General features: G+C 33.8%; 4 protein-coding genes and 1 long non-coding RNA gene across 8 annotated transcripts; 2 read left to right on the forward strand and 3 right to left on the reverse strand.

Annotated features, from left to right (window-relative positions):
• Positions 1-14,027: 14,027 nt before the first annotated feature.
• On the reverse strand, positions 14,028-22,207 carry LOC145093061 (DNA glycosylase/AP lyase ROS1-like). 3 transcript variants are annotated; one of them, XM_079031104.1, is made up of 20 exons: positions 22,057-22,207; positions 21,317-21,577; positions 19,680-21,110; positions 19,136-19,474; positions 18,967-19,057; positions 17,023-18,253; positions 16,847-16,926; positions 16,693-16,777; positions 16,529-16,620; positions 16,377-16,445; positions 16,238-16,274; positions 16,058-16,140; positions 15,494-15,955; positions 15,355-15,391; positions 15,225-15,279; positions 15,094-15,146; positions 14,928-14,993; positions 14,714-14,828; positions 14,414-14,452; positions 14,028-14,321 (listed from the first exon to the last, which is right to left on the reverse strand). In XM_079031104.1, the coding sequence occupies exons 2-20, from the start codon at positions 21,555-21,557 to the stop codon at positions 14,203-14,205; spliced, it is 4,725 nt and encodes a 1,574-aa protein (XP_078887230.1). In that variant the 5' UTR covers positions 21,558-21,577; positions 22,057-22,207; the 3' UTR covers positions 14,028-14,202. The 3 variants fall into 3 exon arrangements, with proteins under 3 accessions (XP_078887230.1, XP_078887229.1, XP_078887227.1); XM_079031103.1 differs by having other exon boundaries at positions 15,094-15,279; positions 19,680-21,095; XM_079031101.1 differs by having other exon boundaries at positions 15,094-15,279.
• Positions 22,208-28,705: 6,498 nt separating this feature from the next.
• Positions 28,706-33,923, forward strand: EMB2754 (Vacuolar sorting protein 39). The gene is made up of 12 exons (XM_079031105.1): positions 28,706-29,294; positions 29,362-29,573; positions 29,659-29,790; positions 29,875-30,018; positions 30,098-30,210; positions 30,299-30,722; positions 30,793-31,101; positions 31,182-31,403; positions 31,489-31,731; positions 32,769-33,218; positions 33,306-33,404; positions 33,487-33,923. The coding sequence occupies exons 1-12, from the start codon at positions 28,847-28,849 to the stop codon at positions 33,685-33,687; spliced, it is 2,997 nt and encodes a 998-aa protein (XP_078887231.1). The 5' UTR covers positions 28,706-28,846; the 3' UTR covers positions 33,688-33,923.
• A 6,797-nt stretch (positions 33,924-40,720) lies between these two features.
• On the forward strand, positions 40,721-42,672 carry LOC145093063 (AP-3 complex subunit sigma-like). Its single transcript, XM_079031106.1, has 7 exons — positions 40,721-40,916; positions 41,020-41,062; positions 41,315-41,376; positions 42,023-42,119; positions 42,204-42,274; positions 42,359-42,450; positions 42,530-42,672. The coding sequence occupies exons 1-7, from the start codon at positions 40,848-40,850 to the stop codon at positions 42,591-42,593; spliced, it is 498 nt and encodes a 165-aa protein (XP_078887232.1). The 5' UTR covers positions 40,721-40,847; the 3' UTR covers positions 42,594-42,672.
• Positions 42,645-43,350, reverse strand: LOC145093064 (uncharacterized). 2 transcript variants are annotated; one of them, XR_013702762.1, is made up of 3 exons: positions 43,290-43,350; positions 42,925-43,082; positions 42,645-42,826 (listed from the first exon to the last, which is right to left on the reverse strand). It is a non-coding gene; the product is annotated as an uncharacterized LOC145093064 (long non-coding RNA). The 2 variants fall into 2 exon arrangements; XR_013702761.1 differs by lacking the exon at positions 43,290-43,350 and having other exon boundaries at positions 42,925-43,278.
• Positions 43,351-44,649: 1,299 nt separating this feature from the next.
• LOC145093065 (CRAL-TRIO domain-containing protein C23B6.04c-like) lies at positions 44,650-53,911 on the reverse strand. The gene is made up of 6 exons (XM_079031107.1): positions 53,756-53,911; positions 46,974-47,061; positions 46,711-46,887; positions 46,521-46,619; positions 45,983-46,231; positions 44,650-45,150 (listed from the first exon to the last, which is right to left on the reverse strand). Exons 2-6 carry the CDS (start codon positions 47,034-47,036, stop codon positions 44,890-44,892), a joined length of 849 nt encoding a protein of 282 aa, XP_078887233.1. The 5' UTR covers positions 47,037-47,061; positions 53,756-53,911; the 3' UTR covers positions 44,650-44,889.
• Positions 53,912-72,089: the final 18,178 nt, after the last annotated feature.

The following is a 72,089-nucleotide window of genomic DNA, read 5'->3' on the forward strand; positions in this document are numbered from 1 at the left end:
TAATGAGTCTAACAATCCGTTACATCCAAAGTTGTAAGATCAAGAGCCTTTCGAATTAAGCCACATAAAAACATGTATTCGTCAATTCCACTCATCAACATTATTAGTTTAGAAAAAATTAGTGAGGATGTCCACTAATTTATGTAATTCAACAAGTTCACTTCATTGTCTCAGTCGTCTATGCCAACCCAACTCCAAACCATGTTGAAAGTTGTGAGGCCACCATACAACTCTTATCCAACTCCAACGCAACAATTTCCTAGAATCTTTTGCAAAATATGATATTTTTGAAACATTTTAAAGCTCATTTATATAAAAAATTTCATAACTTTGTCAAATTTAATTTGCAAACGTCATTTGTATCTCTTTAACAAATTATTGTATTTCAATTTAATTTCAAAAGTTTCTAGCATGCAATCAAATAGAGAAATCATAAAAAAACACAACCACATCGTAATAACGGTAACAAATTGTTTATTCCTACGTGGTTTTCCAGCGAGTTAACATCCGGAAAAACATGGTTATCCTAAGGAAAAAAGAATCTCAAGGTGATGTGTTGGCTCCATGAATTGCTATCATTATTGGGATGCTTGAATGGACATCCACAAAGACTTTGATCGTCATGACTCTTATTTGGTTACATTTAGTCTTTAGTAATTACAATTTAGTTTTTCTAATTCATTTTCTTATCTATTTTACAAGTTACAATCAAAATTTACATTAATAGAATACAACATGCAGTTCGTATAAAATAAATATTACATAACCCAAAAAACAACCCAAAACATCACCTATTTCTAATAGAGGCAATGTGTTACCATATCCATTACAGCACTTTAAATAAAGTGTATCATTAGATAAGCCTGTCTAATAGAGGCAATGTGTTACCATATCCATTATAGCACTTTAAATAAAGTGTATCATTAGATAAGCCACAAGGGCAAAGGTTTCATGTGCTGCAAATTGTCTTTTAACAAAATATCTATTAAGATTATTAAACATACAACAATCAAACCCAAATCCTTGATTATATGTTAAAATTTCATCAAATAAAATCCAATGACATAAACATATAAACACACTACAAAAATTTACTGGTATGAGTTTCATGCCAAAACCATCAAAGTAAAATCATTAGTGAATAAAAATATTAGAGAAAACATTAAACAAATTCAAACTCATTAAATATTTATGAAATCAATTTTCTTACTCTTGTTATAAATGTTTTGAAATTATTATATGTAGATATCATACATACAATTTTCCTTTGTGTGTACAAGATTATACCTCGTCGAATTCTATCAAAATTGATTTTGTTGATGTGCAAGTAAATATGAATACAAATCTGTGATATCAATGTTGGATCATTGTGTTTATTCAAATTTTATAATAGAAAACAAGTAACATGATAATTTAATCAAAACATTGTGATCAAGCCATTGTAGGTAAATGATGATTTGATATCTATATGATTGAGATGGATCTATGATCAAGTCATCAGAGGTCGTCTGTGTGACACAATCGTTATATGATTGATTTGTCGAAGTCGTCTATGTGATGCAATCGCTCTACTCCACACAGAAACATGAGTCTTAAATACCAACATCCACTTTCCCTATCCCATTGCAAGGAGATTATCGGGGTTTGTTGTTATTGCTATTGCCTATGACCGAGAATGATCTAATACGTAATTATGGACTTATATTTAGTGTGTAAGCCATAATAACATGGATTTTTGGTTTGCCCCTTTGTATCTGAGTTGATAAAGAAGAAAAACTTAATGGAACCGTGTTTGTATTTAAGTTAGATGATTTACACTTTTAAGATAAGTTCACAATTACATATTAGATGCATATTAACCACGTAGATTTCAAATCAACATTTACCTATAATATCCAATTATAATGATAGTTTTTTAACATTCGAAAAACTATCTTGTTTCTTTCTTTCCAAATGATCCAAAAAATCGTACCAAATAAAACATCGATTGGGTTTTTCTTTTTGTGTACAATACTTGTAACTTGTTTTGAAAAAATATAACATTAAGTACAATGTGACTTTTAGGTTTATAAAGAAAATCATAAAACCATAAATTATATTGATAAAAAGACATGTAAATTAACATGAAAAAACTCACAGAATTAAATCACTTGATTAAAATACAATAGCAACTATATTTTGGTTGTTTCGTGTGGCTAATGAACTACAATGCATCAATTAAACGAAAATCAAGCAACAAAGCTCTTCCAAACAAAACCAACGACTATTTAATATGGTGCCAAAAATCTGTTTCCCCACTTGTGTTCTATCCGGACTTCTGACATAAATCTTTTTGATAATCATAAAAAATGACCATAATCGTAATTAAAAGTTAGAACGTCTCATTTTGGGTGGTTTGTTGATATCTATGCAGGTCCATATGACCATGTAGGTTTTTGCATCATATGACCATGTAGATTTGTTGATAACTTGGATCCCGAGCATGCTCAGTTGTTGCGGAGCATTGATGCTAGTCTTGCAAAATTTTACAAAGACTAGAAAAGTAAAGCCTATGCTTATTCTAAGGATATCGAGGGGGGGGTGCAAATATCTAAATGACATTAAACAACCCCCCCCCCCCCCCCCAAAGGGTATGTCACATGAAAATTGGGTGCAGACAATCAAACATTTTCAAACGCCTAGATTTTTAAAGTGTTTAGCGTCAAACAAAGAAGTCCGTGCAAAACAACAAGTTGTAAATAGAGGGGGTTCGAGCTCGTATAGCAATGTCTGTTTCAAAGAAGTAAGTTATGATATATTTAATTTTTTATTTAAAGTATAACTAATCTAATTTTTAATGTTAAATAGGATATCACTCGAGTCAAATCATTTCATAAGACTAATACCAATCGCCAAGGGGTATTTTGTAGTCCTGCAGTCAAGCAACAATACGTAAGCGGTTAATTTGTATTTTCATATAAGTTTTTATATCGTCAAGGGCTATTTAGTAATCTAAGTTTTATGATGTTTTTCATTTTTTGAAAATACAGTTGGCTTTACTCCAAGAGATCAAACAACAAACCTAAGCTTCTTCTAAAGCAAGTGGTCTAACACTAAGTGATATAAAAAATTGTTTTGAAAGAATATTAGGTGTTCGACGCGAACATATCAGAGGCCTTGGGTGTAAACCTTCTACGGTTGTGTCTATGTACGATCATGAACAACCGATGACACAACAATCACCACAATCACATGTAATTGTTAGTTTAAGTTGAAAAGTATAATGTTATAATGGAAAAACAAAAAAAAAGTAGGATGCTATAATAATATGTTAGTAATTGTGTGTTTAGTATATAGTACATTGCTATAATGGAAAGTAGAATTCTATAAGCCTATAATGTATATGCAATATTGTGTATCATGTAGTTTGGTTATAATTTGATATGTTGGTATATTGTAGTTTGGTAAGTTTTTGGAAAGTACAATGCTTTAATGTAAAAAATGAAAAAAAGTACAATGTTATAATGTATATGCAATATTGTGTATCATGTAGTTTGGGTATAGTTTGATATGTTGGTATTTTGTAGTTTGATAATTTTTTGGAAAGTACAATGCTATAATGGAAAAATAAAAAAAGTACAATGTTATAATGTATATGCAATATTGTGTATCATATAGTTTGGTTATAGTTTGATATGTTGGTATTTTGTAGTTTGGTAATTTTTTGGAAAGTACAATATATATATCGTGTATGATGTATGTTTAAGTGTATTTAGAAAGTAGAATGCTATAATGATATGTTGGTTATAGTTTGATATGTTGGTATTTTTTTATTTTTGTAATTTTTGGAAAATACAATGTTATTGTGATATGTTGGTAATATATTTCACTTTCTTTGTAGTTGGAAATGTTGCAAACAATACTAAAGGACCCGGTCTGTTCTGTGGCACTGGAAGACTGGTTTCGCTCATTGTGGCCACGAAATGATAACGAATGAAACGACGAGTATGATGAGGAAAAAAGTAGCTACTTTTTTAGGATTTTATAAAATGTTTTGTTTGAGTTAATATTTTGGATATATTATTGCACCTTGTTTGGATGAATATTTTAGATCGGTTATGTATAGACTAATATTTTGGATCAATATTTCTGCAAAATTAAGTTTTGTAGTAGTTTTTATGCATGTTATAGCAATTTTTATAATTTTAATGTTAAATAAAAAAAGGAAAATGTTTTAGCGGCGACACTTAGGTATTAGTGGCGACATAGCATTAGCGGCGGCAGACAGGTATCAACGGCGACATATAATATTAGCGGCAACAAAATGCGCATTTGCGATGAAGCAACAATAACGACAAGTCACCTATCATGTTCTAATGGGATCACAAGGTTTGTTGGTGTTGTTGTTGCAATATCCCTTTGATTTGACATGATTGTGTGACATTTATCAAAAGCAATCGCTCTACACTGCTACACACCCATGAACATATTATTGTTGGCATCTAAATCCCGTCTGCCACATTCAAATGAGATTACGATATCTGTTGTTGCTGTTGTTGTTGTTATAATATTCCCTTGACGTGGGCGTGTGACGTTTCCGGTTGCCTTGGACGACACACATGACCATCTAAAGGATACATTAGAATATAACCTCTTTTCTTTAAAATAACACCAAAATAACCATAACAAGTTTTCATCATATTATCCCATTATTTAACCAAGGAAATATACTCTCACTCACAATTCAAACTAAAGACAATTTCCAAAAAGAGATGGACATAAACTTGCCCAAATATTAAACAAAATGTTAACACAAGTGAATAGGAGCATGACGAGGCCAGATAGTGAAAGAAGACTGACTGAAGTCACTGAACCAGCCTTCTGTCACAAAACAAATCCAAGTCACATGAGTCATGACCCGTCCCATGCAAACCGTACGGTGAGTGGCGGCAGGTTCAAGCCGGGCATGGATGGACAAAATCCATCGGTTTGACCCCTGAACGAGGATCCACTGCCACTCTTCACTTTAAAAATTATAAAAAGATTCTCCATGTTTTTACTTCAAATTCCAATAACATAAATGTGATTAATTTATTAATGCATTGTACCTCTTCCACAGACATCTCTTGGTATCATACATATGGGGATGTATCAAACAAACACGATACTCATTTCTCAATATATTACACTTACCTTGTTATATATATCAAATGGTAAGACGACAATACGGTTATTGTTTAAGATTTTAAATCTATTTTTTTATTATAGGAAAATAACTTATAGTATATATTATAAGATTTAAAATGGGAGTCTTCACCCATCTTAAGATAATCTCTCAACAGTTTTTATTGATGTACGAGTTATAGACATATATTCTTCTGGGCAACATATCCTTCAGGATTGATCGATTATTTACAAAGATTGAAGCCACTCCACAGTTTTATATTCTTATAATTCCTTTCTAACTAAAGAATCTTTAACTTTTTAACCATCACTTGCACCAAATTGAAAAAAAAAAAAAAAAAAAAAAAAAAAAAAAAAAAAAAAAAAAACCTAATTCACACACACAAACGCAAAACCTCTCTCTCTCTCTCTCTCTCTCTCTCTCTATATATATATATATATATATATATATATATATATATTTGGGTCGGTCTTGAGGATTCAAATGCACAAGACGAATCGGAAAAAATGTCTTTTGACATTAACACGTAACAAATTAAATTACACAAACAATTTTTTTTTAAAAACGACAATAAACTTTATAGCAATAAACATACCAAAATCATAGTATTTTAATGAGTAATTACATATCATAACAACTAACCAACGACCAGTGAATCACTCCTAGCGTTCTTGATAACAAATTGGTTGATCAACTCTTCATAGCCTATAATCTCTAAGATTTCGTTCTCGATAGATATCATCGTCAAACCGCTAAGTCTATCTTGGGTCATTGTGGAGCGTAAGTAAGATTTCAAAAACTTCAATTTCGAGAAACACTTTTCTGCAGATGTCACTGTTACTGGAATAGTCAACCATATTCTATATGCAATGCATGCATTTGGGATATAATCAAGTTCTTTCAAAAACTTCAAAACATCTATAGGGTTATTAAATTCACTTATTCCAATGTCTCGAATAATTTCAACTCCGTATAAAGTTCCTCGGCATCAATATCCGATTTTTCTTCAAACTTGAGTTCTTTTTCAAAACAATGACAAGACGACTTGAGATCTTTATCTTCAATTCCCCTCAAATTATATGGAAATAAAAAACCAAATACTCTGTCATACTCTTTGAATTGTTCAAATTTTGTCTCAAGAGAATAAATAACTTGATCAACAATATGTAAGAAATAATTGACTTTGAAATTCTCTTCAGCTGTAAATGAAATTTCTTCGCTACTTGAACTCTCATCAAACATTTTTTTTCCTTTGAATCAAATGTTTTTGTGGAAATATTGGATCAATACACATTTCAATAGCAACCTGCTTAGCTTCATCAATCGCTTTTGAAAAACCAATTTCTCTATAATCCTTGAAGTACCCAATCAATATGTTTATTTCTATAATAATATTATCAATATGCATATCCTTTGATTGTAAATTTTTACTGACAATATTCATATGGTTTAATACTTGATACCACATAACTGCAACATCATTATCTTTTTCTCCAACTTGAAGTAAAGCTTCCCGTACATCAACAAATTGTAGTTTAATAGCCTTTACACTCTCAACCTGACGCGCCAGTACGCAGGGCGTACGTAGCTTAGACCAAAACCCTAATATTTAGGGTTTGTGCATTATTTAAGGATCATTATAGCCCCAAAACCTTTCTTCTTATCAGCCTCCACTCCTAGAATCGGCCGACCTTGCTAACCCTAGATCATTTTGAATATTTAGAGCCTTTGAGTAAGTTGTGAGCTTTCTTGCTTGTGAAGAAGGATCATCGAGGAGGTGAATTTGCTCTCAAGATTTTGGATCCAGCACTTTCTCTCCTTTGTGCACCATTTGGAGGTATAAAGCTCCAAACTTTGTTTATGTTTCTTTAGATCTAGTTAAGCTTTGATTTTCATCCTTTTTGTCCCAAAAACCAAGAGCTTGGTGAGTATGAGGTACTCCAAAGCCTTTAAGTTGTCCTTTAAGACGTTCTAGGGTATTCTAAGTCATAGAAATGCAAGCTTAGATCTTGGTTTGTCCCCATGCATGAGTTTTGGTGTTAATAATAATCGAGCAAGTTAAGTTTTTAGTGTTGGTCACTTTGTAGCCATGCAAAGGCATATATTTTGCAACTTTATGGCCTTAGGGGTCTTATTGAGCTCAGATCTGGAATTTGGACATAGGGTCTTAAGTCATTAAGACCTTATTATGAAGTTTTGCTATAGGGCGCATATGTTGGGTGTAATTCCCAATACGTTGCGCGTACAGTAACTCGGTCGTGATATGTTCCTGTATCAGTTAAGTATATTGGGCATACCAGTTGGTACGTAGGGCGTACGGCCCAGCCCAGCTTTTGATCATTTTGGTCCTTGAATCGTTAGGCTTTCTTTTTGGTTCTGGACCATTAACTTTAATGGTATTGGGTCGCTTCTAAATTTGGGCCCATGCTGGACTGTGGATGATCTTTAGGGTTGGGCTTAGGATTCCGTTTGGGCTTAAATGAAATGGATAAATTTGCCTTTTTACCTTTGATATTGGGCAAATTAAGTAGAGTCTCAGTTATGGGTTATGTCCCCATTTATTAATTGGGGCTTTATTTGTTTATCTAGAGCGGGGATTTTCCAATCCAGCGACCCGAGCATTTATCTATTTTTCAGCAGTTGAGGTGAGTCTCTTCACTAGATCCATGGGTCGAAGGAACCAATGTCGGCCAATTGCTTTTTGTGTAGGATGATTTATGTCTTGTGATGATTATATGAAAGACCATGATCTGGCCCCTGGAAGTTACATGAAAGACTAGGATCCAGCCCATGGCACTTGTATGCAAGAGCGGGATTTGGCCCTCGGCACTGAACGAAAGACTATGATTTGGCCCATAGCATTTATTTTCCTTTATTTATAGTATATGGTACTTGGGGAAACTCGCTAAGCTTTATGCTTACAGTTTATGTTTATGGTTTTAGGTACTTTCAGTTCAAAAGGGAAGGGCCCGGTGTGATGTCACAACATCTTCCCCTTTTGATTTCTGCACTTGATATATTTGTACTATGATGTTTTGAATACTGTAATGATTGATGGGTTTTGGTACAATAAATGAATGAAATTAATAGTTTAAATGAAAAAAAATTATTACTTTTTTTGGGTCGTTACACAGAGGTTGTGTTTGCTATACCATTTTCAGCTGAATACGAAGACCCAGATGAATTCATGGTTGTTTTTCCACCATTGATGGACAAATGACAAGTCGGACGACCTAAAAACCATAATTGTATCCCATCCCAAGGTGAAGGTCCGATTCAGAAAAAATGTAGCCGTTGCCAAAGGATCGATCACACAAGTAGAAATTGTGATGCTATGTTTCCCACAAAGTCAACAAAAAGTGAATCTTCAAGTAGGACCAAGTCAAGTGGAAAAAATAATGTTCGGTCTAAGAGTAGACATAGTAGTCAAAAAGGTAGCCAACAGTATGATATTGTTGATTTAAAAAACCGATGTATGTACGATATCATAATATTCTACAAAATGTTGTTCGGAAGGAAAATTGTTTTAAAACATTAACAAAGAAAGCAATAACTCAAATATTAGTGTAATATGCAACATCTATCCACTCGGCACTCTCAATCCACCACCTAACAGCACACTCCTGTGCAGTAGGCTGCAACAACTTGTTGGGGGGACATTGCATAAAAAAATAATATATAAAGGTTAATCGTAACTTATTTATGTCATATCAACTCATAAATTATAAGGTGGACCAAACTACATATATTAGTAACAACGAGAATACGTTCACAATCAAGTGCATGCAAAACGCCTCATCCTAGGGTACACAACTGCCCGGGGGATAACACCTGGTATAGGGGAACCAGCAATACTACTGTTGGGAAATGTCTCAAAGATCCAAATCTACAAAATTAAGATGACAAACAACTTACCAAGTTAACAAAATTACAATACTTGTTGTTTAAAAACTCTTATTAAACATAGTGTACATACCTTAAATGCATAGACAAATCTCTGCAGAGTATATGTGTGTCCACTGCTGATTCTTGCCGAATTTGGGTTCAAATGGTCCTTAATCTTATCAAACACAATACGCAGCTGTTTGTAAGTGAAATACCATATCAATATGCCCCATGGGTACCTATGTCAAGAAATAACACTTAATAAGTATACGTATCATTTTGATATAATGTGGGTAAAAAATTGTTATATCTGTTAAACTCCTGTAAATTAGAGACGAGTGTCATATGTTCGTTAGTAACTGTCTGTCGCAGGTATTTCCCCAAAAATCTTTGCTCTAGCATATATATACATCATGGAGACTCTTACCACGTCTTCATTGCTTAATTGATGAAGTGAGTTATTGAACACATTCGTAAGGTCATCCATACTCATTGAACGTGAAAATGGCACAAATGGAAACACGTGTTCTCTAAATGCTGCAAAATCAGAACTGGGATGGAAATAATCCCCGAACCGCAGGCCGGTGACCAAGTAGAATGCTTTCCTGTCGAAGCAAACCCGATAGTCGCCAACTGGAAATAAAATTTCTTCTAGGTCAACTGGATCAAAAATAGTAGCTTCCTTGCACATAAGATAGTGACATAGTAAAGGGTGACATTCGACACCCGTCGGCATGTGCACGCTCCCAAGTTCAGGTCTACAGGTTGTAGTAACAATCATTGCGTATGTTCTATCGTACTACAATCAAAAGAATTATTATTTATGGATTTTTGTATGTATGTTCCAGAGTGGAATTAGGGTTTTTGATTGTATTCCGGAATTAAAGTTTTTTATTGTATTCCGGAATTAGGATTTTTGTATGTATGTTCCGGAATCCGAAAATCGGGTATGGTATTCAGGATCAAAATTCTGAAAAAAAATGTTCCAGACCCATTTCATTATATTTCGGACATGATTTTCGTGTTTCGGGCTTGTTTTTTCAGATTCCAGACACGTTCCGGAGTAGCAAAAATTAGGGTTTTTATTACGATGTATCATGCAGTATAGATGTATAACTCTATATAATCCTATAATTGTCTTAACAAGATTAAAGTTCACAGACCTTATAATACCTATATAATTGTGCAAACCAAACATTTTTTAACGTATAATCACAAATAAATGCATTTAATTTTAAACAAATTTGAAACTTACAAATAAAACTGATATCGGAAGACATTCTCAGTTGTAGAGGTGTCCGGAATGGGATGTCAAAGTTTAGTCTGAAACAAAAGATGTCAAAGTGTAGTCCCAAAAGGTTAAATGGAATTTATAGGTGAACCATATTACCGGGTTATAATTACTGTCCGTTTACCCGAATTTGAAATGGTTATTTTTTCGAAAAACAAGTGGTTAGATTAGTCAATTTCCCTTTATTAAAAGCTATCAAACATTCGCAACAGAACATGCCTTGTATTTTGCTTTTTCTAGTTTCTTTTAGATAATTCTTATCTAACAAATTTAGGTGATAGCAAAACAAAAAAGAAATAGAAAAAACAAAAACTGAACATGATAAGCTGGTAACCTAGGTGGTAGTGTGACAAGTGAATAAGATGCTTAGAGTTTGATATCATCATCATCGGTCATCTCGTAGATGGAGAACAAAGTGAAAGGGATCGATGGGGACATAAAGCCAAGTAATCATCAAACCAACTTGTGTTCAGGGGGGGTTTTATCAATTCTATCAATACATTTTTTTAATAACTGTTATATAATTTGTTGTGAATTTGTATTAATATTTATTATTTGTGATAAAACAAAAGTTAAAAAGAAACAATGCATACTTTTACAGTTTTTCTGAGCAGGTTTTGGAATTATTTTACACAATTAAATTCGTTAACCTATTGAAACAATCTGTGACTTAATAAAATAATCATGTATTTTTTAAACCTATCCGCAAAGATATGTATGATATATATTAACTGTAATTTTCTATAAATAATATGTTGCACGATCTAAAATTAATTTGAATACAACTAGCTAGCTTCACATATCAACGTCAAATTAAATATATAAATCAACAAAATTAAAGTTTATCATGTCGTTATATAAGATGGGTATACAATTAAATTAATGATATGATAACTTAGTATATTCTTTTACTGAGAATTAATATAAATGTATTGCTATAGATTACTTGGTGCCTAAGAAAAAGTTTCGCTTTGTTTTATTTTTTGGTTAGAAATACATTCTATAATTTATTTATTTGAATAAATATATTTTAATGAATGTTTAGCTTTTTAAAGAGCATACAAGCAATATTTAACATTGTTTATCCAAAACGTACAACTCAAATCTTATTATAATAATGTGCATAGGATACTTACAATCTTACATACATGAAGATATATAATAATTATTACATTCTAAATTTATAGAGTCAAAGTAATCATATATATAATAATTATATACATAAGAGGAAAAGAAACTGATGCAAGAAAAACTATTTTCTAGATGCCATATGAGTAGATAAATAATATGATAAAGACATGTTTGTCAAATTAGCTAAAAGAATATTTCTAAGTTAGTTTATAAATTATTTTTTTAATTAAAAATTAGTTGTTAGCTGATAAATTAACTTAAAATTAATATTGTTTGGTAAAAAATATAGTTTATAAGCTAGATTGCAATGTAAAATGATACAGATAAACATTTATATATTTAACTAAAAAATAGATATAATTAAAGGTATATTTAAAATATTTATAAAATAGCTCCATAAATTTATCAAAAACTATCTCAAATTAACCATCAAAAGTTAGCTTATAAGAAGTTAGTTAATAAATTAAAAATAATAAACTAGTTTTATGATTTTTATCAAATGACAAATTAGCTTAGTCCAAGGATACCAAAATATTCAAATCTTATATGATCTATGTGGAAACAAAGTTAGTATGAACTTCGTTAATCATAAAATATAATTCTTTAGATACCATAAAAATTAAATAAATAAAAGGAAAGGAGACAAAAGAGGTGTTGATCATAAGCCCCAAAGAAGAAAACAAAGATGTTTGGAATAAAAACATGGATTCTACCAAAAGATTCAAACGAGGGAATCAGATCGCCTTGAGATTGATGGAGAACAGGAGGATGTAAGTTTTTGAAGACGACCCACCACTTTTCAAAAGATGCTATTCGTTTTATCGAGATGTTTTTCGATGTTTATTTATTCATATATCTTAGACAAAATTATATAAAAATATAATAACATATTTTATTCTTCTCAAACTAGATAGTGTTTTTTATTTAGTTTATTGAATCCGATATCAGAAGTTGAGTTTAAATTCAAACTTGACAATTGGTGTTTCGGTTCATTGTCAAGAAACGTAATTTGACTATTACCCATCATAGACATAGATACTTTTTTATTTAGTTCATTATTATTTTATTTCTTTTAATTTATACTTTTCCAATGTACCCATACGGTTAGTTTTAGGGTTATTATAGTCATTTTAAACATAGCTTTTGTAGTAGCAACAGATAAGTTGCGTTGGTTTAATACCCTTCGTATCACTTCTCTCTAATTGTATTTGCAATCTCAACCGATTAAGAAAAATAGCTTCATCTTGCGATGTTCAATCCGCTTGAAGATTCACAGCAAAGTATATTGAAACTCCAAGATTAGCATTTTGAGCATGTAGAGGATAGAGATGGCAAGCAATATGCCCAATGTCATAGATGTATGAAATAGTTTACAATGCATTGTATAGTAATGCAATATAATTATGTTCTAATGTTTTTTTATTGTAATTATGTTACATGTCAAAATAAAAATGTTGTTAATTCCCAAACTTTTCCACTACAACAAATGACATAACACAAGAGTTTGTCGACTAAATTTGTGATTAAAGAAGGGTTGTCATTTGATTTCTTTAAGTGTCCGGTATTTTGTAATGAACCGAATTACAACAAAATTTGTCAACTCTAAAAATTTTTAAAAAAAAAAATTAAAAATGTAAACAGAAACACATAATCACATATTATATGGAATTCAACTTATTTAATGATTGGTTGACTAATTCGACAAAATGTTTTATTTTGCGCTTCTGTCTTAGATTGGACATAATAGTCTCCTTCTTTTGTACTACTTATCTTTTTGTGCTACCACGACTTTCTTCATCACCCACATCACATTCTAGACGTGATTGTATTGCGTCATCATCTAGTTGTAAATCCCAATTTCAATGGTTACACATAACCTCAATAAAAACAATCACTGTCATTAAACTTGTTTCCACTTGTCTCATGCAAATTATGAATTTCATTATCAACATTTTTCATAATCATTCCACTTCTTTTTTTTCTATATGCTTCTCAGTAAACACCAACTCATTTGTTGGCACTTTCATTAAGTCGTTTATAACGACCTTTCATTTGAGTTTTGTTCCTATTACCAAGTTTTCTTAGGTTTTCTGATTGATTTGCATCATATAGTTCTTTCATTTGATGTTTTCTTGTAGTTTTTCCACAGCCTTCAAGTTCACTAATGATACAATATGCTAACATTAAAACGTTTGATGTTTTCTTGTAGTTTTTCCACAACCTTCAGGCTCACTAATGATACAATATGCTAACATTAAAACGGTATCTTCATCAGCATCCAATTTATCACCTCAATATTTTGTGAGGCTTGAATATTTTCAATGACAAGGAATTGATTGAGATTTAAGAAAAATTAAGAGCTTTCTTAAAAGTTTTGATAATCTTGAAATCGTCCATACTTAAAACAAAATTTGGATCTATGGTATCAAAGAAATCAAAATGGCTTAAAGACAAAAGGTTTTATTAACGAAAATTGAATATAGATTAGATCTTATTTTATATACAAAAATCTGACATGGAAAATAAAAACTATCGATAAAATTTACTGCATGGAAATCATAAAAACTATCTCTATAAAATTAACTACTACATGTAAATCATAAAGGATGAGAATAATTGATACCTAATGTAATATATATTTATTATTTACATTCACATGCACAAATCAGCCCCTACACTTTCCCTACTCTTACGTTAGAACAATTAGTTTTAGTCTAATCACTTAATAACTTCATTTTTTCGGTGTTTTCTTGTTCCCAGTTGAATTTACAATTGTTGAAACATGAAACTTACGATGAAGAGGTCGAGGTTGCCTTGTTTTTCTGTTAAATCCTCTCACACATATCGATCCTGCAACAAAATTATATACAAATCCAATAAATTATCATCATAACATTTACAAAAAAAAAAATTCCAACAAAAAAAATTTATTAAATTCATACCTCTCCAAAAAATATGCTGAATATCACCGGTTGATAAGGCTGATTACAGAAAAAGTCACAAAGGTTAATAAAAAAAAAAAAAAAAAAAAAAAAAGTTAAGACACAAAAATTGCCCAAATTTGAAGTCTTATTGTTTTCAATTTTGGACCTTATTTCATGGTTTCACATTGATTTTTGTATATTTTGAAAAAAGTTTCGACTTTGGACTAGATAGAATATAAATCAGAAAGCAAAGGGACTGTTTTTGTAATTTTGTCTAAAAAAAAAAAGTTGTAAAAGACGAAATGTGTTAAATCGCACCTTTAAATATCGATGTTGCGGATGTCCCACAAGCTAAATCTCTCCTTGATAAATTCCATAGAAAATGTCTTGGAACATCCATTGGAACATCGCTAGTTTCATCATCAGCAAATACCTGAATAATAATTAAAAATATATATATTATATTTCATGATTATGTTGGAAAAATATAAAAATTTGGAACTAAAAAGATGTTTAAAAAAGATAAATTTACCTCGTTAACTTGAAAATATGTCCCATTGAGAGGAAATTTCCCTCTATTTGCAGTTCTACAAGGTATCTGTTCATTAATATATTAGTTAGAAGAAACAAATTTAAAAAAAAAAATAAGTAATAATAATGTTTTAATAGAGAAAATGGAAGTTTAAAGAAATCCTCACCAGTATTGTTCCTTTAACTGTTTCTTCTTCTATATTTTTGGATGAACTGATTTCTGTATATTCAAAACCAATATTAAAATTCTTCAAAAAAAAAAAAGTAAATAATTTTTTACCAAAAAAAAAATTAATACCTGGCCATATGGCAAGAAGATATCGCGATGGATCTTCTTCTTCCCTTTCATCAAACTATATTTTTATAAAAAAAAAATTAATTTTCTATTCCAAAAAACGTTATATTTTGAGCATTAAAAAAATACGTACCCCAGCCAAAATCGGATGAAAATCCGGGAGCTCATATCTGTATTTATTAAAAAAAAGATGTAATATATGTGTCGAGAAAACAAAAAAAAATAAAGATTTAAGAATATATTTTTTTAAAAAAAAAAAAAAAAAAACGTACACAATATGTATAGTCCTCAACTTTCCTGTATGCTTTATAGGTCTTACTCTTACACGAAAAGAAGCAGCTTCACGACTCAAAGCAACAATAGCATTTGACACGTCATCAGTCTCAGGAAACGACAAATTATTCTTCTTATTTATCGTCTCCTTCAATGTCTCCTCAAATTCCTGTGTGCTTAATCTAATGGTTGGAATTTCATCTTCTGATTCACAAAAATAATCTTCAATATCAGGCAATTTCACTTCCACATAAGGCTCTGGAGATGGAGGAATTTCAATTATCGGTTCACAATTTTCAACATAGGAATTTGAATCACAGTCCTTCATGTCCATGTCAGCAACCACCAGTGGTGGCGGTGGTTCTACTGGCGGCAATGTTGGCGGCGGTGGTGCTGGTGCTGGTATGATTGCGGTGGTTACAGTACTACTTCCTTTTGGTCCGGGAAGTGCAAGCCTAGCACTACATTTGGAAAAAAAAAATAATAAATAAATAAATAAATTACAAAAAATATTAATTAAATTTTATATTATATTATTATTTATAGTAATAGATGTGACATACCTTGCAAAAGCACTTGCATAATGTCTGCATTCAGCTCGCATGGGACACGCGTTACAATTTGGATTTAATTTTGTGCAAAACACCTATAAAAAAAATATTGATATTATAAACTTTATGAAATAAATAGAAATAAATAAAGAAAAGAAAAAAAAAAGATAAAGAAAAGAAATGAAAACGTACCTTTCCAAATGTGATTAACTGATAATGTAACTCGTACCTATATATTCAAAAGTCAACACAAGTCTTTCAATTAGATTCGTTGTAAAATAGTAAAATAATGAATAATTTAAAGAAATTGATTATTATTATTAATTATTACAATGTTTTTTGATCGAGAGTGCATAGTCGAGGGTAGAGGTATTTTTGAATTGTGTCCACCATTGGGTATCTGAAAATAAAATAAAATATTATAATATTAATATAGTTTTGTAAAATTAAATAATAAAATATTGAATAATACGTGAAACTTACGAGTTCAAGAGATGAATTTGAACTTGTTCTGGGAGAGGTTGAAGTGGGACCCACCCTAGACGTGTGGCCACCCGTCCAACATTTGTGTCAACCTTCAAGGACAAAATGGAAGGGTAATATTGTAATTTTGTAATTTGTAAGGAAAAAAAAATTGAAACACTTACGGGAAAAGCATTATGATGTAGTGTTAGAAGGCGTACACACTCCACGCTTTTTAAACCGATTCCCGGTATACTCAACAAGAACTCCCTATAAACATATGACAAAATTACCAATCTACCCCTCTATATATAATTATTTTAAAATTAATTCACTTACTTTGCTTTATCTGGTGGGATATCTCTTAACCACTCGAGATCAATAGATCCATGGTCTTTAACCATTCGGTTTAAAAAGTCCTGAAAAAAAAAGGTCAAAAAAAAGTCAACTTATGTTTTTCTGTTTATTTAAATGTAATTAAATAATTTTTTTATAAAAAAATAATATTAATATACTTTTATTCTTATGGCTAACACGTTATTCATTCCACGTTCAACTATAAGATTAGCAATTTCTTGAACTGGAGTATTATAAACTGCTTCCCAATCAACTGCATCCATGAAATCTTCATTAATTTCTTTTTTTCCATTTTGGGAATAAATTTCTCTGAATTTTTCCCAATCTATTTTCACTTCCTCTTTTTGTTCTTTCTTGCTTTTCTTTTTTCCTTTTTTCTTGTTGACCACTTTGACTCCTTGTTCCATGGTGATTTCGGATTCGAGACTAGAAATTGGGGCAACAATTCTTGCCTCGTCTTCAATAGTTGACTTTTCTTCTTCAATGGTTGACTTTCCTTTTTTGTTGCTCTCATGGTTGTTGACCACTTTGACTCCCTGTTCCATGATGATTTTGGATTGGAGACTAGAAATTGGAGCAACAATTCTCGGCTCTTCTTCAAAGGTTGACTTTTTTTCTTCAAAGGTTGACTTTTCTTGTTCAAGGGTTGGCATTTCCTCTTCAAGGGTTGGCATTTCCTCTTCAAGGGTTGACTTTTCTTGAACATGGCTCTCATTTAGTGCTGACTTGCTACAAAAGTTATTGAGATAATCGGCCTCCTCTGTCTCTAGAACCTTCCGGAAGGTATTTAGATTTTCATCAACAAATGTTTTGTCTTCAAGATTCGAAGCCTCACTTTCTTTGCTCTTTGACTTTTCTTCTCCAAGGGTTGACTCTTCTACAACTTTGCACTCATCTAGTGCTGATTCATCGATGTTATAGAAGTTTCTAAGACAGTCCACCTCAATTAGGTCTAGAAGGTTCCGGAAACTTTTTGGATTTTCATCAATGCATGATTTATCTTCAAGATTTGAGGCCTCTGTTTGGCTAAGCTGTGTATTTTGAGTCACATTGATTTCTTTATCATATGAAGTAATTGTATTTTGGTCAATTTTGTTATTATTAAAGAACCCTTCATATATTTCTGTATTATTTTTGACTGATTCTTGACTAATGTTGACTTCAAAATGGTCAACAACTTCTTTGTTCTTGGTTGGAATCATATTGATCTCATCAGCATATGAAATACTCATATTTTCCTCCATTTTGTTATTATTGGAGAACCCTTCAACTATTTCTGTATTACTTTTGACTGATTCATGACTAGTGTTGACTTCTTCATCATGGTCAACAACTTCTTTGTTTTTTGATTTGACTGGAAATCTTGCAGCTAGACACATGAAAGCAGAGCTGAAAAGAAAGATTATTGTTAAGAAATTATTCTTTAAGTAAATTACAAAACTAGTCCCTCCACTTTCTGATTTGTACATGTTGAGTCCAAAACTGATACTTTTTTCAATTTTGGTCCTAATTTCAAGGTTTCACATCGATTTTGGTCCCTGAAAGGCTGGAAGCTTGAAATAAAGACCAAAATAGATAAGAAAGCTTTAAATAAGAACCAAAACTGAAAAACAGAAGTTTCAATTTTGGACTAAACATGGTAAAAATCAGAAAGCATGGGGACTATTTTTGTAATTCACTCTTATTCTAAAAACATGCTAAATTTAGCAACACTTTCCTTTCTCTCAAACGGGAAAGATGAAATACTTATTTTAGACATTATGAATATCAAAAGGTTTTAAATTTTTTTCGAATTTGACAAGGGCAAACATTTATATTATTCAATAATCAATGGGATTGCATGTAGAAAATTATTTAATGGCAAATTATCAATGGCATCACATTTGACACTTTCCCTTTTTCTCAAACTGAAAACATGAAATACTTATTTTTAAAATTCTAAATATCACAACGTATAAAAAAATCGAATTTGACAAGGGAAAAAAACATTTCTCTTGCTAAATAATCAATTGGATTACATGAAGCAAATCATTAAAGGGATGTTTCCAAAATCACATTTGAAATTCAAGATTTATAAAAAAACAAAAATAACATATTTATACCTCGAAAGATGATCCGTTACATTTTGAGTTAAATAAACACCAACCACTGAGTCCACCACTGAACCTTTCCATGGTGAAAATCGCCTATTACCTGTTTCAATTTGACCAAAAAAAAGACCAAATTTCAAGAAAAAGCACACTAATTTATTTCAAGAAAATCAAGATTTACCTTGAATAAGATGCATTTTGGCAATAAATGAGTCAACCCTTCCACGAAATATATTTCTTTGTCTTTCCCACCATTCTTTTTTATCATTATCCATTTCTTCAAAGGGTTGACTTCCATCATTCTCCATTACAATTTTCCAAACTCTCTCCGACTCTTCATCAAGGTCAACCTTTACAAGAATCTTTTTTTCTTTTTCTTTTTCTTTCTTAGGTTTTGTCTTTACAAGGGCCCTATTGTCATTATTTCTTACCACAATCGCCTTGCATTCAGCATTTATGTCTAGTTTTGCTAACTTCTTTGTTATAATCTTTGTCATTTCTCTTAAATACAATTTACTATCTGCATCAAACATAGTAAAACATATAAACAACAACAAAATCCAAATCCCATAAGGAAAGTGACCGAATAAAGCAGAAAGCAGATACTAGCAATAAAGCTGACAAGAGTAAAAACTAAAAAGGTAAATACTTCATGTCCTCAATATAAGATATAATAAGTTATTTGATAATTTTGACAATGTAAAAGAATGGGTGATCAAGATTACCTTTTTGTTTGGGTATCAAACTTTGACTTTTACGACTTTGGTCTCTTTTCCTACTTTGACTTTTACGATTTCGGTCTTTTTTCAAACTTTGACTTTCAAGAAGTGGGACCTCTTGTGCTTGGAGCCAATCTAAAGCAGCAAGAGTGTTTTCAACTCCTTGAACATGCAGGGGTAGAGAGGTAAAACTGTCAATTTGATGAATAGGAACCTCTTGTAGTGGGAGGCATTCAGTCATTTGAAGAAAATTTTCCTCTTGACATAAAAGGAATCTTTCATCATAAAGAGATATTGCTTTAGAAATAGGAAAGTCAACAAGATTCTCTCTTCTACGAGTCTGCAATATAGATCGCTTCTTTTTCATGGGTGAAAAAATAGGAAGAAGAAGAAGATTGTTTTTTGCCAGTTTTTTCTTGAGTTTTTTATGTGGTTCTTTCTTCTTCTTGTTATTATCAAGAAACTTGAGCAGCCAATTTGGATTTATAGTCACCTTTTTTCTCATCTTCCTTTGTTTCTTGAAAAGTTTTGGAAAATTGGGTCCACTTTTTCTACTACTTTGTAGACACTGATCTAATCTACACTTCCTTTGGTTTACTTGCAAGGTAGATGTCTTTGAATTTCTTTTCTTTTGGCATTTATAGACATAAACAAACCTTCTAACATGTTTTTTAGTTTGTTTCAAGCTTTCTATAACCGAAAAATCCAATCCACAATGTTGCTTGTTGTTATTATCACCCAACAAATCCTCTGAAACTTCAAGTTCAACACTCTTCTTCTGAAACCTACTTCTCCTTTTTGTATTTCTCTTAGAAGTAACAATCCTACCAAAAAAGTCATAATCTCCATTGTCAAAATTAAAGCTCAGATGTTTATCATGTGATTTTGATTCTCCTTCATAGTTTAAATCCAAACGACGTTTGCATGGAATCATTGGAATAAGAGCATTTCTTGAAACCCTAGAAGCTTGTTCCACATCTTCAATGTTATAATTCATTGTGTTTTGCATACAAATGGCTTCTTCATGTAGTTTTGACATATGATGAGAATCTATTTGGTCAACATAACTGGTTGACTTTTGCATACAACTTGTTGGTTCTTTGAATTTCTCCTTTCTTGAACGAACACTCTTTTCATGTACACGATTTGGAGTTACAGGTTTTGGGGTTTTGGGTTTTGGGGTTTTAGGTTTTGGGGTTTTAGGTTTTTGGACTTTTTTTGGCTTACTATCATCATATACTTTAGGCCTATGTTTTTTCATTCGGGTTCTTTTATTTGGCTTCTTGTTTAAGTCAATGCCATTGTTACGCCTCTTCCTACTATCTTTTGTCTCAGATGGAGAAGGAACTGAAGGAATTGAGTTGTCGATACCATATTGTGACTCATTACTCTTTGTCTCCTCTTGTATACAACTTGTGTTATCTGCACAAAAAGAAACTATTTCAAATTTTCAATATATTAGACAGATTTAGACATTAAAAGCATCTTAACTAGAATACCATACAAGATTGCATCATATGAATGATATAGATTGTAGAATAAAGTAAAGAAAGTACTATGCTTTGACTCTCAAAAGTCAAAAGGGGAAAATCGGCACTGATTTGCTAACAAATATACTAAACTAATTCAAAAAAATTGCTTACTTTGATCAGTTGTAGTACTTATAGGATCCTTTCCAGCTACACCCAAAACAGAAGACCCCTTATTTCCATTATCTTCCAGATATTCTGTAGTACCCAAAGAACTTGTACATAGAAATTCATCATTTATATTTTCCTTTTCAGTCCCTCGTCCAGAAGTTGATGCTACCTGAGTGTTATGTCCAGACCTAGCTGGAACTGGCTTTGCTGGGGTCAGAGGTTCGAAAACACCATATATCTCCATGGAATCACCCAACCATGTACCTATTTAGAAACCCAATTAAAGATAAAGTGAGAAAAATACAGTAACAATATCGTTTAAATCAATGCAGTTATTACACTCCCAAAAAACTTTGAAAATCTAGTAACCATTGAGTCATTAACACAGATTTAAAACTAACACTTGCAAGTTACAAGCATATGTTATGTAATCAAAACAGCAGAAACGCGGATAATGTAGAAAAGATAAAGTAGAGTGGGGATAAGTGCTTTCTACTTCGAAGCAAAGTGAAGCAACATTAAATCGATTCGAGCTATGATCACCCACAGACTGTCAAATTTGTTAACTTTTTCAACAAAACTACTGGAAAAATCGAACTGTTTGTGTTTTCATGGGTTTTTACTGATTACCTAATCTACTTCGAGAATCATCAAGGGGGAGAGACGAAGAACAATGTGTGTGCAAATTCAAAGTAAGCTGTGCGAAGCATGAATTGAAGTTAGGGTTTAAATTAATTACTTACAAAGATTTTTGGGAGCGAAGATTTTAGCGAGAGTACACCACAGCGGAAAGTAAAGGTAAAACCCCAAGGTTTCTGATTTCAGTTGCAAGGTTGAATGTTGGGGGATAATAATAAAGGAGACGCCGTTAACGCCTCAACGGGTTGGATATGGCTATTTTTCAACCCCAACACATCCCTCTTTCTTCGATATTTAATAGTTATTTGCATGTAAGTTATCTTATTTAATTAATAGTATTAAAAAGATAATTACATGAATGGATAATCATTTATTCATTCTTTTGTTTATCTTATTTGGACTTCGATCCTTAAGAAGGTGTTTGTTTTTAATAGGTAAAATATATGTATATTTATAAAAAGATGTTAACCACAAATCTGCAACGTATATAAAAATTATTTTTATTTCTTTAAATTGTATGCTTAAATATAGACAAATCTTTAACAATGGTTCACGTGGTCTTCGACTATGGTCATTATGGTTTGAAAACTCTTTATGAATCGTCTTTTTGGTTCATTCCGTCAAATTGGAGTCGTTAAGTGTCATCACGTGCAAAGCATATGAGGACAATTTCATCAATTCATTTAACCCCCTCTTATTTAATGCTTGTAACGTCAACATTTTTCAATCCATCTTCTTCATCCACTTCTCAAATGGTGCTTCCCCTGTGTCAAACTCAACATAATGGTGGTTTGTCGATGCTGAGCTTAAGCAATGAAGATGACATCGTGGACTGATCGTAACCCAAATAAGTAATTTTGGAGTTGTTCAAGGTTTGATAGGAGATGTGGGTTCTTTGGGTGTGTTGACCCTCCAATGTATCCTACAGAAGTGGTAACAATTTCGGGCTTGCTTATAGCCATGAATAGACTCCAATATATTGCAAAACTCCTAGAGTTTAAAGTGTTAGAGATGAAATTACTCTTATTTGGTTCATGGGTGTTTTTTGTTTGGTATTATTACACCCATTAATGTTTTAGTTTGTTTTGATGTTGGTAGTTTGATTTCTATTGAAGCATGTTGTAAGAATTTGCAAAATTACAGTAGTTTTATTGGGTGGGAATGGAAATGTATTTTTGGCTATATTTTGTGATGCAAAGGTTTATGTACGTATGAAGTCAAGTTTATGTATGTATGAAAATCAAGTTAATGCAACAAAGAATTTATTGTCTTCAAAGATTTCTATGAAGGATATGGGGGAGGCGGATGTAATCCTTGGAATAAGGATTAAACGGATGAACAAGGGACTTGCTATTACACAGTCATATTGCATTGAGAAAATTCTCAAACGGTTCAATTACAGTGATTGTACACCTGTTAGCATCCCTATGGATTCAAGCATGAAGTTGATGCCTAATAGAGGTAGATCAGTTTCTCAACTGGAGTACTCGCAAGCTATTGGTTCAAGATTTACTTCGGTATTAGAAGGATATTCTGATGCAGTTGGATATCCAATAGAGAAGATCATTCTTCTACAACTGGTTGGGTATTTTTGCTTGGTGGAGGTGCTATTCAATGGGCATCTAAGAAGCAATCTTGCATAACTAGTTCAACAATGGAATCTGAGTTTATTGCCTTGGCTGTTGCAAGTAAGGAAGCAGAATGGTTAAAGAATTTGATTTATGAGATTCCATTGTGGAAGAAACCGATTTCACCATTATCTATTCGTTGTGATAGTGTTTCTACTATGAGTAAAGCTTATAGTCAAGTTTATAATGGTAATTCGAGACATATTGATGTTAGACATGGGATGATTAGAAATCTAATCATGGATGGTGTGATTTCGATTGAGTTTGTAAAATCACAACAAAATTTGGCGGACCATCTCACTAAGAGTTTGGCGCGAGACTTAGTGCACAAGTCTATTATAGGGATGGGCTTAAAGTCCTTATAAATTCTTATGAATGAGACACCCAATTCCCCCTCTAATACAATGTTAGAGGTTGAATTCAATGAGGAAAGCTTATTTATATGAATTGGAACACACATTATAACTATCCCAAGGTACGTGTGTTTGAACCTGTAGAGACCAGGATGAATTTGATTTCTTAATGATTCTTTTGATAAAATGTATACAGGTACATGAATAAAAGAATCACCTATATGATCGTGAAGTGTAGCCGCACTTCAAAGAGCTTGGGGGCTTGGCTTTTATACGATAAAGAATGGATTGGGACACACGACTTTATAACTAGTGTCAAGTTATTTTGTTGAGATGATTGTAAAACTAATGTGTATATTATCTTTAGATATTCAAAAGAGTTGCTGGGTTCAATCTTTAAGATCCCTTGATTTCTCGAATGTTTGAAATGTGTAATATACTAACATGAAAATTCAATCGTATCGATATTTTCATTTATACATTAGTTTCGTTTTCTTTTTGTTTTAAGGTTGTTAATTCAAGGTTACACTAAAATAGGGGAGGATTGTTGGTGCTTTAATCACCAAATATATTTTAGTGTAATGGATTTAACAAATGTTTCAAGAATAGTGTTTTAGTTATAATACAAGTTAGGAGGTGTGGGAGTGCACACTTGTATTTACTAAACATTGTTAGTACCGAACCCTGATCTACTGTGTCAAGTCGGGGGTCCCGTTCTTTAGAGATGCAAATTCAAGGACTGGTCTGTCCTTTCTAAAAGATGTAAACTGTTTTCATTTATCCGTTGAGTGGATAAATCCGGGAAATACAACGACTTCGTTGAAACACAGAAAACTAAAAAACGCTTTCTTCTTCATTCTCTCTCAAACTTGATTATGTGTTTTGTGCCTAAAATCAGAATCGTTTCTTTAGGAATTATCCTAGTTTGGATTTCGTGATACCCAAGACAATTAGGGTCGAAATATCAAACAAGGAAAGTGTATCACACGATTCCTGTTTGTGATCTAGATTTCCTATAACCCAATTCGAAATTCCCCAACAATTATCTTTTCTAGTTTCAAAATGTAAGGTCAAAATATTATAATTTTGGGTTGTAACCCACAAAATGGTGAAATACTAGAATGTACTCATTTTTGTTAGAAAAGTTATATTTTTGTAAAAAAGCTGCAAATCATAATTTTCCTTATGATTTTATAATGTATATTATGTTTTATTTTTGTGAGTTTTGCATTTCCTAACTAATATATCACAAATAGTTGTGTAAAATCTAGTAATAACCATATCTCATGCAAATAATGTTTTATATTTACCATGGAGATGAAATACGCAAGCATTTGTATAAAAACTAAACTTTACTTGTATTCCCCCCCCCCCCCTAAAAACATGAAAAACTTGAAAATATGGGGGGTATGAACTCACCTTGAGTGGATTTGTGGGTTGTTTGAAGAGATGGTGTGAAGATTTCCAAGCCTAGACTCTTGAATGAGGTTGATGAACTTCTTGAAAATGATATTATCCAAAACCCAAGGACTAACTTGAAGGAAGAAATTTCTTTGAGGATCTTGGACTTGTTCTTGAGAGAGGAAGGTGTATGAAGATGAATGAAGATGATGATGTTGGTGGAAGTGACTTTCGGCCTAGATAAAAACAAGGACCATACTTGAAGACAAATAAAAGTTAAGGACCAAACTAAACATTTATAAAAACCACATAGATCATTTTTGAAGATTTGTATTACATATAAACAAAATTGCAAAAATGGTCCCTGTGGTATGCATTTTTTTTTGGGGGGGTTTAGTCCAAACCCCGATTTTTTTGGGTTGGTGGTCATTTTGAGCTACTCTGCTTGCAGTTTTGGTCCTTGTCCAAACTAAAAAGACTATTATACCCTTAATGATTTTATTTTTCATTTTTTTTTCAATTTTTAATAATATTATTATTATTAAATATAAAAGTGGGCCCCTCTTTCTCTCTCTCTCCCCTGTGACCCCACCTCTTTCACCCATTTTCCATAACTCTTACCCAGTTCTTGAATTATTATTCCATTGTCGGGAAATTGACTATCTCCTCCATTGAAACCCTTAGACCAAACTACCGCAATGTAACCCACCTAAATTATCAAGATTTAGGGTTTGGTTATTGACATGGAGGAAGAGAAAAGGGACGACAACAATGTTGTTAGGTTTACTAGTAGGTGATGGTGATGTTCGTTGTTGACGGATGTCAGCAGTGATCTAATTTTCGTTTTTGGAAATCAATTCACATGGAAATCAATTCACAGGTTTGCACTTTAACATACACCGACACACACACAAACATTCATTGTTATGGGTTTGCTCTTCAAGAACAACATATGAAATTGATTGAGAAGTTGAAGACATATCAGGGGAAAAACGATTTCGAATCTGTCAAGATTTAACCACATCGATCTCTCAAGATCCAATCTCGGTAAGCCCTAATGCAATTTGAAATCAATTTCGAATCTGAAATTGATTTTACGTGTGAAATCGAACCATGGATATCCTTTCTTTATCTTAGTTGGATCGATTAATAAGTGTGTGTATGTGATTTCGATCGCAACTCTCAATGATCCCCCATTTCTTTTTTGATTTTGAACGAGAAGATGGGACAAAGATGGAGATTCAATGTCTCTTTCTTATTTCTTTGTGAAATTGATAAGCAGGTCTCAAGTTGTGGTGGTTACACAGCCACGAGGAGGGGTGTCGACAGAAGGCTATCCCCGGAGCCTTCATTCCCTTTCTGTTGTGATCGGCAGAAAAACGTAAAAAAGGATAGTGGTCTTCGATTCTCTGTTGATCCGAGAACAAGGAAGCATTAACGGAGGCGGTAGTTGGTGGCGACAGAGGTGTTGGTGGTGACGATGGCAGCCCCTTGGCTTGCCGATGGAGTTGTTCTTGATGGTCACCGGAAATGCATCCACCTCCGATGGTATTTTTACCATAAAAATGAAGAAGAAAAGGAAGAAATAAAACTGAGAGAGAGAGAGAGAGAGAGAGAGGTGGGCCCCATAATTTTTATTAATAAAACTTTAAATTAAATAGTAAAAATCATAAAAAATGTATGAGAAGGGCATTTTAGTATTTTCAGTTTTCTGGGGGACCAAAAACTCAACGAAACTAGCTTAAAAGGACCATCAATCCAAAAAATTCGTGGTTTGGACTAAAACCCTCCAAAAATGCATACCACGGGGACCATTTTTACAATTTTTTCTTACATATATTATATATAATATTAAAAACCAATGTCAATAATGACATTGGTTTTCAACTTTAGTCTATATATATATATATATATATATATATATATATATATATATATATATATATATATATATATATATATATATTTGGTTCTTAGTTGGCATGTTTGGTGATTTTTTTTTTCTTTTAATCATTACTTGGCAATGGTATGTTTAGTCTCGATAGACTCTTTTTTGGTCCTTACTTTGGCAAGTTGGGGCTCTTTCGTAAGTTTAGTCCAAATGCTTAACGTTTTTATTTTGACATGTACTCATGTTGAAGGTTTAGAGAATATTATATTGGATACTAGGTGTGAGACCCATGTATTACATGAGTTTATTTAAAAAAAATTAAATTTAAAATTTTAACAATTTGAAAATTTTGAATTTATAAGAAAAATGAGAAATTTTTTGAATTATTAAAATTAATGAGGCTTTAATGTATAGAATACATTACATATATAAACCCTTTCTAATAAATACCTTACATATATATTACCTTATATATTAAATGTGGAACTTTAATTTAATAAAATGAAAATTTTAATAAAATGACATATGGAAAATAGAAAATTTAAAAATTTTAGAAAATGACATGTGTCTAAATGAATAAGAAGAAGACATATGACAAAAAACCTTCATTTATTATAATAGATTTAGAAGGCCACACATCATTTGGTGGTTGTTCCTTGACCTTGGTTTTGATATTGTATCGTACACCCTCTTATTATAAAATTCCAAACTTGGTTGTTTAAGCATTAAACAATAGAATGAGACCCCAATTTTCCGCAACAACTTTTAAAATGATTAATTGTTTTCAAAATATAACTTAATAAATTTTAACCCGTACGATGAATGCTTCAAGCATCTAATGCCACTTATGCAAAATATGAACTTGAGGGACACTTTGTAAGGACTTGTAAGAAAAAGCCACTCATATGAAAAGAAAAGGAATTAAATGAGGAAGTAGGCGACGATGAAGTGGAAACTTAAAAGAATATTTTGAATACAAGTTTGAAGAAAAATCATCTTTTGGGAATGCATAGTGAGTGATGAAAAATGATGAACATATATTTTGAATGCCTTTTTGCTCTTTTTGTTTGGCCTTTTGCCATTTTTGGATGGACATGATAAACTTATTATGAATGTCCTTTTTGATACATCTATATAAAATATGATGCTTTATTTTGTAAAACAAACCCCACTCCAAATGTAAATAGATGACACCCTTTGATAGTAATGAAATCATGAAGTTTTTTGTATTTGTTACATAGTTATGTATATGTGTTTGTTTATGCATTCCAATATATGTTTATGTAGTACACACATGCAAAAAGTGTAGTATCAAAACAAATTTGGATATAAACATATGTTTCTCACTCTTTCTCAACTATTACTTTAAGAGTCCAATTATAGGAAATAACAATATACTTTGATGATTTATTTTTACTTAGAAAATCTACTTCCTCTTTGATTATATGATCCAAGGGGCACCAAACCACCCCATAAAGGCCGAGTTCAAAAGCGCGGGCAGCTTTGGCTCAGGGTTTTTCATCATCCAAACAGTCAACGACCACTGCGACGTCGTTTGACCCCGAATAACCAGACACCTTATATTTCTTTCTCAGATTTTCAAGGAAGATCACCGGAAAAAATGGTGCACACTGCATTCGATTCGCTTGAACTACTCAATGGTTGCCCCACGAAGATCGACGCGGTTGAATCCTATGGCTCAAACCTACTAGTCGCTTGTGCCGATGGATCTCTTCGAATCTACGGCCCGGAATCCTCCACCTCATCCGCTGACAGATCTCCACCGTCCGATCGTCATTCTAAAACCCTAGAATTGAAGAGGGAACCATACGTGCTCGAGAGAACTGTCAATGGATTCTCCAGGAAGCCTATGCTGGCTATGGAGGTGTTGGGGTCTAGAGAGCTTCTGCTTTCTCTCTCCGAGTCAATTTCGTTTCATAAGCTCCCGAATTTGGAGACGCTAGCGGTGATTACGAAGGCGAAAGGAGCTAATGCTTACTCGTGGGATGATCGCAGAGGGTTCTTGTGCTTTGCTAGGCAAAAGAGGGTTTGCATTTTCAGACACGATGGTAATTTGTCCTGAAATACTAAGCTTAATCGCTGAAATCTTTATCACAACTTTCAATTCTTCTGTAGGAGGTCGTGGATTTGTGGAGGTGAAAGAGTTTAGTGTTCCAGATACAGTGAAGTCAATGTCTTGGTGTGGCGAGAATATATGTCTTGGGATTAGAAGAGAATACACGATATTGAACGCCACCAATGGTGCACTTTCAGAGGTCTTCCCCTCAGGAAGAATTGCTCCACCATTAGTGGTGTCTCTTCCATCTGGAGAACTTCTTTTAGGGAAGGTACTGTATACAGTATACACTCTTTCTTCCTTCTACGCCATCTTCTTTGAAATTTTACATATGTGAATCAACACTCTGTTCTCAGGACAACATTGGAGTTCTTGTGGACCAAAATGGCAAGCTCCTTCAAGAAGGCAGGATCTGTTGGTCTGAAGCCCCTGCAGTAGTTGTCATTCAGAAGCCTTATGCTACAGCTCTTTTACAAAGACACATAGAGGTATTGTAGATTTTCTTATCTTCTTTATTATCTGAGGTTAATACTTAATAAACTAATACATTATTCTTATCTTGAGGTGTCCAGATACGTTCTTTACGAGTCCCTTACCCATTAATACAAACAGTTGTTCTTCGTGATGTCCGCCTTATTCACCAAGGAAACAATGCAGTGATTGTTGCCCTAAACAACTCCATTCATGGATTGTTCCCTGTTCCTATTGGAGCACAGGTTTGTCTGAAATCCAGAAACAAAAGCAATGGCCATTTATGTAACTTCATCAGTTCCTAAATCTTTTATCACAATGCAGATTGTACAATTGACAGCATCTGGAAACTTTGAGGAAGCTTTAGCATTGTGTAAGCTACTTCCACCAGAAGATTCAAACCTTCGAGCCTCAAAGGAACAGTCAATTCATATCAGGTAACATTTACCATTTGTATGGAGGGTATTCTTGTAATCTTGTCATTGTCATTGTTGATTTGTTGTTGTTCTCTGTTTTCTGTTGCAGATATGCACACTATCTGTTTGAAAATGGGAGCTATGAGGAAGCCATGGATCATTTTGTGGCATCTCAAGTGGAAATAACTTATGTTCTTTCTTTATATCAATCTATTGTTATTCCAAAGTCATCAGTGGTTTCTGGACCTGAGAAGTTTTTGGATATGAGTGGTGAAGTTTACTTATCAAGAGCTTCATCTGGTGTGTCAGATGACATGGAAACTTCTTCAACTTCTCAAACACTGGAATATGATGAAAGCTCAGCTCTTGAATCCAAGAAAATGTCTCATAACACATTAATGGCATTAGTAAAGTTTCTACAGAAGAAGAGAAACAGTGTAATTGGAAAAGCAGCTGCTGAAGGAACTGAAGAGGTTATATCAGATGCTGTTGGACACTCCCATGAAAGCAATCGATCCAAAAGATCAAACAAGGTAACAATTTAACATTATTTAAAGTGAATAGTATTAAAAAAATTTAACTTTTTAAATTTTTTATTTTTAGGGGAGAGTCAACATGCCCCTTGACTCAGGTGCTAGAGAGATGGCATTGATATTAGACACTGCACTTCTACAAGCTTTGCTTTTAACCTCACAATCTGCAGCTGCTTTGGATTTACTAAAAAGTTTAAATTATTGTGATGTGAAAATATGTGAGGAAATATTAAGAAATGGAAACCATTATTTATGTTTATTAGAGCTTTATAAATGGAACTCCATGCATCGTGAAGCTCTCAAGCTTCTTCATAAGCTAGTCAACGAGTCAAAATCAGATCAAAAGTTCAAACCTGAGATGATAATCGAATATCTCAAAGTAAGTTTTCCTAACTTTTTAATATCATTATGTATAAACTTTTGTATTGTGTATTTGAATTGTTTTATACTTTTATGCAGCCTTTATGTGGGCCCGACCCAATGCTTGTTCTGGAATTCTCAATGCATGTTCTTGAAAGCTGTCCAAGTCAAACCATTGACCTGTTTTTGACTGGAAACATCCCTGCAGATTTGGTCAACTCTTATTTAAAACAACATGCTCCCAAAATGCAAGCTATGTATTTGGAATTGATGCTTTCAATGAATGAAAATGGAATCTCTGGGAATCTTCAAAATGAAATGGTATGTTATGTTGTTGCTCTTTTAATTTCTGAGAGATTGTTTAATTATTTTGATTTAGAATGTTTGTTTGTGGTTTACTTTATAGGTGCAAATATATCTTTCAGAAGTGCTTGATTGGTATAATGATCTGATTGGTGAAAAGAAGTGGGATGAAAAAAGTTACACAGCATCAAGGAAAAAGCTGTTATCAGCATTGGAGGGTATTTCTGGATATAATCCAGAGATTTTATTGAAAAGATTACCTCCAAATGCTTTGTATGAAGAACGTGCAATCTTATCAGGGAAAATGAATCAACATGAACTTGCATTGTCCATTTATGTTCATAAGGTATTATTATTATTATTATTATTATTAGGGAAAAGGAAAACTCCATAAAAGTCCTTATATTTTGGCCTCATAATCGGTTTAGTCCTTATTTATATATTTTTTATTTGATTAAGTCCCAAGAACCGGCAATTGTAATGATTTTGACCCTTTTATTTTGGTTGACTGGGCATCCCGCTTTCAAAATTTATACACTTTTAGGCGAGATTTTAAATTTTATTACAAATTTGGATAACATTTTACACTTTTGGCCTAAATTTTAAAATTTTGTTACGAATTCATCATAAGTTTAGTTTTTTTTACATCCTTATTTTTCAAAGTTTAGGATGAATTCGTAACAAAATTTTGAAATCTGGGCCAAAAGTGTAAAGTTTGGACCAAATTTGTAATAAACTGAAAATCAGGGACAAAAGTGTAAATTTCGTTACGAATTCATCATAAAGTTTGAAACAAAAAAGATGTAAAAAAACTAAATTTATGATGAATTTGTAATAAAATTTAAAATCTGGGCCAAAAATGTAAATTTTGAAAGTGGGATGCCTTGTTGACCCAGAACATAAATTTTATTGCAAATTTGGTCCAAAATTTACACTTTTGGCCGAGATTTTAAATCTTATTACAAATTCGGTCCATAACGTTACACTTTTGGCTAAGATTTCAAAATTTATTACAAAATCATCATAAATTTAGTTTTTTCACATCTTTTTTTTTTTTTTCAAAATTTAGGACAAATTCGTAACAAAATTTTGAAACCTGGTCCAGAAGTGTAAATTTTTGACCAAATTTTGTAATAAAACTGAAAATCTCATCCAAAAGTGTAAATTTCTAAAGCCGGACGACCTGTCGACCTGCTAAAACGATTAAAATTACCGGTTTTCATTACTTAATTGAATTAAAAAATAAATAAATACTAAATCGATCATGAAACCAAAATATAAAGACTTTTACAGAGTTTTCCCTTATTCTTCTTATTATAATAATAATAATATTTTGTTTCTTACTATTCCATTGAAATTTACATATATTCTTCCATATTCCAGCTTCATGTTCCAAGCCTAGCTTTATCCTACTGTGACAAATTATACGAGGCAGGACTTCATCAACACCAAACTCCAAAAACCAACATCTACCTCACGTTACTTCAAATCTATCTAAACCCTAAAAAAACAATAAAAAATATCGAAAAAAGAATCGCAAATCTCGTATCTTCATCGTCATCTCCAAGTCCTAAAGTCGGTTGGACATCCGTGAAAACCAAAGCAAAAGGATTAGGTAAAAAAATAGCAGACATCGAAGGCGCAGAAGATTCTAGAATCAGCCCAAGTGGAACCGATAGTGGGAAAAGTGATGATGGAGATGGAGATGATTTTGGTGAGGAAGTCGTTTCCAATATCATGCTTGACGAGGTTCTTGATGTGTTGGGTCAAAGGTGGGACCGGGTCAACGGTGCACATGCACTCAAACTTTTACCTAAAGAAACCAAACTACATGTAATAAAATTACCAACTTACCCTTCGTATCTTGTCTTTACTCTTTTACGTTACACAATGTTTTTGAATCTTATTTTAATGTTTTAGAATTTGCTTCCGTTTCTCGGACCTCTTTTGAGAAAGACGAGTGAAGCGCATCGGAACTTTTCCGTGATTAAGAGATTGAGAGAATGTCAGAACCTCCAAGTATGTTTGTGTTTTGAAATAGCATTGTACTTTTATTATTTTTAAATTTTTTTTTAATATGTGATTTTGTACAATGGTGTAGACGAAGGATGAGTTGTATAGCCAGAGAAAAGTGGATGTGAAGATCACGGGAGAGAGTATGTGTTCTCTTTGTAACAAGAAGATAGGGACTAGTGTTTTTGCAGTGTATCCAAATGGGAACACAATTGTGCACTTTGTTTGCTTTAGGGATTCTCAGAATATGAAGGCAACTGGAAAAGGGTCGTCCCTAAGGAGAAGATAGAAAGAAGAATTCATTTGGCTGTTGTTGCAAATTTAAGATATTTATTGTATAGGTGTGGTTATTGGTGTAAAGTGTTTTTGTGAAGAGTTGAGGTTTTTTTTGGTGTGTGATTGGGATTGTCTGTTTTGTGAAGTTTGTAGTTGTGTAGTTAAATCGTTGGAGAGTGGGTTGAAGGATTATGTTATGTGATTTTGATTGTGATAATTTTATTATATATTGTAATTGTAATTTTTTTAGAGACTAGTGGTTTTTCTTTGGTTTTATAGTTTTATGATGCATGTTTTAATTTTGTAATGTAGACTCCGTGAATGACTTGTAATGGTAACATAGTTTAGGTTTTTGTTAACGTTTAATCTTTTAAGTTATTTTTTGTCTCCATGTTACCATTTAACTTGTTTACACTCTTCACATTAGTCCTTATGAGGAGTTATGAGGAGGATGTAATGTCCAACAGTTCAAACAAGTTTAATGGTAATATGTGGACAAAAAATTAACTTAAATGATTAAAGGTGAATAAAACCTAAATTATGGTACCTTTACAATTCATTATCCCACATTTATAATTGTAAACCAATAGACCCAATGTCTTGTGCGATTCCAAATTTGTATATATATTTTTTCAGTAAATCGGCTCTTTGGTTTTATAGTTTTACTTTTAGGTGTGCTAAGGAGTGTGTGTCTGTGTTTTTTTTAAATGGCATTTAGCTTTTAATATTTAAGAAAAAACTTGAAAAAATAAAAAAGATTTATTCAATAGTAGCAGTTCTTAGCTTTTATTTTAAACAAAAACTCATAATTCAAAAACTACTACAACTAGCTTTCATTTATTCAATAGTAGCAGTTCTTAGCTTTTAGCTTTTCAAAGATTTTAACTTTTGATTTTCATGTAATTATAAATATGTAAAAGCTAACAACTATTTTTATACAAATAAAAATTATATATTTCAATATCAGCTAGTTCTTCAAACACATATTAACTCATCAAGTGCAAAGATGACGTGACAATGTCATATAATGGTGAACATCACCATATGACAATGATGAAGTGGAGTTGTGATGAGGTGCCACTACGACTTACAACCTTAATCTTAATAATTCATATTTTTAGTGAGATTTTAAATGAGTATTTCTAAATACACGAATTGAATTCTAATTGCACGAAGAATTGATTGAGGGGATATGTGTCAGTAACAAATTTTACTATTTTTAATCTATTAAATTAAATGTGCCTCGTTGGTTATTTAAAACAATGTCACTTTTTAATTTACATTAAATATCCTTATATTTATATTAATTTTCAAATAAAATCTTATACTTTTTAAAACTTAATATATATATATATATATATATATATATATATATATATATATATATATATATAAAAGTGATTTATCGATACAAAACAGAGACCGCATTTCTATGTCACTGCAAGAAATTGTTTTATTTATAAAGATCTTTATTTATTTATTTTTTACTTTAGAAACATCAAAATCGTACATATATAAATTTGCTAAATTAAAAAAACAACTTTTTTTATTTATAGATATCTTAATAATTATAAATAACAAAACATAAACTTGATTTTGTTAATTATCAGCTATTATAATTGTAGAATTGTTACAAATACTGTGTGTTGCAAATGGAGAAATATAGGAATTCAGGCGAGCAACATAAACAGTTCCCATCCAGTAGACCGTGATGATCTGCTGTGACGCAAAAGTGACAAAATAGTAGGAATTGAATATGCTCAATGTGAATCAACCTTCACATAATGATCACCTCTAACAAGAGTAATAACAACAACTCTACGAGTTGAGATGTCTTAGGGACCAGGCTATAGTGGAAAATATGTTGATGGACTATTTTTGCTTAGAAGAATAACCATTACACTATACTTGTTAGCAATGAGAAAGCTAATGATTGGCATAATCAACCAACGATCTTTTAGTGCGAAACGTGATCCATTGAAATTCAACGAGTGATGTATGGTGTTTAAATTGTAATAAAAAATTTGTGCGTACTTAGTTGGGTGTGCTAACAATTCATTCTGTAAATCTAAGCGAATTTGACGTCAATTATCTTAACTATAACCGAGACACGCAGCTCTTCCACGAAATCCACAATTTCCATCTCCCCTCACGTTTTGTATGTTTGTGACATATGGATGAAATTCATACGAAATTTCATTCATAAGCGAATCTGAATTATACATTACTTGTTCTTGGTTGAAGTACGAGTTATGCATCGATTGTTCCTGATTAAAGGTTGAGTTGAACATTAGAGGTTCTTGGAACGAGTACGTATTGTGCCTATCCGGTTCCTGGTTTAAATCAAACAAATTAGACCGCATATAATAAGGCATATAATTAGAAATACTATGTCTAGACGAATATTGAGTCGGTGGCGCTTGAGTTGGTTGATCTTGAGGTGGTATCTTGAGTTGGTGGGTCCTGGTTTAAATCGATATGAGTTTACTTTCATTAAAGCTATTATTTTCACTATTTCATTTGTCTTCATTAGATGAATATCATCTCTCTAAATATAACAAGAGAAAAACACACATTTAATAAAAAAAAAATAAAAAATAAGAAAGGTTAGTACAAATACCTAATAATATGTGTCACTGATCCATTCTTCCCAACTTGTCATTTAATAAAATCTATATTTATAACAAATATCGTATGTTTGCTTTTAACGAAAGAAAATGACATTGCAAGTGGCTTTCAGTTTAACAAATAAGAAATATCAATAACTGAAACCAAATTTTCTTTTTTATCACTTCTATTTTTGTTAGTGGTTCATATTTTATATTTCTTATTTAACAAATTAATTTTTTTATTAATATTTAAAAATATTTATTAATATTCATTATTACTCTTTTTGTAAATATATTCATGAGATCATTTTAATTATACAACTTTTATGATTAAATAATATGTTTCCATTTGTTAGTTTTCCAATTTAATAAAGTTTCAAGGGTGTAAGATATAAATTAAAAAAATCTATGGTATTTTCTAAAACTACAACTTAAACTGGATGTATAAAATTGTAATATTACATTTTATCAATAGATTGATCGGCACACATATTGACATGATAATTCAACCTTATCAACATGATCATTAAACCATATAGTGATACTAAAATTAAAAAATTATTCACATATATTTTTAAAAGTTGTAAGATTATTAACATATATTTTTATATACGTATTTCATATAACTAAAGAATAAAAAAAAATAAGGGTTTATTTTGTAAGTTACGTCTAAGTCTGTAGTCTAAATTAAAAAAAAAAGGAAAAGGATATAAAAAGAATTGAAATTACGAAAATGACAAGCCTGATAGGATTGATTTTGCATTAATGAAATTAATATAAGGATTGTATTTCCTTGTATTAGTTGATTTAGTTCGAGGACCCATCTTCTTCTACTCTAATAAATGAAAATCTTTTTGCCACATGTCACACTCTTATTGATTTGGCCACATGTCATTTTGTGGTTATTTTCAATTAAATTTTTTCCACATGGCATTTTGTGGTTTTTTTTCATTTTATCAAATTCCACATAATATTTAAATGTAATCTACTCTAATAAATAAAAATCTTTTTGCCACATGTCACACTTTCATTGATTTGGCCACATGTCATTTTGTGGTTATTTTCAATTAAATTTTTTCCACATGACATTTTGTGGTTTTTTTTTCATTTTATCAAATTTCACATAATATTTAAATGTAATAATTATAATAAACTTTAATAATAAATGGATATCAATTTCATTAATTGACTTGCCTTTTAATTTAAAATTTTGTAAATCAAAAACTCATTAGTTTCCTTTGTTTATTTATCTAAATTATGTGTTTAAATTTAAAAAAGAAAAAAAAAACACATTAATTTTAATAATTCAATATTTTTTAATTTATTTTATAAATTCAAATTTTTAAATGTTTAGAATTTCATATTTAATATTTTCTTTTAAATGAACTCATGTAATAAATGGGTTTTACATCTAGTTTTAAATACACGAAATATGTAGTGTATCTTTCACACCAACTAGTCATTTTATTTTATTTTTAATATAATAATATTTTTATATAATATGAATCGAGTATTTTTTTAATGACTTAATGTTTTAAAATTAATCCCTTATACTTCTTATAAAAGTTACATTTAATACCTTTTATTTATTAACTTTTAATATATACTATTATCAATGTATTAATTGGATAATAAAAATATTAAGATTTTTTGTTATTTTAGACGTATTATTTTTGACTTCTAATTAGCGTAGTATTCGGTCGGTTTTTTGGATTTTTAGTTTAATCGTTTCGGTTTTATTGATTTTTTACATTTTAAAACTAACCAATACTAAACCAAATAAGGTTCGGTTAATTGGTTTTGGTTAATTCGATTACGGTATATTCTGTTCGATTTACCGGTTAAATCAAATAAAATTTAACATGTAAAATTAAATATTAAACTAAAATAAATAAAAACTTACTGAACTTCTAACAAATGAAAAAATGCACTAACACATATTACAACTTTAAAAATCAATATATTACAACTTTATTAAAACTTTGTTACAATGTTATTTGTCTAAAACAACATGTTCACAATATGATTAGTGGCCAATAACTTCTCATATACATCTAGTCGATCTTTATAGGGAGTCCTCCATTCAATGTAACTTTGATGTAATGATTGTAATTAATATATCCAATTGCTATGGCAATACGTTCATACCACCCGTGGAATAGACCGAAGTGGTAGGTATGTCTAACCTCGTGTGATAGTTAAAATATGTAGTATTACATTGTAAATTGAAGCAACGAGGATACACATATAGTCATTATCATCCAATATTCTTCAAGTGCAGGACTGCTGAAAAAATTTAAAAGCGTTGTAATTATTAGACCATTATTCGGTTCCAAACATGCCAACATATCCTGTCTTGTATTTCTTCAACTCTTCAATTAATTCATATCGAAAATTGATTAATATATCGACATTTTCCATTGGCGGCGAACAAGAACGCACACGTTATTTGTTAGGTTTTAAAGGTGGATCAGCATGACTTTTTCCAAAAAACTTATTATTTGAAGAAGGACTGTCATGAGTATTTTGGAGATTTTCATATCCGTGTATATACTACCACGATCACATTTAAATAAAACATTAAAATCACGTTTAGAGTTTTTTTATGTTGATAGCATCCAATCTATTAAGTCTTTATGAGAATTGAACAACCTTTCTGAATTAAAAAAAAAAGTTAGAGACCAAGCTTGTAAATTACCCCAAACCAAAGGGACCATTCATGTAATTTACTCATATTTTTATGGGTAAATTACTCCAATCGTCCCTCGTGCATATGCCAAAAAGCACGTTCAGTCCCTATTTTTAAAAATTAACGCGGACCATCCCTGAGTGTGTTTTTTCTTGCACGGTTAGTCCCTCCGCCTATAAAAAGACCATTTTACCCTTATTTATTTATTTTTTGATTTATTTTCAATTTATTTGTTATTTATTATAAAAATAATTATTTATTGCCTTTTAAAAAAAGAAATAGACCCTAAACCTAAACACCTTCATAACCCGTCTCTTCCCCTATATTCTTCTTCATTCCATCTCATCTCCACCATCTACCATCACCACCGACACCGATCGTCGTCCCTTGAAGAAGAAGAAACCAGAAAAAAATTCAATTGTTTGAAACCAGAAATCCTGCAACTTAACAAATCTACAACTTGAAACCAGAAACGATGAAGATGAGAGGGTTAATCTGCAACTTTCTACTAGGTTTTACCCGTTTAGGTCACAAGGGTTAGAGAGGAACGACTTATATACTGATATTTTGTTTCGATTTGGGACCCATATCGCCAGAGAAGAAAGGCGAGATGATCTAAAATGGGGACAAAAGAAGCTTATCGGAGAAGAAGAAAAGGGAGAGGGCAACCACATATGAGCGGAAAACCGCCACCACTGGAACAAACTAAACCTCATTCTCATCCATGGCTACGGAGGTAACTCAAGTGGTAATTCATATTGCACGTATCTCTATTGACACACGATTTCACTATACCAGATCTGGTGTTTTTCACCAAATCATACTTGATAAGGACAGAGCTTATAGAGGTGTTTCAGGTGAAGTGTGTGTTTGTTTGTGTGTGTAATAGAATGAAGAAATTAGGGGTTAATGGAATTTTGGTGTATATAATTAGTTACAGAGGTTTGTGGTGTACTGGATGGCGGAGATGGAGGAGAAGATGGTGGAGAAAGTGGTGATTTCTAGCAGTGGAATTGGGTATACGAGATAGCATAAATCTGAGTATCTGGAGAAGATTGGGCGGAATGTGGTGGAGATTTTTGTTTTGGAAAAATCAAGAGAAGGAGGAGGAAGAAGGTCGATGGTGGATGTGTTAAATCAATAATCGTCGGTGGTGATGTTATTTCCGACATGAACATAGGAAGGAAAATGAGGTGGTAGTCCATGGCGGCGATCAAGCGGGTTTCTGGTGGTCGTTGTATCTCCGGTGGCCGGATTTTAGTTTCAAAGGGAGGCGAGGGACGGTGAACAGAGGGATCGGAGAGTTTGGGTATTTCTTGGTAAATAGGATGGGGATGATAGGTAAATGTTTAGAAATTATTAATAAATGTAAAAATATACGATTATAGTTTATTTTTTGTTTTTCTTATTAATACAAAATAAAAAAACAAGGGCAATATAGTCATTTTATGTGACGCAAAGGATGAATCGTGCAAATTTAAACTAACGGGGGATTAACCGTGCAAGTTTAAGCCAAACGAGGGACGGTCCGAGTTAATTTTTGAAAATAGGGACTGAACGTGCTTTTCGGCATATGTACGAGGGACGATTGGTGTAATTTACCCTATTTTTATCTACACATCATGGACATGGTCCAATTTTGTGTTTGAAAAACCGATTAACAGGCCGGGTATGAAGTTAATTGCGTAACAATTTTAGCCCAGGCCCTTTGTCTAAGATCATCACAGAAGCCGGAGTCACGATCGGATCGGATCGGAGCATCATATTTTACGATGGATTTCGGATGTATTCGCGTGCGTTATCGTTATCGGATCTTCGTCTTCTCCTTTTCGTTACTTCAACTGAAAACTGAGATTTAGGGTTTGTTTGTGCGAAATGATAAGGGCTATGATGGTGATCAACAACCAAGGCAAACCTCGCCTCGCCAAATTCTACAATTATACGGTATGATTTTAATGGATCTTAGGGACAAACACAAACTGTTAGTTGATTTCATTCGATTTGAAATTGTAAATTGTTTATGTTGTGTAATTTATTGCAAGGTTAGCCTGTGGAACAGCAGCAACAACTAATTCGAAGCATCTATTCAGGTTCTTGTTTTTCAGATTATTTGTGTTGATTCCAGAATGCATAATTTGATGATGATGTTAGAAAGATCTTATTGTTTATCAACATAGCATGCATTCACATTTCACATTCATCAACAGTTCAACACCAAAAAGGAGATAAGAATCATTATCAAGATCTACAACCATATACTCCATGATTTTGAACGTTTTAGATTCTCTGTTGATTACAATTTGAAGAAAGAAACTTAATTTTCTTTGTTTTGTTTCTTCCAGTCTTATGCTTGCAGCCTGAAAATGTAAGCAATTTCATTGAAGGGGGCTCGCTAATGGGTCCGGTAATTCTTTTATTAAGATCAAATATTATTGGTTTCTCTTTATTGTGTTTTTTTATACATTGTGTCTTGATATATGATAAATTGTTACAATCACATAAACTAACTTCTTAAACTCTTTGTAGGATTCATATATAATAAATTGTTACAATCATATAAACTCACTTCTTAAACCCTTTGTAGGATTCATATATAATAAATTGTTACAATCATATAAACTCACTTCTTAAACCCTTTGTAGGATTCATATATAATGAATTGTTACAATCACATAAACTAACTTCTTATACCCTTTGTAGGATTCATATATAATAAATTGTTACAATCACATAAACTAACTTCTTATACCCTTTGTAGGATTCATATATAATAAATTGTTACAATCACATAAACTAACTTCTTAAACCCTTTGTGGGATTCATATATAATAAATTGTTACAATCACATAAACTAACTTCTTAAACCTTTTGTGGGATTCATATATAATAAATTGTTACAATCACATAAACTAACTTCTTAAACCCTTTGCAGAATTCATATATAATAAATTGTTACAATCACATAAACTAACTTCTTAAACCGTTTATAGGATTGATATATAATAAATTGTTACAATCATATAAACTATAACTTCTTAAACCCTTTGTAGGATTCAAGACTTGTTTACAAGTTGTTTGCAACATTGTACTTTGTGTTTGTATTTGATAGCTCTGAAAATGAACTAGCTATGTTTGATCTTATACAAGGTACACACCAAAATCTAATTTCTTTTTATTAATCTTTCATGAAATTATATTTTTCATGATTTGAGTTTTTATCAACTCTTTCAGTATATGTGGAAACATTGGAGAAGTGCTTCAGCAATGTATGCGAACTTGATATTGTTCTCAATTATGGCAAGGTACTTCACAACTTGTCAATTATTCTCTTTTTATAATTAATTTTCAATTTAATTTATAATTATTTATTTCTTTGTTTCTTGTAGATGCATACTATCTTAGATGAAATGATTCTTGGAGGTCAAGTTGTGGAAACTAATTCTCAAAACATAATCAAAGCTGTTGAAGAAATTTCAAAGTAATCTCTCTTATCACATTATGTACTATTGATACTACACAAGTTACAACTCTTAATGCGTAAGGTACAACTTGTACAGGTTGGAAAAAATCACAGCTGCCACCAAACTCATCTCCAAGTCCACATCTCTATTGTGGGGTTAATTTTGTAACAATTTATTTTTAAGTGATTGCAAAAATTTTACAAAAAGAAAAAGAAAAAAGAAAAAGAAACTTTGCTAAATTCTTTGAATTCTTTACATATTTAAAGCATATCTTGGAAATATAACATTACAAAAATAACATAATTCCACCATAAAAAAAAAAACTAATGAGCAAATTTATTCTTTTCCATGTTTTGGTGCAACAGATTTTGCTTTTTGAAATTTGTCAACCATCTGTTAAATTTCAAACAGAAAAAGAAAAAAAAAATGATTAGTTTATTTTTTATATGAGAAAATAAATAAAATATTAAGTGGTTGAAAATTCTTTTAACCTTGTGCCAAGTTGCGTTGAAGCAAGCCTTGTGGTCCTTAAAAGATGCACTAACAAATGACTTGATGTATTTTTTTGAATTTCCCATATCTTTATAACAGGATTTTGTAGCACCAGGGGTATTTTCGGTATTTTTAGTTTGTAGAACCATGGTCACACCTAAACATTAACCCATAAAACTAAGATATTTGAAAAATTATAGAACTTTAAATTCAGGAAAACAAATCAAAATATGTATTTAATGTGAAGTCACAAACACCAAATTACATACCTTTGTTGTTATTTTTATATATATAAACAAATGGGTTATAAATAAATATAAATATCCAAATATAAAAGAATGAAAGCGAGTTGTAATAATGTTACCTTGAGAGGGAAATTAAGCAAAATATGAGTGGATGATAATTTGATCAATCGTTGTTTTTTTCTATATAGAAGCATGACTTTTTCTCCAAGAAAACTTGGAAAGAAAGTTATGGTTTAACTAATTATTATGTCTTTTTTTTTTTTTTTTAAATGTAAAAGTTATTCTTGAAAAGAATTAATGATATTATGTTTGTATCATTGCAATAGTGTGTTTCATATCTAAATTTGTTCTAATTAAACAAATATATTTTGATAAAATTTTGGTTGTTTATTTGATTGTTTGATGAAAGTCGTATAACAATTTGGGGAATTGACAAACATGAAAGGGAAAGAGGTTTTAGGTCATCTCAAGACCCATGAAGAGATACTTTGAGTGTATAGAGAATGAGAAGAAGGACCTTCTCTATTGCTCATACCTATCGAGTGGGAATCTCGATCTAACCTAAAAGTTGTTGGACGAAGTTAAAATAAAATGTTTTACTCGTGAAAAATTTGGTCATTATGTGTTAAGAGTATCCAAACAAGAATTCGCATGAGGAGGTGAACATCACTCAAACCAATAACAAAAAAGAGTATGTATTGATGATGACAACCCACAACAATATACACTCTATAAGGTGTTGAAGAAAAGAGTAATGCTAGGCTTCTTGCATCGGGAGGTGGAGTTGAGTTTTAGGTATTGTATCTCGACATCAGTGCTAACAACCAAATGACTGAACAAATAAAAAAAATCAAAATCATCATGACACTCGGTTTGGAGATGGTTCGAAGATCGACACGAAAGGCAAATTTCGATCCTGTTTTTTTGCAAAAACGATGATCAAAACCTACTTAATGGGAATGGGAATCATGTTGATTTATATATTGACATTTTACGTGTATTCGACAACAATAACACTTTATTTTTAAGAGTAAATAGGTTCCCTAATCGAATTTACAAAACACGTTAAAAAATATGACAAACAATATGTCTTTTATCAACCAAAGATGATCACAACTGGTTGTGGCATGCGAAACTTCAACATGCCAATTTTTATGCCTTTAAAGATTTAGAGGAGAAGAACATGGTTCGGAAGTTTTTTTAAAAGGTTCAAATGATCAAATGGAGCAAATGCTTTATATCGGGGTCAAAGAACGTGAAAAAGGACCTCAAGTTTAAGGGTGAGAATTTGATATTGAACTACATCGAGTTGCATATAACAATGATGAAATATGCATCCACTTGTATCACATGCCAATTCAGATACGCATATATCCTTTTTATATTGTCCATGTGTTGTTTAAATTTTACTTATATGACATAGATGAGAATGAGACAGATATGACATTATTATAGACATAAAAGAACAATATAAATAAATTATCAAAAGTTCAAAACCATTCTTTACCTAAAAAAATAAATAAGCATACATTTATTTTAATCATATCATGATATCTAATAAAATTTATCAGTTACATATTAACACATGTAACTAATCGGCAATTCAAGTTGCATATAAAAATATATGTTACTCTTAGTTACATGTTACCATATGTAAATAATTAGTTACATATATATTAATAACCAACCATTATACATTTGGTTTGTTTCCTCTATAACTTAACTTGTAGTTTCGGAATGACCATTGGTATCATTATTATCCGACTCCCAAAACTTGGCCTTTTTTATATCATCTTCAACCATCAATTTAGAAAACTCTTCATGGTCATAATTTAAATTGAAGTTAGCTTTTCCCCCAAACTCACGTGGAAGATTATCGGTATCAAAATACGACTTCATAATCTCGATACTCTCTTTGTCGTTTGGATAAACAAATTTTATCTTCAAATATGTTTTCGGGTCTATGAAGTAACTTATTACCTGAATACAAGATTTGGATTAATACATTTTACTTGGTTTTCATTGCATCTAGTAACAAGAAGTTACCCATTTTACCATGAAATCGACTTTTATGTCAACATGGCAAATTTGATCACAATATGTCCATGTGGCGTTGAAAATGACATTATGTTGATCTAAAATATTAAAGTTAAATAAAATGTTCAAAACGCCATGTACACATATTATGATCAAAACTTGCATATGTGGATGACATCATGCCACGTAGACATCAAAACTAGTTTCATCTGTTATAGAATGTTATAATGGTCAAACGAGACGATTTTTTTTTGTGGCATTGGCATCTTTATTAAAACTTTCATGGCTAAATTGGTAAATTAGCATAACTTCGGGGCTGTTTGATATGCATCTTGGGGAGTTGGGGGTCTGGAAGTTCGATCAGATTTAGACTGTTTGACACTACACTTAGGTCTCGTTTGATAGACATCTTTCCAATTCCAAACAAATATTTCTGGCTAAATGGACCGGAAATGCTGTTTGATTTGCACAAAAAATAGGGTCTCTCTCTGTAAGATATGCCTTTCCCAGAAAGTCCGAAAACTTTCCCAGATATCAACTATCAAACGGGCCCTTAGAAGCCACTGATTCGGTCCTCTCTCCTCTAAAGTGCCTCTTACTCGGTCAGATATGAGATTCAAGGATGAATCTTACTCGGTCAGACATTGACATAATCAACAACTATCAAACAACCTTTTAATTGGCCGAATATGACATTAACCCTTTTTTTTTTATATATATGGTTAATTTTATAGTAACAAAAATGAGAGATATGTATGAGATGGAGATGCGATACCTTAAATAATGCTTGGAATATTTTTGGAGGATTATAAAGGACAATGATGGCAAGTCTCTCAGGGTAATGAGATTGTGTCACATTTATGATATCTCGAGCTGTTTTCGGTTGGATATTCGTTGCATTCATCGAATATCCAGTGAAATCAATCAACCAAGACATTTGTTCTTGGCCTTCCGGAAGGTTTAAAATCGCGTTCTCTATCAGATACACCAAATGACGAACATTACCCTCACCCGTTTTCGTATTCTACAACATAATCGTAAAATTTAGGCATTACATATTACTTCTTTTTTACTTAACAAACTTAATGAAAACATGACTTAATATAAAACGAAATCCTCTGGTTCCATTAGGGTATAATTTCTAAATTAAATTATAATTTTTAGAAAACATTTTTACTTTTTTAAATGATTTAAAATAAGATTACAAAAAACAACTATATTCGATATAAATTGACCTTATTATGACCATATATTTTTGACAATGATTAAAATTTAGTGTTAAGAATTTAAAGGGAGATGGATTTAGTACAAACCTGTTTCCCTGGTCTCATGATGAGAACAGGCCTTCCAAAACGATCAACAAAATTAGCTCTCGAGACTTTACCTGTTTTACCTTCTTCTTCTACTTGTTCCTAGAAATTCCATTAAAAATAAATAGTAAAATACATAATTTTGATTTTTTTTTTCATTTTATTAAATTACCAAAATAAATCACCAACTTACCCAACGAATTTCATGAGGTTTGTAATTTGACCTCCATTCAAGTGTGTCCTCTAACATCTTTTTGGCTTTTTCAAGATTCCAGCTTCTGGCTTCCAGATACCTTTTTAAACACGCATCCGTACAAAATTTTGATGCGTGCCCAGTGAGGGGCCCAATCGCAACCCTAAGCTCTTTAATCTGTTATTATTATTATTTTTTTACATTATATTATTAAAATGAATTTGTTTCAATAATTTATGATTTTGTGGTTAATTAACAATTACCATTTTTTCATGATCCAAAGGTTGAGCTACATGTTGGTTTTGCGCACGCCATTTTTGTAACATGTTTGTCAATATTAGCGATCTCGATCTGCGTTGGGTGTTTGATGAAATGTTACATCACATAATTAATGAATAATAAGTGGTGATTTAAGTTAAGATATCTAATCTGATTTGTTTTTTTTTAATATGCTAATTGTAGATTAGGGAAATTAATGAACGTCGCATTTGAGTGTCAAAATGATTAATGCGATTGTTAAATGATTGGGAGATGTAGATTTCACGACTTGTACCAAATTTTTGGTTTGATGTTTATATATAAAGGGTGATTGGATGTTTATTTTGAAAGAAAATGATTGTATGATATTAAATAATTATAACTAGAAGATAACGTCTATTAATATATTACCTTTTTTTAAGAATCGTTGAACCTAAAACTATGGTTATGTTTGGCGTACTAGCTGAAAAACTAGCTATAAAAAACTAGCTGATAGCTGAAAAACTAGCTGATAAAAAATAACGTTTGGTAAAAATAGCTGAAATATATAAAATTACATAAAAAGACATATAGGAGTATGTGTTTCTATAATTAATTAAAGGACTTATTTGGAAAATTTTAAAAAAACTCATAAAAAGCTAGTCTAAGTAGCTTTTAAAAAAGATAGCTTAAAAGCTACTTTTTGGCTTATTAAACACGACAACATAAAAAAACTCGAAAAATAAGCTAGCTGTGGCGCGCCAAACACAGCCTATATTTCCGCAATATGATTTTTTTTTATTTTTTTATTTTTTTTGCTACGAAAATTGTTTTTGAAGATCCTACAACAAAAAATGTTTTAAATTTTGATGATTTAGAGTTTAATAGCCATGAGATAGATAACTCACAATTTAATAATATTTTTTTTATCATCCGAAAAAATATCGTCAAACATATCAAAATTAATAAAGTTAGATATCAATATCTTCCAAATTTAAAAACAAAAAACAGAATATGTTAAAAATTTCAACTATAAATGTTGTCATATAAGTGTTGAAAAAAATATATAAATTAATGATTGATTATTCAACTGTCAATTATAAACGCTTTAAAAACTTATTAATTGTTATGAATTATGATGATGAATAAATGCCGCCTTTATCCTATTTTTGCGGAAAAAATAAAAAAACGGCTACAAATAATAAGACATTAATATATTAAAAAAAATAGCAAAATAAGTCGATTATTTACACATTCAAAGTATAGGGACACACACGTTTGAAATTTCCTTTTAACAGATAAATAGAATCTCCAGCAGCATACAAAATAAAAGTTTATAGCTGAATATAAACGTTTTCTCCACCAACGTGTATAAATATACATAAATTAATTCTAGTTCCCACATGTTGCAAGAATAATAATTGAGTTTTCATTGGTTATATTTCTTTGCAAAAGACCTTGAGATTTTGTTTTTGGTTATAGTTATTTCGTTTTATTTTAAAATTGTAAATTGTAATGGTTAAACCATAAAACAATCTAATTTGAATGATTAAACGGAAAAAATATTCTAAATTACAATAGTTTTTATATAACTAAATGTGTTAATGTATTTTAATTTTTTTTTTTTTTTGGGTATTTGACACCATAGAAAAATCTCCCAAGTTAATTAGGCTGGACGGAGTGGGACTGCGGGGAAGGAACGGGAACCGATCCCGCACTTAAGCACACCGCACCGTGGGTGCGGGAAAGGAACTGCGGGAAGAGGGTGGGGGAGAGAGTCCCGCTCTCTCTCTCTTTCTAACCATTGGGTGACGAGTTTTTTTTTCTTTTTTATTTAAACGGCTATATATATATATATATATATATATATATATATATATATATATATATATATATATTTCTTTTTTTTTTTCCTTCCCTATTCTTAATCTATAAATATTCAAACATTTTATCATTTTTTTAACCCATAATCTATATTTCTCTGTAAAAAAATATTACTCAACATGTCATCATCTTCATCATCCGATTCAACGGCAGTAGAGGAGACTAAGTTTATCGGTTCCGTCATGACGAAAACAGTTGCATACTATCAAAACCGACTAGGTGAAACATCACGTGCACGACCTAACCTAAGAAAGCCGCCGTTATGTAGAAATCACGAAGCCGGACACGATCGCCTTATAGAAGATTATTTTGTAGATGACGCCGTCTACGCTGTAAAGTTTTGACGTCGGTTCCGGATGAGGAAGAAACTATTTTTACGTATTGTTGGCGATTTGGAAGGCCGCTTTCCATATTTCCAATGGAAAATGGATGCAAGGGGAAAAAAAGGTTTCTCTTCCATTAAAAAATGCACGACTTCAATTCGTCAGCTAGCATACGACATGAGCGCAGACAAATGGGACTAGTATTTTAGGATGTCAGAGCATACCATGCGGGAGTCTGTGTACAAGTTCTGCAAAACGATCTGTTTGGTTTATAGGCAACGATATTTGCGCAAACCAACTATCAACGATATCCACCAATTGTATACGGTGCATGAAGGCAAACATGGATTCCCTGGAATGCTAGGTAGTATCAATTGCATGTATTGGAGTTGATCATTATGCCCCAACGCATGGCGTGGTCAGTACATGAGAGACGATCACAAAGAGCCGACGATCATTCTAGAAGCTATCACATCACATGATCTTGGGATATGGCATGCATTCTTTGGTCCAACTGGTGCAAACAATGACATCAACGTGCTAGACCAGTTGTCTGTATTCAACGATATCTACCTTGGAAAGTCACATGATGTACCTTTTCAAGCAAATGGGGTAGCATATAAGCGTGGATACTATCTTACTAACGGTGTATATCCTCCCTTGTCTGTTTTTGTGAAATCGTTTACATGTCCTAATGACCCGAAAAAAGAAAAAGTTTAAAGAGGCGCAAGAGTCAGCTAGGAAGGATGTGGAGCGAGCATTTGGTGTACTTAAGAGACGTTGGCAAGTACTAACGGTCGGGGCAAGGTCATATGAGGTGAAAAGTTACAACACGTAATGTATGCATGTATCATATTGCATAATATGATTCTTGAAGACGAAGGAAGAGCGATATGCCGATACAACGAAAATGAAGGTTTGCCAAATGTCGAAGGAGTAGCCGTTGGTACACAAGAGTATAGGATGAATAGAAGAGAAGTACACAATTGCGACATTCATCAGACCCTTCGTGCTTATTTGGTGGATCACATTTATAAGGCTCATATTCAGCCCCCGCACAAGTTATCTCACGATGATTTGTTTGACGAATCAGACGAGGATTCTGATATGTTCGTCGAGAGTGAAGATTCCGCTGACAAGAGTGACGTTGGGGAGAATGATGCAAATGATCAAGGCGAGGACGAAGACGATGATTCCGAGTGACGTATCTAGGTTTAAATAAAATGAGGATATTAATTAATAATTTTTACTATGTTGTAGGTTGTTTGATTTTTTTTTTTTTGCGGTTTTTTTCTACTTATTTAAATATTAGGGTTAATGTAACTTTTATTTTACTTAATGAAATGCTTTTTATTTTTAATTAAATTTTATGTTTGATATTAATTTAAAAATTATAAATCAAAAAAACTATTTTATTTAATACTCCCTCCGTCCCATAATTATTGTCCACTTTTGACTTTTGAAGTCTTTATTCGTCAACTTTGACCTTAAATATTTTTATTTGTGTTATATATTACTTTATGAAACTTATAACAATGAAAATACTTTTAAAATACAATCCATTCATATATTTTGCATCAAATATTATGTATCAAAAACAGAAATATTTAAAGTCAAAGTTGAAGAATAATAACTTCAAAAGTCAAAAGTGGACAATAAATATGGGACGGAGGTAGTATATAAAAAAAAAGTGAGGGAAGGGTTTCTCACCCGTTCTTTGACTTTTAGGTGAGGGAAAGGAGAGTGAGGGAAAGAGGGATATTACCCACCAAAAATAAGGAAAGTTTACCTCCCACTCCTTCCAGTCTTATCAAAAAATAGCAAAACTTTCTTTTTGGCTTTCAAACCGAAATAAATCCAAAACTACAATAATTTCTATGAACGTTTTACATTCGAATTTTTGTTAGAGTAAATTACATGAATGGTCCATATGGTTTGGGATAATTTGTGCGTTTAGTCCCTAACTTATTTTTTTAACTCGGAAAGTCCATACTGTTTGTTTTTGTTACGCGCTTGGTCCATATCTTACCTAAAACGACTATTATTTACATAGAAAAAAATTGTGTGGCAGGTAAGGTAAGGTGAGGGGGTAGAGTTGGGGGTATGTTTATTTAAATAAATTAAAAAATCAAGGCAAAATAATATTTTTAGGTAAGACAGAGACCAAACGTAACAAAAACAAATAGTAGTGACATTCCGAGTTAAAAAATAAGTTAGAGACCAAACGTGTAAATTACCTTAAACCATAGGACTATTTGTGTAATTTACTCTTTTTGTTAAAATGCATTTTTGTGCTATCCATTTTATATAGTTTTGTTATAATTTACTGTTCAAACAGTTGACGCCATACAAGTCCTTCAACCAATTCTAAAAAATACCAACTTATTTTATATTGTTTTTTTTATTTAATTGTTTTTACTATTAAATTATTAAATATCTTTTATTATTTTAAATATTTCAAAAATTATTAAGTTATAATTTTATATCCTTCCTAATAAATAAATTTTTTTTGACACTTATCAACCTTTTATGTATTTGGACATATGTAATATTGTGGTTAAATCTTAAAAACTAATTTCTACTTGTCATTTTATAGTAATTTTTAATTTGCTTAATTAACTATCTAATATTTAGATTATAGAAAGTAATTAATGCGTTATTAATTTGTTTCATTATATTTTCAAATTTTAATATGTTTCCTTCAATATATATAATTTTAAATTGATATGTTTCTTTTAAAGTTTATTATTATTTTAGACAAAATAGTCTGTACAAAAAAAATAATCAAACTTTGTTGTTTTTTATTGACAAACTAAAAAAAATGTTATATAGTCAAAATATAATTATTTTTTGTAGTTTATTTTATTAATATAAATTGAATTATTTATTTATCCCATTTTGTTTGTATATATATTTTGAAATTTTATTTAAAAAAATACATAATGTTTACACTTTGATATTTAATGTTTTCTTTAAAAAAAATATTTAAGTTTATATCGTCATATATAATTTTTTTTAATCAACCGATGTAGCATACGAGTTTCACACCTAGTATTTAATAAATAAAAAGGTAATTTCCTACTAACGAATGAAAGGTGAGAAGAAAATAACCGTACTTATGATAAGAAGGTATACCTAACCTTATAGAGTTATAGGTTTCTAATACCTCAAGATTTTTTTTTTCTATTTAAAATTTGATTTTCGTTTAAAACAGAAAAAAAAAAAAAAACAATCATTTCAATCCCACTAATTTATGACGTATAGATTCAATTCCCATAAATTATACTAGTACCATTTATCTTTTAAAAAGAGAAGTACTTTAACCATTTGCATTTGGTAGGTGACATGCGTAAAGCATGAATTGTTTATAAATACAATTACGGAATTCAACCATTTGCTACAATATATATTTAAAATTTTGTTATTTCTTTTAATCCACATAATTTAACACAATAAAATCTTTAAATTTCCTATTGAATTTTAAAATGTATAATTACATAAATGATTTTCATTAAAGCAAACTTAAATTACTAAATTACTTGACCAATGCTTTGATGCATAATTTTTAATGGATGACTTTATATTAAATGCATCCTATTGATTACTTATTGTACCTCTTTTTTTGGTAATAACTTGTTATATAAATATGATCAAGTTTTAAAATAATAATTAATAATAATAAGGAAAATAAATACAAAATGAACAATAGAAAGACAAATAATCAAAATGGTGAGTCTATTCGTATCCTTGATTACTATTTACTAAATTGTACCCTTATATGATGAGTGTGTTTATGAGTGAAAAGTACTATAACAACACCCAAAATCAAATCAATGAGGATATAATAAGTAAAAAAAAATTTAAAAATTAAAAAAAAATTGATTTCATGGAACCCTGATTAATTTGATTAGTTAGCATACAACTAGCAATAAGTGTATCAATAGTAACATCTTGTATAATTTAAATGTCTTATTCTATCAATTTATTGACTTTTCTTAATTGAATTAATCAACTTAATAATCAAAGGAAAATGATAGTATCTAAATATATGATCGAGAATTCTTTTTTCTTATAATATACAAAATGAAATCATGTGAATTAAGTCATTAATCAACATCTTACATTTATTTTTCTACAAAAAACCAAAAACACCACTTTTTTGAATTCTTCCTTCCATAAAAATACTATACAAATTCTCTCTCCTTTTATTTTTACTTTAAACCACCTTTATGATCAAAAAAATCTATACCGAAAGTTTAAAAAAAAAATCAACATTAATCTAATAATACATTTCTAGATAATCAAACTTCGAATATAAATCCAGATTATACATTCATAAAACCACGTCGATTCTTCTTCTAAGTTCTAGCAACAAAACTTTTAACGATCAGAGTGCAAAAAACTTGACTAATTTATGTTCAGATTGAGCATATGAAAGCATAACAAACTCAGAATCTACACGAGAAACATGAAACTGCAAACAGATCTACCAGAAACTTAAAGCGAAAACGATCAACAATCCTAAAACATGAGCGATATCCGATATGAATTCACATAAATCAAACACGTAATACAATCGGCGAAACTCTGTAACAACATACCTGAGCTATGAAGATAAAGAAGGACAATAACTATCTCGTCTTCAATCGAAATCGTAGATGAGAGACGATGGACGTAGTAACAGAAAGGTGATCGGCGGAGGGTGGCGGAGAACGACGACAGTTTATCGAGATAGAGGCGGAGGGAGCTAAGGAGTGGTTTGTGTATTTTATTATGTGATTTGAATTTATAATAAAAATAAGGTGAGAATTGAGCAGGAAAAAGGTAAGAAACGTAAGGAGTGTTTGGTTCAGGTTTTCCACGCCCGGAGAATATAGAGCGTGAGAAATGGGGAAAGCGAGACGCTAGCTACTTGTACGGTACAAGATCGAAATCGTAATGGGATAAAGTACCGAAATTGTTCGCTAAGGCACAATGGGTCCCACCTAAACGGACCTTTTGGATTTTACTTTCGGTTGCGATAAAAGTTGAGTTAAGTTGCAAAAATAGTTCTTGTTGGGTATAAAAAGTTTTGGATTTGGTCGACATGTAGTATAAAAAGTCATTATATTTTATTTATTTGTATACTTTAAATGTTCTATTTTTATTTTTCTACTAAAGCCAACTTTTTTTGGAAAAAAAATATATGAGCGGATAAATAGTTCAATGAAATAAAGATGAACATTTGGACCTCCGGATGACGAATTAGATTTGAACACTGGAAGCCTCAATAGGTCCAACCCAAGGTCCATCAATTTCTGTAAAATTAGTGTGGTCCAAATGTTCACCCCTACGTCCAAAAAATGTGTGAACCTCCCTTTTGATTTTGATAGGTTCTGTGTTCCATACATCATTAATTATTAGACCATGCAATCTATTTTTCTGTTCTTGCATTTAATGGTGTTATGGAAAAAAACACGTGTTTTCATCACCATCAACAAGCCAACGGAATTTAGCGTTCTGTTGGATATCCAATTTTGCAAACTTCTCCAATTCAACAATCTTGGATTTACTATCTCTTCTTTCAGATAATTCCTCCTCCGACACTCTTCTTAATTCAACAAGATTCTCAATTTCATCTACTCTCTTCCATAACTTAATCAACTCCTTTGATTCCTTAACAGCATCTGTATTCCTCCATTTACAAATCGCTTTTCTAACAAAACGTAGTTTGGCTGTTAAAAACATATCAGGTGAACAAAAACCTCTAAAGGAGTTCCAAGCCTCTATAAAATTCGAATCAAAGTCTTCTCTATGCAGCGGGGAGTTGAAAAAACGGAAGGGGTGGCCCAAAATCTTGATTCGAGGGTTTGAGAACCAAAGGAGTGTGATCATAGTGCTCCCGAGGCAGAACTATAACCATGGAGAGAGGCTGTCGAGCAATGAAGTTAGAACATACCAAGTACCTGTCTAACTTACTAAGTTTTAAGCCATCATCGCACATATACGTAAATTTCTTTCCACCAAGATTGAATTCATGGAGACCAACTTTGACAATGAAGTTGTTGAAATCAATGGTTGTGGTTTTACAAAACCTGGAATTTACTCTTTCACATTCATAACGGACAACGTTGAAATCACCGAGAAATATCCATATTCCATCAATACTTCCTTTTAACTGGAGAAGTTCAACCCATAGTAATCTTTTTTCTCTAACTGATTGGGGCCATATACATTTACAATTGTGGTGCTTCCAGGAACACCAATCCATTGCCCTGATATAGCAAGAAAATTCTTAAAGGAAAAGGAATGGGACTTGATAAAAATCAAAGGATCCCATATGCTCACAATACCACCTGATCTACCAACCGGGTTTACAAATTCCACCTCATAATTTGAGTTACCCTAAGCACCTTGTAACGTCCCAAAATTCAAGACTAAAAATTTCTTTTAATAAAATATTACTTAAGTAAAATCATCATTTCAAAACATAAACAGAGTATTAGTTTTCAAAACACATGGTCATTATCAGAGTAAAACATTCCTAGGCTGACTAATCTATGGTGTGTGCCATGCAATCATCCCGAGCTCCATCATCCGCTACCGGAAGCACCTGAAACCAAAACTGAAAACCGTAAGCACGAAGCTTAGTGAGTTCCCCAGATACCACATACCATACAAACCATTCATAGCCAAGTACCATACGTAACCGACTTATCCATAATCAAGTAAGGTGCTATGTGCCAAACATAGTCTTGTCATTATGCCACGGGCCGCGCGTGGTCTTCCTGGTCAAGCCTGGGTCGCTCCCTGGGTCTTACAAACAAGTGCCAAGGGCCACCCCCTGGTCTTACAGACATGTGCCAAGGGCCACCCCTTGGTCTTTTATGCAAGTATCACAAAGACAACCGTACATACTACTCTACTTAGCTAAACAACATACAGTGTGCCAGAAGCCACCTCCTGTTCTTTCATATATAATAACATACCATGCGCCAGGAGCCACCTCCTGGTCTTTCATACATATTGCCTAGGGCTAACCCCCGGGTCTTCCTGTCATCCATAATAACATACTGTGTGCCAGGAGCCACCCCCTGGTCTTTCATGCATATTGCCTAGGGCTAACCCCCGGGTCTTCCTATCATACATAATAACATACTGTGTGCCAGGAGCCACCCCCTGGTCTTTCATGCATATTGCCTAGGGCTAACCCCCGGGTCTTCCTATCATACATAATAACATACTGTGTGCCAGGAGCCACCCCCTGGTCTTTCATGCATATTCTAAATGGGCCGACATTGGTGCCTTAGACCCATACAAACAGTGAGGAGACTCACCTCACACTGCTGAACTCTGTTGATAATCCTCTGGCTGCTGACCGACAACTCTCTGAACCCCTGCTCCACTCGCTTCCCGAGCTACCAATGTCAAGGCAACACTGAGTCTAACTGACCCTCGAAAGACAACCAAGTCAACTCAGGTCAAAGTCAAAGTCCTGGTCAAAGTCAACCTTCCAGGTTAACCCTACTCGTCGAGTCACCCTACTGACTCGCCGAGTTCATAAGTCCAGAGTCCTTCCCCTCGCGACTTTACTCGCCGACTCAGTCCATGACTCGCCGAGTCTACCGATTTCCGAGTCCTGACCTGTCAAACTCACCGAGTCTCTAATCGACTCACTGATTCGAGTCTAAACTCGAAGGGTTTGGGGTTTCGCGACCTGATTCGCCGAGTCCAAGAACAGACTTGCCGAGTCCAAGACAATCTTCATCCAACTCGCCGAGTTGTTCTTCCAACTCGCCGAGTTCATGCCCAACTTCATCCAACTCGACGAGCTGTTCATCCCACTCGTCGAGTTCCTCCTCATCTTCAAGCTACTCGCCGAGTCCACTCAAAGGACTCGCCGAGTCCATCCGGTCCTTCATACATGCAGAGGACTTTTGAGTCATGCAGGGACTCAAATCTGTAGATCTACCCTTCCCAAGCCTATTCCTCACGTAAAGTTGCAAACTTTACGTGTAGAGAAGGAGATCTAAGCAAAATACACCATAAACTAGGGTTTAAGGCAAGAAGGCTCCATAATCAGCTTAAGGGCAGATACTTTATGGGACACTAGACCAAAACAAGCATGGATCTGAGGTAGCAACCTCAGATCTGGACTTCTAGCTCGAAATGGTTACTATCATGCCAAGAATGCCTAATACACACATAGATCTAGGTGCAAGGGAGTCCAAGGACTAGCTTATTACCTCCAAAAGCTCAGAAATGTCTTCCCAATCCCGGATCTATAGCCCTCTTTTTGCACTCTCAAGATTCTTCTTCTTTCTCCAAGCTTAATGCACTCTTCAAGGCAAAATTGGCTTAATCAATGGATATGACGGCTAGGGTTTGGTATCCAGGGCTAAAGAGGCAGTAAGGAACCCAAGGAAGAAGATTAAGATGTTTATATAGGCTCCAAGTCCGAATTTAGGGTTTTCCACGCACAGACCAGACTCGCCGAGTCACCTTGGCCGACTCGCCGAGTCGGTCACTTACTCCTCGGCCCGGATCCCGCTCGGACTCGCCGAGTCGCCCCTAAAATTAGGGTTTTCTTTCCTTTCTTAGCCTTCAAAACTTTGGGTGTTACAACTCTCCCCCACTTAAACTAAACTTCGTCCTCGAAGTTTGCTATGGCCCACCGCCTGCGATCTGCCTCCAATAACTCATCAATTAATCCAACACCAGCTGCCTACTCTGCTAGCCTCCCGCTCGGTCATTCCGACTAACACACATCCTTGCGGATAATCATTTCGGGTCAAATCTGACCCTGATCATTCTGGAAACACAACTTACTCAGCCGACAACCTTCTGATACTCTCCGAGTATCGCAACTGAACCCATAGGGATTCACCCCTTCTTTCCTTACGCGATTCCATTGCCTTCCCAAGGCGATGCCCCAAAACAACTATCTCCCCTGCCACTGTGAAGACCCTATCTCCACCAAATCCATTACTCCCTCTACTTCCAGTATGAGTCATTATCGCCAGTATCCACTGGGCATTCTTTCTACTATAATTGGTGTCGAGCACCCCACGACCAATTATCTGAATTTCACCATAGACCGCTTGCCAGCACTGCTACTGGCTGGAATTTATGCTATTCCTTATCTGCCTTCCGGATGAACTGAGACCACCCTGGTCCCTACCAATCTACCAATATCTGGATGACCGGCCCCCACCGGTCGCTATCCCCAACTCAACTCCTAGTCGTTCCCAACGACTTTCCAAGAAACTTCACCAATAACCGCTCAATCCACTCTGCCACTGAATCATACACCTGATACATTCGCTCTAACAAACAGGGACCGATGAATGCCACGGGCCACCCCGCAGTCTTGCTAAACCAATGCTACGTGCCACACCGTAGCCTAACCATACTCACATACGATTGCTGCGGGCCACACTGCAGTCTTGCTAATCTAATGCTACGGACCACACCGCAGTCTTACTAATCTAATGCTACGGACCACACTGCAGTCTTACTAATCTAATGCTACGGACCACACCGCAGTCTTACTAATCTAATGCTACGGGCCACACCGCAGTCTTAATATACTTCTCTTACTATCTAGCCACTGGTGAATACGGCCATCCGGTAGTCTGACAACACCTTCCCACACCGACTAGCTGCTAGCGGATGCTACGACTAACCCATAGTCGATCATACAACACAATCGAGTACCCCCAAGTGGTACTCATTCCCCAAATGGAACTCCCAATCGATTCCTATGTAATCCGCGACCAGAAATTTCGAGGATGAGGTCTCACAATTGACAAGTTTTCCCAACTTCCAATTTACACTATCCTCCAATCATACAGTCACCTGAGCCGTCTTTCTTACTAACAGGAGAGCGAAACTTATCCCAGTTCCAAAACCCCTTCTACTCCCATAACCTGATTGTTTCTCCCCCACTTAGCCTCAGCTAAGTCTTTACTGCCTGCGAAAACCCGAAGATTTCCATTCCTTCCTTCCTTATACAATAGGCATGATAACCACCATCGCCCTATCCCTGCTAGTGATCCGTATCTAGCCCACTCCAACTATCGTATGATTACCGAATACTAGATGAACACCGCCCGCATCCCTGATTCTAAAAAGAATCCTCTAAGCTCTGACTACTGTCCTTACAGTCCGAATAACTGGGCACAGACTCCTTGGTGATAAGCCACTTTCCTTGATGCTTCCGAAAGCCATCCCGAACGACCATATTAGAACCATCAAACCCTGATGATGGTGGCTGACCACTTCCTGAACCATTTTCAACCGTAACCGAGATGATACTGGACACTTCGAACCCAAAGTGAAAGATGACCTACACTAGCTACTAATAGCTTCTGGTATGCAATTGGCATATGACAATTCCAAAATACAATCCAAATACAAGCAGAGAGACAAATCATACATAAAATCGCCTGAGTCCAGGGTAAAAACTTCCCTAATTCACATAGGAATGAAAATAGCCATAGATATGTACCTTCAACATTCCTATCTGTAATCCAGATCTTCCGCATCTGTCACTGCATGGCACTACCCTCTCGCCCATCCGTAATCCTCATAGTCGCTGGGGCAGGCACACTCCCTGCTCCTCCCCTCATCGTCGGGCAGTCGGTCCTCTTGTGGCCCACCTGATTGCAGTGGAAACATAATGGGCTTGCCCCCCGTGGGTAGTCCCTGCTGACGTGACCATCACTGCCACACTTGTAGCAACCGGAACCCCTGGAACGACACACTCCCTCGTGTGGTTTACCGCATGTGCTGCACTGACTTTGGCCCTGCCGACCCACTAATCGCCGATCTGAAGTCTTAGGTCTCTTCCTGGGACCCTCCAAAGTGAATGTCTGATCTGACTTCCTCTTCGCAATGTGCTCCAGATCGATCTCCCTCTCCCTAGCTCTGGCAATCATAAAGTCCAGGGTCAGGCATGCCTAGAAGCTGACATGCTCCCGAATCTCTACTCTCAACATGTCATGATAGCGGGTCCTCTGCATCTCATCATCCCCTGCATACTGAGGAACTAATAGGGCCCTCTCCCGAAACTTGGCGGTAATCTCCGCCACCGACTCTGTCGTCTGTCTCATGTCTAGGAATTCTCTGGCCAGCTGCTGAAGCTCCACTGCCGGCGCAAAATCCGCCCTAAACCTGGTCACGAAGTCTGACCAGGTCATAGCCTCGACGACCGAGGCTCCCAATGAGTCTCCAACTGACTCCCACCAATCTCTAGCTCTGTCTCTCAAACATGCCGCCGCAAAGCGGACCTTCGACCCATTCAGGCAGAAGCTCGTCAACTGTGCAGACTCAATGTCTGCGATCCATCTCCTGGCAACAATGGGGTTCTTCACCCCGTGAAAATCCGGCACACCACACCCTCTGAAGTCCTTGAAGGACAATGTGCGCGTACTTACCTGGCCAGACGCCAAATCACTCCTGAAAGCTCGGAGGTGATCCTCCATCAGCTCAATGATCCCCTCCTTGATCGACCCGAAAATGACCGGGGTCGCCTCAAGGATGCCTCTCGTAATCTCAGATGCGATGAACTCGCGCAACCCATCATCAACTGGTTCGGATCCCACGCCCGAACCTGATCCTGAACCGGATCCTGACCCGCCCACTGGTCTCTCTCGCAACGTCACCATGCTGGAAATATAACACAACCACTATCAGAATACTGATCACTGCTGCGAGGCCAAACACACGCACTACCGGGTTCCCGGTCTTGTCTCGGCCCTTCCCGAATCGAGTACGGATCCTCTGCTTTCAGTAGTACGGGCCCATACTACCTTCCACATCTATCCGTACTTTCCTCAGGAACTGCTTCGACTCCACCAGGTCCCTTTCTACTACTTCTGCTTCCAACACTACCTCATCCTAGGCTGACCCTAGGGAAACCTTTGGCTCAACTCGAACCAGTCCTCAGCTGCTGAAGGCTTCCTTGCGATGCCAATTAGTCATCACCTAGATACCATCACATGTGACGAGGCTCAGATAATCCTTCGAGTCAAAGACTCGTCCCTACAATGGTTAGACTCAAACAAGAGATGCGCAATAGGGCCAAATCCAGCACTATGAGATTATTCAACCCTGATCACATGTGACGTGACGTATCCACCTAATGGCTAACTCCCATTACTCAAAATCCCACAATGCACAAAGCAAGCAACATTCGGACAAGGGGAAAATCTAACCACAACATACTCAAGCAATCATATCCAAATAGCAAGAATCTGAACTAGCATGCAACACAAATCATAAACTCAGGCATAACCTAAACAGGCTATCCTACTACTGTCTAATCAACACTATCATGCAGCTCAAAACATATAATAGGCACATAAGGCATCATTCCTAGATCCTTAGTCCTAATCTAGCATGTCGTTCTATCAACTGATAATCATAACATAAACTTGTATGGGTATTTTGGGGTACTTACTTGAGCTCGGTTGATTGCATGCACCACACCTCTTTTCTCTTTTCAAAGTTCTTTTCTTTTTGAATTCTTTTTACTTTTCTAAAACCATTTTCTTTCTCAAAACTCTTTTTTACAAAACTGTCTTTTGATTTTGAAAACTCTTATACCAATCCCTCAGTTTGAGTTCAGACATGCTCGAGAGCATGTCCGAATCCCTCAAACCAAGGCTCTGATACCAACTTGTAACGTCCCAAAATTCAAGACTAAAAATTTCTTTTAATAAAATATTACTTAATTAAAATCATCATTTCAAAACATAAACAAAGTATTAGTTTTCAAAACACATGTTCATTATCAGAGTAAAACATTCCCAGGCTGACTAATCTATGGTGTGTGCCATGCGATCATCCCGAGCTCCATCATCCGCTACCGGAAGCACCTGAAACCAAAACTGACAACCGTAAGCACGAAGCTTAGTGAGTTCCCCAGATACCACATACCATACAAACCATTCATAGCCAAGTACCATACATAACCGACTTATCCATAATCAAGTAAGGTGCTATGTGCCAAACATAGTCTTGCCATTATGCCATGGGCCGCGCGTGGTCTTCCTGGTCAAGCCTGGGGCGCTCCCTGGGTCTTACAGACAAGTGCCAAGGGCCACCCCCTGGTCTTACAGACATGTGCCAAGGGCCACCCCCTGGTCTTTTATGCAAGTATCACAAAGACAACCGTACATACTACTCTACTTAGCTAAACAGCATACAGTGTGCTAGAAGCCACCTCCTGGTCTTTCATACATATTGGCTAGGACTAACCCCCGGGTCTTCCTGTCATCCATAATAACATACTGTGTGCCAGGAGCCACCCCCTGGTCTTTCATGCATATTCTAAATGGGCCGGCATTGGTGCCTTAGACCCATACAAACAGTGAGGAGACTCACCTCGCACTGCTGAACTCTGCTGATAATCCTCTGGCTGCTGACCGACAACTCTTTGAACCCCTGCTCCACTCGCTTCCCGAGCTACCAATGTCAAGGCAACACTGAGTCTAACTGACCCCCGAAAGACAACCAAGTCAACTCAGGTCAAAGTCAAAGTCCTGGTCAAAGTCAACCTTCCAGGTTAACCCTACTCGTCGAGTCACCCTACTGACTCGCCGAGTTCATAAGTCCAGAGTCCTTCCCCTCGCGACTCTACTCGCCGAGTCAGTCCATGACTCACCGAGTCTACCGATTTCCGAGTCCTGACCTGTCAAACTCACCGAGTCTCTAATCGACTCACTGATTCGAGACTAAACTCGAAGGGTTTGGGGTTTCGCGACCTGACTTGCCGAGTCCAAGAACAGACTCGCCGAGTCCAAGACAATCTTCATCCAACTCGCCGAGTTCATGCCCAACTTCATCCGACTCGACGAGCTGTTCATCCCACTCGTCGAGTTCCTCCTCATCTTCAAGCTACTCGCCGAGTCCACTCAAAGGACTCGCCGAGTCCATCCGGTCCTTCATACATGCAGAGGACTTTTGAGTCATGCAGAGACTCAAATCTGTAGATCTACCCTTCCCAAGCCTATTCCTCACGTAAACTTGCAAACTTTACGTGTAGAGAATGAGATCTAAGAAAAATACACCATAAACTAGGGTTTAAGGCAAGAAGGATCCATAATCAGCTCAAGGGCAGATACTTTATGGGACACTAGACCAAAACAAGCATGGATCTGAGGTAGCAACCTCAGATCTGGACTTCTAGCTCGAAATGGTTACTATCATGCCAAGAATGCCTAACACACACATAGATCTAGGTGCAAGGGAGTCCAAGGACTAGCTTATTACCTCTAAAAGCTTAGAAATGTCTTCCCAATCCCGGATCTACAACCCTCTTTTTGCACTCTCAAGATTCTTCTTCTTTCTCCAAGCTTAATGCACTCTTCAAGGCAAAATTGGCTCAATCAATGGATATGACGGCTAGGGTTTGGTATCCAGGGCTAAAGAGGCAGTAAGGAACCCAAGGAAGAAGATTAAGACGTTTATATAGGCTCCAAGTCCCGAATTTAGGGTTTTCCACGCACAGACCAGACTCGTCGAGTCACCTTGGCCGACTCGCCGAGTCGGTCACTTACTCCTCGGCCCGGATCCCGCTCGGACTCGCCGAGTTCCTCCTTGGACCCGCCGAGTCGCCCCTAAAATTAGGGTTTTCTTTCCTTTCTTAGCCTTCAAAACTTTGGGTGTTACACACCTTCGAAATCAATTGTATTTGAGTCTGTTACCCATGTTTCATGTAACCCAATAAAGTCTACATTTTGTGAGGTCTTTAGTCTGCTTATCCAATCGATTTTGTGAGTTTTCCCACACCCCCTTATGTTGAGACTTAAACAATTCATTGAGGAATTTTTTCCACACCATTTCCATTGTCGACGATATCTCCATGATGATTGGATCGTCATTTGCAAGCTGAAAACCAACATCTTTACCTATCTTTAGGAGACTTGAAATCTTTTTGAGGGGGAATCCTTGTCTACTGATCCGTGATTGCTGTAGTCGTTTAAGGGCGCATTGAGATTCAAATCTAGCAGCTGAGGGGTCGGAGCAGTTGCCACCACATCTCGCAGAGGAAGTTTTTGTGTTGCGAGCCCAAAACGGACAATATTGTGATACATGCAAGAGAGATGTTGCAAATTCATCCAGTTGATGAGTATCATTTATAGGTCATTAAAACTTGATGGATTTCATTTATAGGCCCATAAAAATGTCACAACCATTTTTTATATCATGTCATTAATATATAGACTTTTATCTCTTATAAATTTGTTTACACTAGCCGACGTTTAAAGATTTATAAATGAGTCGTATCAATTTGTTTGTTAGTTTAATCTATAGCTTTCATATTAAATCACAAAAAAGATGTTTATAAAACTAAAATATATGCTATAGCGGACTAAATTTTATAAAACCAACTTTCAAATGTATATAGAAAAGCATTTGATAAAAACATATTTAATATTTGTCTTATTTTGAACGAGTCGATAAGATCTGTAATCTATTTTATATTTTTATTATGTATTGTTTTTAAAAAATTAAGCTAACATATTGAAATTAGTAAGATACAAAATGAAAAATAGTATTACAAGAATGTAATGTGTATACATTACAATAGTATCTCCAATCTTATTTTAGTTTTGCTAGTACACTTTATTTATAAACTATAAACCAGAGTAAATGCTCCAATTCAACTATATTTTAAACTATATAATAGAAAAATGAATAGTTAAATTCTAAATTTAGAATGTAAATTATACCATCTTCCACGCATTCTATTTTTACGTTTTATTTTTAGAATGTAACATAAAGTTTATAATGAGGTTGAAGATTGAATCACTCTAAGCTCTATTTTACAATTCAAAAATAAAATATAAAAATAGAATTTGATTTAAAATGATCTAAGACAAAAGAGATGTAATATAAATTTAAATCTAAACTAGAGTGGTGGACCGGATTCATTCCAAACTATGCGTAAAGAATTAATGGAGTGTTTCTTAACATCTCTGGTCCTATGGACCTTCAACATTTAATCTATAGTGGCATGGCAAAATCCAATCTTTGATATTTTAAAGTCGTCTCTTTAAATACTTGAGGTTAACTTAACAAATTCATACAATCATACAATATATAATAACTTGTTAAAAATATAAAATTAGTTACAGTGTCTTCTTCTATCATAAAAACCATCACGATTATCAAGTGTGATTTAATTTAAAGGACCATAGAATGACAATTTTTCTTTTAGAAAGATATATCATTTCAAAGTTGAAGTTTGTATTATACGAACTAAATGTAAGACTCATGTATTATATGAGTTCATTTAAAAAAAATATATATGAAATTCTAAACATTTGAGAAATTTGAATTTATAATAAAAAAAATAGAATAATATTGAATTATTAAAATTGAATTGTTTGTTTTTCTTTTAAATCAAACAAATAATTTAGATAAATAAACAAAGGAAGCTAATAAAACATTAATTTAGAAATTTAAAAATTAGAAGGAAGTCAACTAATGAAATTGATATGCGTTTATTGCAATTATTACATTTAAATATTATGTGGAAATTAATAAAATAAAAAAACCATGTGAAAAAAAAATTAATTGAAAATAACCACAAAATAACATATGGCAAAATCAATAAAAATGTGACATGTAACAAAATGATTTTTATTTATTAGGGAGGATATGAGTTATTTATTACGGAGGATATGAGATAACTTTTTTTTAAATATGTAATGATCCCTAAAAACACATTGATGGTGACACCCAAAGAAACAACACGTTTGAGGAGCAAAAATTGTGGTTCGGTTGTCCAGTTATTCATTGTTGTGTAGGTCCATAATAACATAACTACAACTAACACCATTATAATGTTAGTACATATATATAATGTTAGTACATATATAGTAACCACCTAAAACAACACCCATCTAATCTAAATAGTAATATTTATAATTATTATGGTTTTACGTATGGATAACACCATATTATCTAGTCGTGTGATCAGATAATAAACTTTCTTGAGACGTAGGTAAGCAGATTCATCCATTCATCTACTCTAATAAATGATGATCATTTTACAACTTGTCGTACTCTCATTCAATTTGTCAGATGTTATTTTTGGTTATTTTGAATTAATTTTTATTTTACATGTCATTTTTTTTCTATTTTATTAATTTCACATAGTATTTAAATACAACAATAAATGCATATTAATATTTTCATTAAAGTTTTATTAATTTATTTTATTTATTTATCTAAATTATTTGTTTAAATTTAAAAAAAAAATCACTTTAATTTTTATAATTCAATATGTTTATTATTTTTCTTAGAAATTCAAACTTCGCAAATGTTTAAAATTTTATATTTAGTTTTTTATTTTAAATAAACTCATGTAATATATGGGTCACAACAAAAAACGTAACCTTTAGCGGCGACAAAAATCGTCGCAATTGATGCACCTTGTTGTCGCTATACCTTAAATGACAACATGTCGTCTCTATTACCTCGTAGCTAATACTTGTTTGTCGTCGCAAATAGCGTCGTCTCTAATACGTGTTGTCTCTAATACTTGTTTGTCGTTGCTATTGATGTCGTCTCTATTGACATTCCGACCACCGACAAGAGTTTTTCTGGCAAAGCTTACCAGAGTTATATGTCGTCGCATTTGTTCTATGTCGTCCCTAAAGGTGTCTGATGGAACCTCGTTCCCCGTTTGACCTCGCTTGTGCTTCGGTTAGGTTCTTCCTGATTGCCTGATTACTACTGCAAGGTCACAGAAAACAAAGGTCGTCAGCCGCTTTCCGGGAGGAGCTCCCGGAAGAACGCTCCGACGGTCAAGTTAGAGGATGATTTAGGGTTTGTGTCTGTATTCTCTAGAACAGCCAGAGAACTTACCTCGCTAGCCTGAGAATACATCCTTTTATACCTAGCGCCCCTGTCTGTTCCGTACCAGACATGATCGCTTTTCTGGGGAGACAGGATCAGAGGTGCTGATTGGAGGGTCATGCGCCTTCAACTGCTAGAGCGCCCTCATTGGCTCTGACGGTAATGCTCTGATCCCACTGTTTGTCTCTTGACCGTATCTTTTCTCTTGGAGCACGGAGCGTCACTTGGCGGGCGCGAGCCTTCCGCCCGGGCGTTCTGCTCCCGGGGGCGCCCGCGGGCGCTGAGCCTGCTGGGCTGAGCCTAGCTGGTGTGCCCGACTTTAGGGCTTGGACGCGACTCTGTTGTGCTACCCTAGGCACACCATCAAGTCCCCCAGTCCAGTAGCCGTAGCGTTGCGGCGTTAGTTACGACGTTCTGGACTTAGATGATTGACGCGTGTTCGCTTTTCTCTACCCGCCACTCCGTTTTTAATGGCGACGTGACTGCACCTGACTGCTAGCAGTTACATCATTTCGTTAGATATTTAAATGTCCTGCCTCTTCCCCTTCTTTAAGATGGTATCTGTATAACTTCTTTTGCTTCCTATGTTCTTCCTTTCCTCTTCGTGTTCATTCTTCTTTTTCTCCCATGGCTAACCTTCCTGGAATCGTCCCTTCTGCTGCTGAGTATCGACAACTAGAGACCACATATGGCTTGTCCTCCTTAGAAGGTGTGGAATTTCCTGCCCCTGGTTCTTACATCTCTTCCCCCCTCCTGGCAAAATTGGGGTTTTCCTGAAAACCCTGGATGCCGGCATACGATTTCCCCTGACGAACTTTCAGGAGGAAGTTCTTCAGAAGGATGGCTGTAGTCTTCAAATGTTGACCCCTAACGCTGTCAACAAGGTGGTTGCTTTTGAGATGATCTGTAGGGCAAATGGGTATCTTCCCGACTACTTTGTCTTCAAGTTCTTCTTTCGATTCTGCCTCACCGGAGATAAATGTACCTTCTCAGTTCGGGGGGGGGGGGGGGGACGCCTTGGTTCCTAATGGTCGTACCCCAAAGAACTGGCAAGATAAGTGGCTATGGGTGAACCAGGGACTGGTTGGAAGTGGCCGTTATCGTGCTAATGCATCCGCTGATACTATTCCAAAGCTTTTCCCTCATAATCAGGGTGTCGCCGATTATCTGAAGAGTGTGCAGGTGACCACCGAAGATTACTCTGAGGCACTTTTTTCTGGTGTGGGGATGAGTCCTTCGTGGCGGCGACGTGGCAAGATGGCGGTGTTCTTCTCCGTCGTTGATGGTTAGTGTAGTATCTTCCCCCTTTTTCTTTTTTTCGTTTCTCTTCGTTGCTTCTGTGTTTTTGATATCTCTACTCTGTTTTCCCCCAGGCACCGAGTCTTCTTTGTCTATGGATGAGGTACTACGCAAACGCTATCGGGTAAACTGTGTTGGATTAGTGTCTAAGTCCATAACTATTTTGGTATGTACTTGACCCGATGGTGCATGGTCCTTTTGGGTTGCCTTCACCAAAGCAACTTGATAGGATGAATTATGGAGAGAAAGGATTAAATATGATTTATTAATATATTATGAGAATAATATATTAAAGGAGAAATCATATTGTTTAATTAATATTAGTTAAGAATTAATTGGTAATTGGTTTTGTGACTAAAAGAGATTAATTAAACTTAAGGGACTGGAATTGTAATTATAAGATAATTGCAATTGGGCCATGGATTAGACGAATTCTATGGGGAAACCCATAAGGAAATCGTCCAAGGCCTTAAGGAAAGGGATCCATGGGTTGCTTAGGGCTTAAGCATCCAAATTAGGGTTTCCTTATTAGATAACCCTAATAGCCTCACTATATATAGAACCCTTAAGGCTAAAAAACGTGGGGAACTTCTCTTCTAGGGTTAGAACACGTTTTGGGCAGCCTCCATCCTCTCTCCTCCTCATCCTCTTGCTCTTGGTGTTTGTGAACCATTAGAGGAGTGACATTTGTGACTCTAAGCTTTCTAAAGTCAATACAAGGAGGATTTGAGATTGTTATTGCTACATAACAATCAAGGTATGATTTAAACCCTAATTATATGTTATATTGATTGTCATATTCTAGATCTAGGGTTTATAGTCTTGGATAACTTGCATGTACAATTGAGAAACCTAGATCCAAGCATTAGGGTTTGTATGAGCACATAGGATGTTCTTTTGACCAAAACCCATCAGTGGTATCAGAGCCTAGATTGGTTTCTATTGTATTGATGCCTTGTATGTTAAAAAAAAATTCGATTTTTGTGGTTCTGCATGATGGACTCGGCGAGTCCCACTGTGGACTCGGCGAGTTGCCCCCTACTCGGCGAGTCCATGGGGGTACTCGGCGAGTTCGAGCGTCAGATGGAGCTATTTTCGAGATTTCTTGCTGTTTATCTTTGAGATACTTGCCTTTATCATATTAGATCGATATAAATCCGATTTTATGATATATATATATATATATATATATATATATATATATATATATATATATATATATATATGACTATATTCTTGATCTAATTGAAGATATTTATCAATTAATAAAATATTTGTTTCCTTATGTGATAATTGATTAATTATTTTGATTAAATTGGTAAATTGTTTTGCAAGAAATCATTAAATAAATCAAATATGGATAATTATGTGATTAAATGTTAATTAAGATTATTTGTTATTTGATCCTTGTGTTATGAAAAGTTTCACATTTTCCCCTTTAGGTTTTATAGTTTAAATTTGAACTCAAAAGTTAGTTTTGAAATTTAAATAGTTGAAACCCTAATGTTTTGAAAAAGGTTTCAAAACTTGCCCTCAAGTTTTGGAATTTAAATTTGGAATAATAGTTTAATTTTGATGCATATTTAAATTCTAGACCCTAATGTTTTGAAATGTTCAAAAACTTGCCCTCAAGTTTTGGAATTTAAATTTTGATTAAAAGTTGAACTTTGATGTGTATTTAAATTCTAAACCCTAATGTTTTGAAATGTTTCAAAACTTGTCCTCAAGTTTTGGAATTTAAAAGTTGATTAAAGGTTTAATTTAGGAATGTTAAATTCTAAAACCCTAATATTGTTTTGAAAAGTTCAAATCACATTTATTAATTAATTAAGGTGTATAATTAAAAGAGGTTTAATAAATCCATAAAAGTTTTGGTTTAAAATTTAATTGAATAAAAGTATAATTGTTAAATTTGACCACCTAATATTTTAAAAGTGTAAAATACACTCTATACTATATATAACATTAAAAGTTTAACATTATATATATGTATGAGTAAAAGTCAGTCTTACCGTTAGTAGGCCTCATTCACGAAGCTGGTCTATAAGGGGTGTTTAAGAAAATTGCCTATAAAATGGCAATTGAATGCGTATCCACTCTTACCCACCGCACTCTTGACTAGTGGAGGGTCGTTAGCCGAACGGGTAGGATAGGACAGAACCTTCCATTATATGTATAATGAAATACAAAAATAACTAAATGTTTTACAAATTCCCAATCTTAGTTACTTAGGCAAAAGTGAATTGATGCAATTCCATGAAATTACACTTTGTGCCCTTGCAAAGACGTTAGTGGAGCGTGTGTGGTTTACCAACACACTAAATGGTTCTAAGCAAAGGTAGCAAAGGGTGACTCAATGTTTGTCATAGTTCGGTGGAGCGTGTGTGGTTTACCGGCACATCGAATAGGTGACTGTAACATGTGGGGGCACCATGTAGTTTGCATGGTTATTCACACCTGCTTTGTGATCCTCGGCATCCCAGTCACAAACAAGAGGGGCATATCGAGATTTAAACATGCCATTGAAATGTTCAATGAATCTCAAAGGATCTAGGAGTTTTCATAGATTTAAAACTTAAATTTCTTTTTCGTTTTTCATGGTGGAAATTAGTGAATCGTCATTCACTTACCTTCAAATGTTCTGCAATTTGGGTTACGTCATCCCTCTCCCGAGTTGTAGAATATTGTGTTGGGTCTTAGCCTTAGTATCTCATTTGGGTGATTTACTAAGGACTCAATCAATCAACTAACTTGAATTCGTTTTCTCCCGTTTTGTAGATGTCAAAGTTCGAAAACTATGGTCTTCCCAAATCCCGTGGAACAAGCATTCCGCATGAAGATGGTATTCCACGATTCGATCGAGGAACAAGAAATCATGCTTCACTTCCTCCACCTCCTCCAATTGTTCTCCCTAACCCACAAGATCGAAGAATTGAAAGGTTCAATATCACTAAAGCCCTATTGGAAATGAAACATGAAGATGGTAAACCCGTGTGTTCCCACGTTCTAGGAATGAAATCACACATTGATAGGTTGATAATGTTGGGTGTGTCCTTCCCGGATAAGTTGGCTGTGAATTGGGTTTTGCAGTCACTTCCTGAATCATATAATGAGTTCAAAAGAAAGTATTATATGATGGATCATGACGACAACCTCATTGACCTAACTTACATGCTCATTGCTGCTGAATCAGAAATGATTTGGCGAAGCAATGGAGCGTATTTGTTGGGAAAGTCAACCGACCATGCTTCCGAGGACGTTCTAGGAGAACCGACCTGCGTTTGCTGCCAAAAGAAAGGGCGTTGGATACAAGTCTGCCCAAGGAGCTTGAAGAGTCCAGAAGATGGAAGAGTCAAAGAGTATGGCTGCGCTTCAGGTAAAATCCACTATCTAACTCCGTCAAGTTCCTATTCATTGATTCTTGATACATGATGTGATAAGATTGCATTTGAATGTTTTGCAGGATCGGTGAAAAGAAAGGAAGCTTGGTAAGAGAGCAAGAAGAATCTAATCACAAAGAAATGGATCTAGATCGCAAGGACTTGAAGATTAGATTTTGAGCTTAGATAGTTATGATAGAGTTGTTAGAAATTTTCTTTTTGAATACATAGTTTTTAGTTGATTTTGCATTGTAAGGACAAATGTTTTCTGCTGCTTTTATATATAAAATAAATTTTGGTTTGACTTATTTATTTATTTTTTTATTTCCTTGCAATGAAATCTTTATGAAAATTGATATTTGCATATTTCTACAACAAGTGGATATGATTCTTGTTTATGATG

Source organism: Lactuca serriola, chromosome 3, assembly GCF_051521515.1.
Source record: "Lactuca serriola cultivar US96UC23 chromosome 3, Lser_US96UC23_V15, whole genome shotgun sequence".
Lineage (NCBI taxonomy): Eukaryota > Viridiplantae > Streptophyta > Magnoliopsida > Asterales > Asteraceae > Lactuca > Lactuca serriola.

What these genes read in the sequence shown, in the direction of transcription:
- LOC145093061 (XM_079031101.1), bottom strand. Translation starts at nt 21,557, where the DNA reads ATGGAGATATATGGTGTTTTCGAACCTCTGACCCCAGCAAAGCCAGTT. An exon ending in TTGAGGACTATACATATTGT is followed by an intron (nt 15,392 to 15,493) that starts GTACGTTTTTTT and finishes TAATAAATACAG; the next exon opens with ATATGAGCTCCCGGATTTTC. An exon ending in CGCAACATCGATATTTAAAG is followed by an intron (nt 14,453 to 14,713) that starts GTGCGATTTAAC and finishes TTCTGTAATCAG; the next exon opens with CCTTATCAACCGGTGATATT.
- EMB2754 (XM_079031105.1), top strand. Translation starts at nt 28,847, where the DNA reads ATGGTGCACACTGCATTCGATTCGCTTGAACTACTCAATGGTTGCCCC. An exon ending in GATCCAAAAGATCAAACAAG is followed by an intron (nt 30,723 to 30,792) that starts GTAACAATTTAA and finishes TTTTATTTTTAG; the next exon opens with GGGAGAGTCAACATGCCCCT. An exon ending in CTAAAGAAACCAAACTACAT is followed by an intron (nt 33,219 to 33,305) that starts GTAATAAAATTA and finishes TTAATGTTTTAG; the next exon opens with AATTTGCTTCCGTTTCTCGG.
- LOC145093063 (XM_079031106.1), top strand. Translation starts at nt 40,848, where the DNA reads ATGATAAGGGCTATGATGGTGATCAACAACCAAGGCAAACCTCGCCTC. An exon ending in AATTCGAAGCATCTATTCAG is followed by an intron (nt 41,063 to 41,314) that starts GTTCTTGTTTTT and finishes TGTTTCTTCCAG; the next exon opens with TCTTATGCTTGCAGCCTGAA. An exon ending in TTGTTCTCAATTATGGCAAG is followed by an intron (nt 42,275 to 42,358) that starts GTACTTCACAAC and finishes TGTTTCTTGTAG; the next exon opens with ATGCATACTATCTTAGATGA.
- LOC145093065 (XM_079031107.1), bottom strand. Translation starts at nt 47,036, where the DNA reads ATGTTACAAAAATGGCGTGCGCAAAACCAACATGTAGCTCAACCTTTG. An exon ending in AACCTCATGAAATTCGTTGG is followed by an intron (nt 46,620 to 46,710) that starts GTAAGTTGGTGA and finishes TGGAATTTCTAG; the next exon opens with GAACAAGTAGAAGAAGAAGG. An exon ending in TATTCCAAGCATTATTTAAG is followed by an intron (nt 45,151 to 45,982) that starts GTATCGCATCTC and finishes TCTTGTATTCAG; the next exon opens with GTAATAAGTTACTTCATAGA.